Genomic DNA, 72089 nt, shown 5'->3' with positions numbered 1-72089 from the left:
AATTAATGCCCCCTTATAAGGTGGGCTGTTTGAAAAAAAATGTTTTATTTTTTGAATATTCCTCATATCACGACCACCTTGTAATTATATTAAAATATTATTTGATAGTTGATACAGTTTGTGATCATTTTCAATGTACCCCTACATCAAACTGTAAATTATTAATGCTAATAATATTGATGATAATATGGTTAGTTAGTTCTACTTTGATTTAATACCATAAGAATTTTGTTTTGATGATAATATGCACTGAATGTCTTTTATCCGATTTTTGTATTACTTTTTGTAATTGCTGAGATGGACAATGTTCGTTTATTGTGATGATTTACTTGCTAATTATTGAATGTTTTTGAAACGAACCAAACTCGAAGGAATTTTTTTTTATATTACATATATGCATCTATACTTAAAATATATTTTCATAAAATTTAATGCATAATAAAAATCGATTGCATCTTAAAAGTTTAAAAACTCGAACAGGTTAAAATCCATGTAAACGGCTATAATCTCAAAAGTATGCAAACTAATGAGAAATAGTAAACATGTGCGAAAAATAGCTCAATACATAAAATATCACATCATAAACTAAATCAACTGAAACATGAGCTAGCGAAGGTCACGGGTGTGCTAGCTCGCCACGGATGCACAGAGGTCTTCACCACCAGTCGGGACCACAACCTCCTGAATAACATAAAACTCACCTGCACACCATTTAGACCCAGCATGCTCTACTTTTAATATCGAGTACTACTAAATAAAATCACATGCAAGCACATAACGTATATAAAAATAACCTGAGAATTCTAATGCATGCATGATCGTAAAATCGTATGCATAAACTGCGTCGTAATCTAAATCATAACATAATATGTAACATAATACATAACATAAACATTGGCATGTCATAAACATAAAAATCATTCCTTCTGGGTCATATCGGTGAAGTGTGACCATAAACATAAGCGATTGATCAATCTATAACCAACGTACGCGGCAGCGAGGTTCACCCAACCTTAACACGGGGATTCCCTACGCCTCTTATGCCACTTCACCCAACCTTAACACGGGGATCCGTAGGCTCCTGAACATAATTGCCACAATTCACATCAACTTCCCAAAAATATTTCCTTTACATGCCCTTAAGATTAACATAAAATACATGCATGAATCATGAACTTAAAAAAAATATCATCTTCCTTAAAATTATGTCCGTAAATATATATTTAATTCATTTTCCATAAAAATCATACTTATATCAAAATATACATATACATCTATTAAATATATATTTACGGACTATTTTGTTTGTCACTGGCTAGTTCGAGTTGTTGCCCCTTAACTAAAGCCCTTAAACTCATATTCGTCTGATAACACTTAGATTGACTCATTAACACTTAAACTGGCCCAATAATACTTAGACTAGCCCAATCACACTTAAATTGATCCAATTAGACTAAGATTGGCCCAATACTTAGTCCAGTTTAGAACTTAGCTCAACCAAATAAATTGTTTAACTTAGGCCCATTAACAAATTTAGCTCAATTATTAAATTAAGCCTCCAATAACTATCTTAAGCCTCATAAGTTTGGCTCAATAAATAAATCAATTCATTCAAGCCCAAATTACACTTTATCCCAAATAAACAACTCAAACCCAATAAATAAGTTAAACCCAATAAATATTTTAGGTCCAATAACTAAATTAATCCCAATGAATAGACTAAACACTTGGACTCTTAAATAAATTACCCAGCTCAAAAATAAAATAATCCAGACCCAAACCATAACATATGACCATAATACACTTGACCCGATCCGGACAACCCACTTGCCCGAGCTCTGCCTAAGCTTCCTGCTAGATAGACCTCCCTTACAACCATCCAACTGTTCATCTAGCCGACACTAGTTCAAGACATCTTAAACCAAGACCCAAAGGGACCTAACCCTGCCATCAACCTGTGAACAACAACTAAGAATTAGCCATGACAGAAAAATCATTCACATTACATAAAAACACGAATGATGCATGAGTTAAAATTTGAGCTACCATATCCACATACAAATTCAACAACACAATTTAATCATCAAAACAGTAAATATACTGATCTAAATGGTGTGATAAAGGAAGGGTATAACATGCATTTGCGTTTAAAACGCACGAAAAACCTATACAGTTGCGGTTGCGCATATCGGGACTCGAAAATCTCATAATTATCCAATTATGGAAGATCAAATCCCTAATATGTTAATTTTTGCCTCTAATTATCCTCAACGGGCTTCCGATCTGCGAAAAATCATATGATGGTCAAAAGTCAACCCTGGTCAACTCTGGTCAAACTTTGACAAAAAATTATCAAACTTTATTGCGCTCTCACCGCTTAACGATTTTGAATCATGACTCGAAACTTGGATATTCGGATCTATCACGTCGAGACGATCAAAAATGGTTAACTCGTCGGAGGTCGCCGGCAAATCGAAGAAGGCGGCGGCGACGCGGCGGTCCGACGGCGGCGATTCAAACGTGCTCCAAAAATTATGAAATTTGGCAGGCTTTTATCTCTCGACGAGACAATTCCAACCATATAAGCCACGACCGGAATGGTGGTCCGACGCGCCGTAGATCGATGATTTACAGTCCAATTCCGGCGACTTGGTTTTTGCTCCGATCTGCACAATTTCTGGACCAAAATGCTACCATGAGCTAGGTAAATGCTCTCCACAACTCAAAGAATCGATTACTAGCTTTAAAATCAACAAAAACGAGCTCAAAACATCGAAATCTCACCGAAGAAGACGATGAATAGTGCCGACAAAAATCTGTGCAGAAACCGTTTGTTCTAACTCAATTTCCTGACAATCCAACCTTCTGATCGTCAATTGCTTTACACCAATAGCTTCGTCTTGATGTTGGCTACAAAGTGACCGATCGGATCTTCGATCGGAGCACCGGTGAACGGTCGGCGATGGAAAACGTGGGACTGCTACATTGAATCCGAAAATTGGGGGAAAAATTGGGAAAAATCTATAATCTGTGTTTTCTTGAGTGTGTTTTGGTGTGTGTTTTGCGATCTATAGAAAATCAAAAATTTTCTGATCATGACTAATTTATCGGGTATCCAACTGGCAAAATTAGTCTCCATTTAATATTTTTCCGGTACACACACCCAACCTCTATAAACACCATTTTTTGAAATTATTGACTTTGACCAGTCAACTAGGTCAAGTATTCTTCTAAATTAAATTATTGGCATAAATAATTATTTTTATTTCCATTATCTCAATAATTATATCAAAATGTCAATATTATCAGATATTCAGGAACAGTCAAACTCATTGACTAATTGTCACGTGTATTTTGTAAATACACTCTATAACTCATTTGGCAGTAATAATTATTTTTTTTTCCAACTCAATAATTATTTTAATTGTCAATTAATTTGGAAATAAATTTTGGGACGTTACAACTCTCCCTTTCTTAAATGGAATTTCGTCCTCGAAATTGAAGTACGTACCGATAAGATCTGGAAAACACGTCTGCATATCGGCCTTAGCCTCCCAGGTTGCCTCCTCCTACCCAAACACATCATGCCCTTCATGGGCGCAATCCTCACAAACACATGGTCTCCAACAGCAAACTCGAGGTCTCATAGTCGTCGGTCAGCATAACTCTTCTGACGACTCTGTATGGCCCTCATCTTGTCCCAAATTCGAACCACGATATCTGTGGTATGCTGAACTAACTCGAAACCTAAGAGAATCCTCTCACCAACAACGTTCCAATGCACGGGAAATCTACACCTTGTTTCGAAAAAAGTCTCGTATGGAGCCATACCTATGGATGCCTGTCAACTGATGCTATAGGTGAACTCCACTAACGGTAGTCTCGACTCCTAAGAGTCCTGAAATTAATCAAACAGACTCTCAACAAATCCTCGATAATCTGAATAACCCGCTCTACTGTCCATTTGTCTGGAGATGAAAATCAGTACTGATCAATAACTTTCCCCAAAGCTGCATATAAACTCTTCTGATTTTCAAATTAGATCAAGACATATATATTCGAATCGACTACGAATCTGCTTAAAAATTCTAACTCAAAATACTACAATCCTTCATATCAATAGTCTCATGATTCTAACTGGTATCCGCCAAACACTAAATTCTAATTGTGCTATCAATCACTATCAGTTACGAGTCAAAACAATGTCAAGACGACGTTCAACATAACTCATCTCAATTAAATCGAAGGGACATGATTCAGAACAATATCAAAATACAATAATCTAAAAGACAAATCTGCAAAAAAAAAAAAAAAAAAAAAAAAAAAAAAAGGAAACAGCTCGTTTGCAGTCTAATACAAGGGGTGAGCGAATCAATTCAAGGCTCCATGATCAATGGATACGATCCAATCAATAAATATCAAATCAGATGATCAACTGCCAACAGGTATGACATCATGCCCACCATCAATACAAATCAAAATCAAGGTTGTCAGCGTGGCTTACACACGAGGAAATCCGCACGCACTTAGCGAAAAAAAAATAAAATTCCAAGGTGTAATCCGATGTCAACAAAATAAAATCGAGATCTCAATGGAATAGAATAACATTACTCACCCAAATCAATATCCATGTCTAAACTTAGAATTGAAGTTCTCAAGAAATATGAATTTTCGAAATTCATAATCGAAATATCAATCGATGCCAAATTGACTTAATATTCAATGACCAATGTCATGCGAATCAAGGAATGCATGAACTACAAAAATAATTCCAATATTTTCGGAAAGAATCGATAAAATAACTCACGTAACTGATTTTCCTCTATCCCAAAAGCACCTTCCCAATCCCTCACAAAATCAACTAAATGTCAATCAATACTTAATTACTCAATTAGGACTATCACCAAATTCCCAAATTTCATATCTGCAACAAACTAATTCATCTCTCAATAGTACCTTTTACCCGAATCATTTGGCTCAACGATTCCTAAGAAAAATGAAATTTGAATTCCTCAATAGCAATCAATCAAATCTCTAAGATAATTCTCAAAATATTCTCTCCGACCCAACATTCGCATCTAACCAATAGCAAACAATTACTAAAAATCCTCAAAACTAATGAGAGATAAAAGAATGCGTAGCTCCAGAATCTAGCAACACAAACGTAACAATACCTCTAATGCTAATCTTTCCTGTACGCAAAAGATTTTCCAAAATATATAGATCATTCTTCTAGAGCAACCAATTAACATCTAAAGTTCAATCCTAAACATGCTAATTTCACTAATTCCCAATTCTCATCCTACACATCCATTTCTAAAACACAAGTACAATAGTTAAGCAATTTCCAATGCAAATCTTAACTAAGCATCCCATTAACTTAAATTAAGAACACAAATTAAAATTATCCGAGAAAAGAGAAGTATCCTGATCTGCATCCTCAGCCTACACCACAAACAAGCGCCCTATGGTCTGCTTCGCCCTGTGACAGTTCCTCAAAATCGTTCCTGATCCTCGCAATGGTAGCACCTGCCTGAACCAACCAAACAATTACCAGCATGAGGCCTTTGACACTGTCTGCAGAAAGGTACACCTCCAGTGCTAGGGGAAACTATCCCTATCTTTGTTGTCCCCACTGGCCTTGCGGCCTCTACTGCTGCTAACGCGGTCTAGGAGAATCTGATCCCTTAGACGACCCAAAATAAGACTTCTTTGCTGGTTGCTGCCAAGAATGTCCTCTAGATGACTGCTAGAACTGCCTCTACTTCTGAAAATCAGCCTGCATCTGCTTCCTCCCCTTCTCGGATTGGTACGCTCGAATAACCGCTACCTAGTGCTTTGTCACGTCTACCATGGAAACATAAGCTCGATTTCGGACCTCAAGTCATCAGTGAAATGTCGCAGCCTCTCGCTCTCCACTGTAGCAATCGTGGGCACGAAGTGACAACCCCGCTCGAACTTCCTCAAATACTCGGCCACAGTCCTGTCTCCCTGTCGGAGGCTCATGAAGTCACAAATCAGCCGGCCTCACACATCCTTTGTGAAGTACTTCTCAACAAAATCCGTCTTGAAATCCCTTCAAATCATTCTAGCCAGATCAAGACCAGTCACTGCACCTTCCCACCAGATAGCTGCATCATCCTTCATCATGAAGATTGCGCATCTGACCCAATCAGCATCCTGGGTCCCCATGTAGGCAAAGATCGTCTCCAACGCTAGAATCCACTCCTCAGCCACAAGTGGATCATGGGTCCGCGCAAACTCCTTCGATCCCTGCTTGCAGAACCTCTCAGTGATGTCCTCGTCGTGCGCCCTCCTAAACTGTCCCGCCTGATGCTCAAGTAAACTCGTGATACCAGCTAGCATGCCCATGCTGGCTCTCTCAAAATCTGCGAGTGGTAAAGCTGCAGGACAAGGTAGAGGCGAAAGTGGATCCTGATTACCCACATCGCGAACTACGCGACTCGAAGACATACAGGAATTTTCATCAATTCCCCCACGCAACCGTATTGTATAACTAGGTATTTTAGTTTAAAACATTTATAACAAATATTTAGTGAAAATCTAACTCATGGGTCCCATTCTTAGAACATAATTAAAAGCATTTAAAACTCACAGACTGGCAGTGCGACTTCTGAGTTCCGCGTAGTAGGCTAGCCAACCCTCCAAGGACCTTGCTCTGATACCAAATGAAACGAACCAAACTCGAAGGAATTTTTTTTATATTAAATATATGCCCATACATATATGCATCTATACTTAAAATATATTTTCATAAAATTTAATGCATAATAAAAATCGATTGCATCTTAAAAGTTTAAAAACTCGAACAGGTTAAAATCTATGCAAATGGCTATAATCTCAAAAGTATGCAAACTAATGAGAAATAGTAAACATGTGCGGAAAATAGCTCAATACATAAAATATCACATCATAAACTAAATCAACTGAAACATGAGCTAGCGAAGGTCACGGGTGTGCTAGCTCACCACGGATGCACGGAGGTCTTCACCACCAGTCGGGACCACAACCTCCTGAATAACATAAAACTCACCTACACACCATTTAGATCTAGTGAGCCTAAAGGCCCAGCATGCTCTACCTTTAATATCGAGTACTATTAAATAAAACCACATGCAAGCACATAACGTATATAAAAATAACCTGAGAATTCTAATGCATGCATGATCGTAAAATCGTATGCATAAACTGCGTCGTAATCTAAATCATAACATAATATGTAACATAATATATAACATAAACATTGGCATGTCATAAACATAAAAATCATTTCCTGTGGGTCATATCAGTGAATTGTGACCATAAACATAAGCGATTGATCAATCTATAAACCAACGTATGCGGTGGCGAGGTTCACCCAACCTTAACACGGGGATTCCCACGCCTCTTATGCCACTTCACCCAACCTTAACACGGGGATCCGTAGGCTCCTGAACATAATTGTCACAATTCACATCAACTTCCCAAAAATATTTCCTTTACATACCCTTAAAATTAACATAAAATACATGCATGAATCATGAACTTAAAAAAATATCATCTTCCTTAAAATTATGCCCGTAAATATATATTTAATTCATTTTTCATAAAAAATCATACTTATATCAAAATATACATATACATCTATTAAATATATATTTACGGACTATTTTGTTTGTCACTGGCTAGTTCGAGTTGTTGTCCCTTAACTAAAGCCCTTAAAGTCATATTCGTCTGATAACATTTATATTGACTCATTAACATTTAAACTGGCCCAATAATACTTAGACTAGCTCAATCACACTTAAATTGATCCAATTAGACTAAGATTGGCCCAATACTTAGTCCAATTTAGAACTTAGCCCAACCAAATAAATTAAACAACTTAGGCCCATTAACAAATTTAGCTCAATTATTAAATTAAGCCTCCAATAACTATCTTAAGCCTCATAAGCTTGGCTCATTAAATAAATCAATTCATTCAAGCTCAAATTACACTTTATCCCAAATAAATAACTCAAGCCCAATAAATAAGTTAAACCCAATAAACATTTTAGGCCCAATAACTAAATTAATCTCAATGAATAGACTAAACACTTGGACTCTTAAATAAATTACCACAGCCCAAAAATAAAATAATCCAGACCCAAACCATAACATATGACCATAATACACTTGACCCGACCCGAACAACCTACTTGCCCGAGCTCTGCCTAAGCTTCCTGCTAGATAGACCTCTCTTACAACCATCCAACTGTTCATCTAGGCGACACTAGTTCAAGACATCTTAAACCAAGACCCAAAGGGACCTAACCCTGCCATCAACCAGTGAACAACAACTAAGAATTAGGCATGACAGAAAAATCATTCACATTACATAAATACACGAATGATGCATGAGTTAAAATTTGAGCTATCATATCCACATACAAATGCAACAACACAATTTAATCATCAAAAAAGTAAATATACTGATCTAAATGGTGTGAGAAAGGAAGGGTATAACATTTCTTTGCGTTTAAAACGCACGAAAAATCTATACAGTTGCAGTTGTGCATATCGGGACTCGAAAATCTCATAATTATCCAATTATGGAAGATCAAATCCCTAATCTGTTGATTTCTGCATCTAATTATCCTCAACGGGCTTCCGATCTGCGAAAAATCATATGATGGTCAAAAGTCAACCCTGGTCAACTCTGGTCAAACTTTGACAAAAAATTATCGAACTTTATTGCGCTCTTACCGCTTAACGATTTTGAATCATGACTCGAAACTTGAATATTCGGATCTATCACGTCGATACAATCAAAAATTGTTATCTTGCCGGAGGTCGCCGGCAAATCGAAGAAGGCGGCGGCGACGCGGCGGTCCGACGGCGGCGATTCAAACGTGCTCCAAAAATTATGAAATTTGGCAGGCTTTTATCTCTCGACGAGACAATTCCAACCATATAAGCCACGACCGGAATGGTGGTCCGACGCGCCGTAGATCGATGATTTACAGTCCAATTCCGGCGACTTGGTTTTTGCTCCGATCTGCACAATTTCTGGACCAAAATGCTACCATGAGCTAGGTAAATGCTCTCCACAACTCAAAGAATCGATTACTAGCTTTAAAATCAACAAAAACGAGCTCAAAACATCGAAATCTCACCGAAGAAGACGATGAATAGTGCCGACAAAAATCTGTGCAGAAACCGTTTGTTCTAACTCAATTTCCTGACAATCCAACCTTCTGATCGTCAATTGCTTTACACCAATAGCTTCGTCTTGATGTTGGCTACAAAGTGACCGATCGGATCTTCGATCGGAGCACCGGTGAACGGTCGGCGATGGAAAACGTGGGACTGCTACATTGAATCCGAAAATTGGGGGAAAAATTGGGAAAAATCTATAATCTGTGTTTTCTTGAGTGTGTTTTGGTGTGTGTTTTGCGATCTATAGAAAATCAAAAATTTTCTGATCATGACTAATTTATCTGGTATCCAACTGGCAAAATTAGTCTCCATTTAATATTTTTCCGGTACACACACCCAACCTCTATAAACACCATTTTCTGAAATTATTGACTTTGACCAGTCAACTCGGTCAAGTATTCTTCTAAATTAAATTGTTGGCATAAATAATTTTTTTTATTTCTATTATCTCAATAATTATATCAAAATGCCAATATTATCAGATATTCAGGAATAGTCAAACTCATTGACTAATTGTCACGTGTATTTTGTAAATACACTCTATAACTCATTTGGCAGTAATAATTTTTTTTTTTCAACTCAATAATTATTTTAATTGTCAATTAATTCGAAAATAAATTTTGGGACGTTACAGTTTCTGAGAAAAGAAGCAGAGAAACATTTATCCAGAAAATTGAGAAGGATCACAAAATAATGAGTAGGATTCAGTTGCTGCAACAAACTGGTAAGAATTTCATTATGGTTTTCAGAGCTTGATTATGGAAAAATACCTTTCTAGTGAATATCTAAATTAACTAGTGTCTATCCTTGAGATGTGTGACATGCCAACTTTGTTTAGGTTGGATATCCATGGATAATGAGTAGTTCCAGTTTCTTGCTAAGATCATGAAGCATCCTCTGGAAACCGATATCAAATGGAAAAGCTCTACTCCTGCTCTAGCGACCAGTAAAGCAAATCGGACAGATGAAAATGAAGCAATCATCATTCATGTTATGAATTGCATGCAGGTTGTGTCACTGTATATTGTTGAATAGTACAGAGGTAATGATTTTTCTTTTCAGTTTACATTAAGCTATCAAGGTTTCTAGTTAATAAATGTCAAGTTGGTATCTTAGTAGCTTTATTTTGTAATCTCACTTTGAAATTCAATTTGCATATACATATGTGGGTCTCGAATGAGTAGTTTTGTTTTTAGTTTTTTTCAAACTTTATTTTATATTCAATCATTTTGATTATAAATATTAATAGCACGATGCATGGAGTTAGTTAGTGTTTTTCTTTCCCATGTAAGTCAGAAATTATTATAATGACATTAAGTTGTCAATATATTCTTAATTTTTTACAAAATAATAATACTTTGATATAAAGAGACACATAAAAAAAACTAATATTTTTATAATAAAAACTAATACTTTTCATATAAATAATATTTTTTATGTCAAATAATCATAATCTAAAAGTAATACTTTTATTATAAAGATTAATATTTTTACTAAAAAAAGTAATAATTTTTATGTCAAATAGCATACAATAGAAGTAATACTTTTAACCAAAACACTAGTACTTTTTACGAAATAAGTAATACTTTTAACATAAAATATACTATTTTTTATGTCAAATAAACATATATTAATGTTGGCATAACATGTTAACGAATACGTTGAAAATAATACTTTTAACAAAAACACTGAACTTGACAAAAAGGGTAATATTTTTGGATGCAAAAGTAATACTTTTATGTCAAATTAGCATACATTAGAGATAATACTTTTATGATAAAAATTAATACCTTTCAAAAGCAAAAATAATACTTTTGACTAAAAAGAAATATTTTTTTTTCAAATTAAAAAACGATAGAATTGTGTATTTGTATTTCTTATAATCTAAAGAACGATTATCCGATGTTTTTTATTTTTAGCTTCACAAGATTTGCTTTAGGTAAATTGCACAATCGTTATTTGAATTTTCTATTTGGATAATCTATTTCAAATTTGGATGGATTAAACTCAAATCAAATTTTGTAATCCGTATATAATTTACTTTGAAAAATAAAAAGTATTACTTGATTTTTATATTAAATATGCATGCGTTAGTTAGAAGTTATATTTTTCACATATAACTAATATTTTTCACAGCAAGAAAAATTGAAAAAATTTTATGTCTAATTAGCATATGTTAAAGGTGATATCTTTAATAAAAAAAAACTAATATTTTTGACAAAACATATAATATTTTTTATGTCAAATTAACATACTCTAAAAATAAAAACTTATCATAAAAAGTAAAATTTTTAATTAAAAATATAATACTTTTTATTAAAATATTAATACTCTTTACAAAAAATTAATATCTTTTATGTCAAATTAACATACTTTAGAATTAATAATTTAACAGAAACACTAATACGTTTGATCTAAAAAGTAATACTTTTGCAATGAAAACTATTAGTTTTTATATTTACAAAATTATATTCTCGATTGTATGAAGTTAATGTTTCTATAATATCTTTTCTTACTTTTATTAAAAATAATAACAACAAGAATATAACAAAATTAAAAAATATGACAGAAATTTTATATTTATAAAATTATATTTGTTCAATGTGCTTAAATTACATCAACTAATATATTTCTTAAGTATTACAAGCGTACATCGTGTGCAATTCATCTCTATAATCACTAATGTTTTTCAAAATCATATATTACAAAGTAATGTTTTTCATGTCAAATAACCATCTGTTTCCAACTAATTTTCATGAAAATTAGGAATCACAATGCTCTGAAAACCTAAATCTTTAAATATGGGAAGTGTGAAACATCTGTAAAAATCATAACTTCAAGGACAGAGTCACCCCATGAGATCTTCTAGCTACACCGTCTGCAACACGGTCATCAGAAAAAGCGAAAAAACCAAATCTTCGATGACCACTCCTCTTGGGGTCCTATGCAGAGTAGAACGACAACTTGGTTCTTGGACTAGGCCAGTTTGCTCCTTCAGGGACCTTAATGAATTTATAGCCTTGGCTCGTATACAACGTGGTTGCTCCGCGGTTGTTAAAATCGCAGTGTAAAGCTATGGAACGACATCCCCAACTTTTAGCTTTTGTCTCTGCTTTAGAGATTAGCCTCTTTGCTATTCCCTTTTTGTGGTACTCATCTCGAACGGAAACATTTGATATGTATGCAATTCATTTCCTGTCCACACAACCACAATGTACTTCATGAACAAAGAATTTACTTGTCCACCTTGAAATTCCAATTTAATTACAAGATTAGGATTATTTGATATCTTGATGTTCTTACAGAATATCACATAAAAGAAATACCACCTTTCAATCTGCAGCAAGTTACTCCTTTAAATCTTAGCTGCCAGATCAGGCATTTATTCGCACATACCTATCACGATGAAAACAGAGAATGAATAAATTTGATACTAATAACAACACATAATCTCAATTTCACAAAAATGCAAAATGGGATTCTATAATATGATTTCGCCTCCTACCTTGCAAATTCGAGTTTCTAAACAATTTTACCAAATCACCGGTTAAAAAATATATTGAGGTGTGCCAATGTCATCTCCTCATCGTAATTTATTTTTACGACAAAGTGCATAACAATGGATTTGGCGGATTCTGACTAGAATGCAAGCATTTCCAAACTCCAGGATTGGTGTTTAAGATCCTCAGCAGCGAGATTTTTCAAGGATTCCTTTTTTTATGGGTGGGAGTAGATGTAATTTGTCCGAATAACTACTGATAACCAAATGGTTTATGATTAGGGGAAGAAAATGACCACCACATGGTCAGATGCTAAGCTCGAGCTCCTTTGTATTAAATCTGAATGAAGTTTTATGACATCTCCAAGAGCAGATAAATATTTATTTATTTGTTGAGCTTCTTTTAATTAGCTTTATTTGTTGAGCTTCTTTTAATGCTAACTACATTACAAGCTCCAAATTCCAATCCATAACCTCCATCACACAGGAAAAAAAAAAACAGCGATGGCAGCCTACACTACCGCTCACAAAGGCTGGGATCAAGCTCGTAATATCCAAGACTCGAAGCAAAATTTCAGCAAAGAAAGATTCTAGCAAGAATGAGCTATCCAACACTTTAAATTACGTTTGAAGTGAAAAATAAGGATTTCCATCAAAATAGGCACTATCCAATATATGACATCGTGTGTTTTTAAAAGCCATTTCAAAAAAGAAATTAGCAAAGAAAAGTTTTAAAACTGGCTCAGATTTCCCACATACGGGAATTCACCACTCCCATTGCTTGAATTGAATTTGATATTTGGCCCATATTTCCCACATACAAGAATTCACCGCTCCTGCCAACATGGTAGCAATTGTCCAATGAAGGATATAATTGTTCTAGAAATAGACACACACCCTGGTTCGAAAGAGCAATTGACAAGTAGCTAGAACAAGAACCAATGTAATCAATCACGATATCCTACATGCCAAACCAGATATGAGTACATCAGTTCCCAAAATTTTCGTTCAATGCCGTGAGGCGATTTTGAGCATAAAAAAATAGTGTCACTTCTACTACCTGTTGTTGAAAATTATCCTTATCATGTACTAACATTAAAAACATCGTTACAATGGAAATCGAAAGCGATACAATGAAAACTTTACAAATTTCGATAAATAATTACAAATTACCAGAGTTGTAGCTTCTTCAGTTCGATATGGGCTTGGAATTTCTTTGTTGAAATCAAAGGCGATGGAGTTTCACCCTTCAATTTTGTTTGGAGAACGCAAGGCTGGAGTTTGGATGTTCAATTTTGAGAGAGATTTTGTAAGAAAAGCGATAGAATTTGGGCCAGATTATTTTGAGAGAATTCGGAGCAAAATTTGATGGGTCGGGTAATGTTTGCCTTATTTGTTCCAACCCAAATTAGGATCCGTTGCACGAAATATGAGCGTGCAACAATCTCATACAAGTGTTTACCATAAAATAAAATTATTTAAATTTCATTTAAAATCTCATTATTACTCATGACTGGATATATGGATTTTTCGGACATTACATATATCTTACTTATAAACGAGAGTTTTAATTTATCATTGATATATATTACACAAAACTATTGCTACCATTTACATGTATTATTACCAGGATTAAATCATTTGCTATAAACTATATATGTCCATCTTGGGTTGTAGCCCTGCCCGTTGTTTTCTTCTTGCTCAAGGAAATGGTATATTTAAAACCGGCCCAATTGTTTTTTTAGTAAGTATATAATAAGATTTAAGGGAAAATATATACGACTCATTTATAATTATAACTAAGTACACCGAGCACATATATTGCATATGTACTAAATACATTTTTATAAATTCAAATTTACATATAATTTTTTTCTTCCATTATGGTAATGAGATAATGATAATTAAATTTGGTTGAAGAAAAGATGGAAGAGGTTGGTGGGAAAAAATCGTTGAAAAAAAGGTGAACATGTACGGATGAAAAAGCCTACATAACCAAAACAATAAAGTGAGTTGGTAACAAAAAAAGGTAGAATCGGAAGATGATTTTTGGTGTGTCATGACACACTAAAAAAAAAGTTATCGTAAGTCATCCAACTTTTATAAAATAAAATAGATAGAGTAGATAAATCCATTAATTTTTCCTTTTTGTCATGGTTATATTTCCCAGAGCCTTCGTGTCCCTTTCCCTTACGTCTGTTTTTTACTATTCTTTATTGATTTTTATTTACTGATTTTTATTTATAATACCGAGTGTTCATCAATATAAATTATTAACTTTTTTTTATTAATGAGTAAATTGTCTTGGGAATATATTAATTTGTATGACTTCCACAAATATAGCATGAACTTGTAGCAAATTAATAGAAGAACGATTAAATTATCAACCTATTTATCAAATATTTTATTTAATAAAGTTTAATTTTGAAAGTGCATTTAAAATATACGAAAAAAATGTTAAAAAATTTGGAAATTTTGCATCTAAGTGAAATTTGTTGGTAGATTGTTAGGGTTACATTAATTTAACTACTAATAGGAAAATTTTGGAAAATGAACTTGGTTAAACTTTTTTTTAAAGGAACGCAACCTGTAACTACTATCGTGATTTGATTTCCTTAATTTAATCATATACCCAAACAAACAAGCTTGGCGCATTTTTACAAATCCACCAGATTGATCAGAATTCAGAGTCGTTCTTGCTGAGAGACATAGAAGTCATCTTACTCAGACTCATTTTTTTGGAGGGTTCATAGTTTTGGTAAAATATTACAAAATTTGTGTAAATATAAATTTCTTATTCTCGACATTTTTTTCCTTATTTGTCTTTAAAATTTATTTTTCTGAACCCAAAATAAACCTTTTCTTTTTATTCATAGGCCTCTTGATATATCTACCCATGGGGTACTACCTCCTAGGTAGCATGGAAGGTTGTGATTACTCCAAATTAATTGGTTCCACGTGGGGCCCACTGATTTTGACCAATTATGGGGAGACACGTTACCCATAGGATAGTACCTCATGGACAGCATGAACAAAACCATATATATATATATATATATAAATATATATATATATAGCCACCAGTGGATTTTAGTAATTTGTAAAAAAAAATGAAGCACTAAAACCCTCCATTGGTCGCTCATGAAAATCTTGCACATTAGGGTGCGTGATATCAAAAGTATATATATATATATATATATATATATATATATATATATATATATATATATATATATGAATATGTTCTTCGACTTCTTTCTTAATTTATTTCCTAATAAATTTATTTTTCCAGGGCTCAACATAAATTAAAAAAAATCGTTTAAATTTATTATATAGTACTGTAAACTGATCTAATATAAAAGCTTATGTTCTTACTCATAAAAGTTGTTATGTATTAATATAGATGAATTATTTTGAAATGACATTCTTGAAGTGCTCGTTACCAAGAGAATTAAAATCAATTAATGTGGTGAAACATAAAAATCTTGTTGACTATCTCATTTATAATTTTATAGTAGCAAATGCGGAACGAAGTTTCTCAAAGTTAAAGATGATCAAAAGTTTTTTCCGATCAATCATGTCACCAAAAAAATTAAATTGATTGACTATATTATCGATCGAGAAAGAAATTAGAAAAAAACTTGATTATACATATTAGATTAGAAACTGGTGATACCACGGGAGCGGTAGGGTATCAGGGCTAGTACTCGGAACAGCAAGCAGAGCTCTATCCCGACTATTTTAAGGAGGAGTGGTGATACCCCGGGAGCTATAGGGTATCAGGGTTGCTGCTCGGAGGGAAATAGTAAGGGTTGAAAGAACCGAGCCAATAGCCCGGGGCTGAACAAGTAACTCATTTCGGCTGGATGTGTGAGGAAGAAGAGGCGGGAAAGACCAAGTCATGGTGATCTAGTCAACACCTATTTTTCAAGAGCATGTTCTCCACGTTGTCGTGACCCCGGACATCCCGGCCTGGTCATCCACGAAGCAAGAACATGGTTAGTTTAATCATTCACGATCCGTATCGTGGCCACTACCCGAAAAATATGGAACATTTATCTCACTCTAAAGCCTATAAATACCTTCAGACAGGTATTAGCCAGGACGCTCATCAAAATCCCAAAAGCACTATATTTACCAGTTTCTTTAAAGCCCACTCTATTTCTGAGTCTGACTTAAGTATCGGAGTGGCCCCGCCAGAAAATCTTCTGGCGCCCCACTAACGTGCTTTTGCTGCATTTCCCTTGTGTGCATATCATCTTTACCCAGGAGAAAAATATCAAGCTCAGTTTATTATCATCCTCATCAGCCTTCAGGCCCACCTTGCTACCTTGACAGCTCGTGTAACGACCCACGTCCTTCCATCGCATCCCTCCCAGCCCGTAGCATGGGCTCAGACCGCATGGTTCGACGGGCATCACACTCATGACCTCCCCACTCCTGGCAGTTCAATTGGTACCAGGGATGATAAGAACTTGTACTTAAGCCTGAAGGTGCAATGTTCTATCTGGGGAGGGCATGAAACTCCCTTTCCATGGGGAGAATACCATGAGTGTGGCTGGGCCGCTCGAGACAGGGTGAGGACCCAGTCCATTACATAAAAGAGCGTCCTTTTTTATAACGACCTACGTCCTTCCATCGCATCTCTCCCCAGTCCGTAGCATGACTTTCCCTATCGTGAGCATCTATTGTGTATCGTTGGATTTTTTTTTAATGTTGATTTTTTAATGTATTAATTTAATTCAAAAAAGTTGTTATTGAACTAAGATAATATGAACCACATTATAATTTAAAGGCAATTTTTCAAAATTGGACTCGAGCCTAAAAATACATCTTCCAAAAATGGATCGTATGCCTCCTTTCATTGATACTAGGGATGTAAATGAGCCAAATTGTTCGCGAGCTATTCGAAGCTCGACTCGTGAAAAAGCTCGTTTGGGGTCGTTCGTTAAGCTTATCGAGCCGAGCCCGAGCTTAATTTTGAGCTCGGCAATATTCACGAGCCGAGCTTGAGCTTAAGGATGTTCGGCTCGTTAACTCGCGAACATGTTCATTAATAAGCTAAAAAGCTCGAGCTCGACTCGTTTAGGTGGCTCATTTAGTGTGTTAGCTTCGGATTTATGCTTTAATAGTAGGTTCAGTCTACATGTAGTTTATTAATCGAGTTGAATGAGTTTGATTCATGCAAAATTTTAGTGTGCACTACAAACAAACTTGTTGTGCTTTGTCTTGTATTCCATTTGGCATCGGAATAACTTAATTTGATGAACATATAGATTATATATGATTTTTCTGCTGAAACATGTCAAAACTATATCATTTATTTAAGTTTGCGAAGATGCTTATTGTTTTTCGAAATTCTGGGCGAGTTAAGCTAGGAACTTGAAAATGTGATTAACATTAATGACAATGTGTTTATTTGAATTTTGGGATAAATCGGTTTGGAATCTCGGTTTGGTGTTCAAATGAAAGTTATAGAACTTTTTTCTTTAACACCAAAAAGTCACTTTTTGGAGACGGTTTTTTTTTTTTTAAAATTATGTTTTTCATTTTTATTTTATTTAAGAAAAATTAAATTTTAGTTTATAATTAATTTATAGAGATATATTGTATTGTATTTAGGCTAGCTTCACAAGTTCGAAAATGAGCTCGAGCTCACTTAACGAGTCAGAATACGAACCTGCTAAACGAGCTAACGAGCCTGAAAACCAGCTCGTTTAACGAGCCAAACTCGAGCCAGACTCGTTTAATACGATAAATGAGCCGAGCCCGAGCCGACATATGTAGTAAACGAGCCGAGCCCGAGCTTTATGATAAAAGCTCGGTTCGGGCTCGGGTACCAAACGAGCCGAGCCCGAGCTTAATACTGTTCGGCTCGGCTCGGCTCGTTTACATCCCTACCCGAGCCGAGCCCGAGCCTGAGCCATGACATATACTTAACGAGCCGAGCCCGAGCCTAGTACTGTTCGGCTCGGCTCAGCTCGTTTACATCCCTAATTGATACGAACTGTATTCCGCCGATTGCCCACCAATCTTTTATCTAAAAAATATTCATCCTCCCAATCCACAAAGCCCGAACTTTACCATTGCTCATTACATAAGCCCAGCAGAGAAAAAAGTCTTCAAGGCCCATATCGCTAAGGCCCAAATCCCCCAAGGCCCACATTGTAGAGAGAGCACTGCGTCTGCAACCAAGGTACAGATGCCAAGCCGAAAAACGAAGGAGAAGATGTGGGAAAAAGATGACGGCGAGGCTAGGGTTGAAATACCAGCGATCGATTAGGAGAGAGAAAGTCTCCGGCGAGCTCCGGTGGTCGGAGCCGGCCGGAGAAGGAGGGGGAAGGAGCGACGGTGGGCACCAAGGAGCGGGTTAGTAATTTTAAAAATTATCTCTCTCCGGGTCGCTAGGATTTTATTTGTTACTTGCTATTTCCAAACGTTACACCTTCGCAGCCACGGCAGATGAATGATTGAATTTTATGGGTTTCTTATATTGAGATATTGGCCTGACTGATGTTTGAGTTTGTCAGGTCATGTGTATAAAGCTGCTCAATTTCTGCTTTGGAAGCTTTTTAATTAGCCTATTCATAATAATCACTTACTTGTCGTCTTGTTCACACAAACTTTGAGCAAATATGTTTTTAAACTTGCTTTCAAAGTACTCTTATAAAAATCCACCTGGAAACCGATATATGCATTGGATTAATCTTTGCATTTCTATAATAGATTGGCGTCATTTAGATCTTAGATTGATGGGCGTCATTTAGATTTCTATACTTTTGGGTTCCAAAAGCTTACCTGGAATTTGATTTGATAACTCTATCAATTCATAAAATTTGTTGCAAGAACATACAGCCATCACCAGAAAATATAATTTCAAAATCATAAGAAATTTGGGCCAGCAACTTCTGCGATATTGCTACGTACCGAGGACATTTTTTGAAAGAATATGGACTCAAATATGTGTCAGTTATCTATTTCTGAACATTGCCAAACATCTTCTGCAATATTGCTACTCACTGATATCGCTTCAATTAGTTCATCCTTTTCAAGACCAAAATGATGCCGTGTTAACTATCAAATGGTTGATCGTGTATTCAGGTTCAGTACCAGTTCCGAACCAAGTTATGGTTGCCACAAGGAGTGCAGCATATGCTTTTCCTGGCGCGCAAAGACATTTTAGTACTTTTGTATGTCTCTCTTGATATCTTTCGTTTTGATTTTTGTTGCTTTTTGTGAAAGCTCCAACTCTCGATAGTCGATTTTATTATTTTTTTTGTATTTAATCGAGGAAAGTGGGTACAAAGAACATTGAGGTAGGAATAGGTTGTGGCCATGGCTTTGGAGTGGGTAGATACACGTCTTTGATATGCTTTCCCTTTTTGCAAGTGAATCCATATCACTTGATATATTGAAATTTAAATGTGTCTTGGTCTATACCAAGATTCTCTTTGCCGTAGTGCTTTTGTCGCCTACAATGTCTGATAAAATTTTGAAGGGTTACGTAAAGTTGACGACTTAGGTTTTAAGGTGAGTCAAAGTGGAACATTATTCTGTAGTTATCTGGCTACATATAAGCTGTGTTGTACTGAATAATTTTATTTGAGAAATAAATTTGAAGTTATGGATTTCAAATCTATCCAAAAATCAGAAATTTAAAAAAATCACGATTTGTGAAAATTGACTTAATTGTTTGCTAAAAAGATTTGGAATCAAACTTTTCCTTGTTAGCCAAACAGATTGAGTGGGTTTACGGTGCCAGTCTGAAATTATTTCTTTTCCAGCCTTCTTATCGATCAAGTTTCTAGATGATTCATCCTAGTACGTGGCTTATAGTTATAGCTGATTAGTTATAAAATAAAAACCTTTCGTGAAATGCAGGCCTTGCTATGAACCCTCATGTGGTACATCAGATACATTCACATCTTTCTGTACGTATTTATATTGTTTGTTTTTTGTTCAATCCTTGTCCATTTTGTACTTTGTATCATAATTTATCTGCAAGCATTGACACATGTAATGGAAAAACTTGGAATAGGTTCCACCTTATTTAGTAATCACCCCATATAGATAGAAACATTCAAATTTTATGCATCACCGACTGCATCTCAGCCCATTCTGAGAATAACTAATCAAGATACAACTATCGTACCAATCAATTATAATTATTCATTTGTGGAAGTTATCATGATTTCTCTGGACACAAATCTATGCATAGTGGTCCTTGTAGTTTAGGAATACAGAGGTGCAATGTGCTTGTAGAGCTCTCAGATGAGTCAACCCATAGGCAGGCGGGATGACCCACCATCCCGACGGGCCGGAAATCCCCAACCCTCAAGTCGGAAATCTCCAACCCAACCCGAGGTGGGTTGCGGGTTAGGCGGGCCGGCTCACAAAAAAAAAAACTTTATAATTAATTAAAAATTTATTTCATAAATAAATATTTATAAAATAAAATTTCTAGTTATTGATTTCACACATGTACATTTTATACAAAATGATAAATACAAAAAAATTCACAACTTTCAATTAAAAAAAAAACATATATCACCATAAATCCATAAAGTAATTTTTTTTAGTTTTCTTCCAAGCCCGCAGGCCAACCCAAGCCCGCCTTTAAATGGTTTGAAAAAATTTCATCCCAATCCTCTTAAATTATGCGGCAGAGCAGGCCGACCCGACGAGTCTAACCCAAATTGACGGTTCTATGTGCTTGTAGTACACATACTTGTGTCAATTTTTTATAACTTCGAAATTAAATAATTATAGAACGCTAAAGGGACCAATAGCTTTTTTTAGACATCTGCATATTATTAAATATTTTTGTTAAATCAACAACGAAAGGCCCTAAGTTTGTCATTTATGTGTCACTAGAGCGACATTTCAATTGACGGCTATGACCGGTGCATCAGTAATGTTTGTTCTTCCACACATTCTCCTGCTCAATACAAATATATTTTATTTTTACTTGAATATTATGTTTGATCTTTGTTTTCTTTATCATGTCTCGTAATATATATAAAAGCTAGGGCCATTATTTGCAATGCAGGTTGAAGATGAAAAGGGAAAAAGTGTTTATGAGAATGCCGATGATGTTCGGGCTTCTGAATCATTTTGCAGGAGAGAGAGAAATGATGTTGTTAGGAAAATTGAGGTGGACGTTGATGAATCAAGACACCCTTTAGTGAGAGAGGTGTCCAGGTTAATTGATCTTCGGATAGCTTGGACCCCCAAACTTGAAGCGGAGTTGAAGCACTTCCTTAGAAGTTTGAAGCCCAGTCAAGTTTGCGCTGTACTTAGGGCTCAATCTGATGAAAGAGTTGCTTTAAATTTCTTTTATTGGGCCGACAGGCAGTGGCGATACAGGCACGATCCCATGGTTTATCATGTGTTACTTCAGGTTCTCAGCAAGACTAAGTTGTGTCAGGGGGCTAAGCGAGTCCTTCGGTTAATGGTTCGGAGGAAGATTGAGCTTTGGCCTGAAGATTTTGGTTGTGTCATGGTGTCTTTCAGTAGAGCTGGACACTTGAGGAAAGCAATGCAAGTCTTGACTATTATGCAGAGAGCAGGGGTGGAACTGGATATTTCAATGTGTAATATTGCAGTTAATGTACTGGTGGAATGGAAAATGTTGGAGAAGGCATTTAGGTTTCTGGAGAGAATGCAAGTGGTTGGAATTACACCTAATGTCGTCACCTATAATTGTTTGATAAAGGGTTATTGTGAGGTGGGGCGGCTTGAAGATGCACAGAAGCTGATTTCAGAGATGCCCTTCAGAGGTTGTTCTCCTGATAGAGTTAGCTACTGTACTACCATGGGATATTTGTGCAAAGAGAAAAGGATAGATGAAATGAGAAGCCAACTAGATAAGATGTCCAAAGATAGTAAGTTGCTACCTGATCAAGTTACTTACAACACCCTAATACACATGCTTTGCAACCATGGCCATGCAGATGAGGCACTGAGATTTCTACATGAAGCCGAAGAAATAGGTTTCTGTATTGACAAAGTTGGGCACACTGCTGTAATAAATTGCTTGTGTCGACAAGGAAGGATGGATAGGGCTCAAGATATAGTTGAAGAAATGTTCTCAAAGGGGTACAGTCCTGATGTTGTAACATATACTGCTGTTTTGAATGGATTCTGCTGCCTAGGAGAGGTTGATAAAGCGAAAAAGTTACTGAAGGAGATGTACAAGCACGGTTGTCAGCCGAATTGTGTCTCATTTACAGCCTTGTTGAATGGGCTTTGTAAGACTGGGAATTCTTCAGAGGCAAGAGAGATGATGAGCATGAGTGAAGGATGGTGGACTCCAAATTTTGTGACTTACAGCGTTGTCATGCATGGATTTCGTCGGGAAGGAAAGCTGTCTGAGGCCTGTAATTTGGTCAGTGAAATGATCAGAAAAGGCCTTTTACCTTCCCCAGTTGAAATTAACCTCTTGATTCATTCTCTTTGTCATGGGGGCTTTCCGGATCGGGCGAAAAAGTTCATGGAGGAGTGCCTGAATAAAGGTTGTGCAGTCAACGTTGTAAATTATACTACTGTTATTCATGGCTTCTGTCAGAAGGATGACCTGGACACTGCTCTATCTGTCCTTGATGACATGTATTTGAATAACAAACACCCTGACGAAGTGACTTATACGACGGTCATTGATGCATTAGGCAGGAACGGTAGAATAGAGGAGGCAATAGAAATGAGCAAGAAAATGCTGCACAAAGGTTTACTTCCAACTCCTGTGACATATCGATTACTCATCCACCATTTCTGTCGGCATGGTAGGGTGGATGATTTGTTGATGTTACTAGAAAAGATGCTTCCAAGACAAAATTGTAGAACAACATATAACCAAGTTGTTGAAAAGCTTTGCCATTTTGGACACATTGATGAAGCTTATAAACTGTTGGGAAATATTCTGAGAACAGCTTCTAGAATTGATGCAAACTCTTGCCACGTTCTCATGAAAAGCTTTTTGAAGAACGGGAATCCTGTTGGGTCATATAGAGTGGCATGTAGAATGTTTAACCGGAATCTGATTCCTGATTTGAAGCTGTGTGAAAAAGTGGGTAAGAGACTAATTTTAGAGGAGAAATCAGAAGAGGCTGATAAGCTTATGCTGCGGTTTGTGGAACGTGGTCATCTCGCACCGCAGGTTAAACCCCACGTACTTGTTTAGGGTTCTACGTGGTCGAAATGTGGGGAGTGCTGCCTTGTTTATTCATGCTCCTCTTCTGGTAAAACCAACCTCAATCAGAGTAAACAAAAACAGATGTTGGGGAAACCAAAGACTAATTTCTTCTGTGGATTTGAAGGAAATAATTTCCTTGTCCACCGGTAAAGCCAAAAGATTGTGCCCCATATGCTGTGATGTGGCTGTTGGTATAATTACTGGCTGAACTGCTTCGCGTGAAGATATTCAGTTTATGCTCCTGCACAGAACTAGTCTCAAGGACTTTGGTTGTGGTAACTTTTTTCTCCTCAATCCAAATGTCCTTTAGCAAACTTCAGAGTTTTAATTGATGATCAATGGAGAAGAATAACAGTACAACACACACCTATTGCCGGCTACGGTGTAAATTATAATCCAGTTATGTGTTGTAGTTAATAGTTGCTACGGATTATTTTTAAACAGGATACCGATTTTGAACGGTAGTTGGTTCAAAATGATTAAAAGTTTATTTGAAGTTTGCTGGTGCATGAAGAAAATTTTGTAAATTAGCACGTGTGGAGATTTGTTATCAATCAACATGCACTGCTTTGTTTGTTGCTATTTTATTTTGTGTTTTGTGTACTTTGATTTTATTTCCATATCATTAAAGTCTTCTGTTTTGAATAGGGGTGCTAAATATTGATTTGACCTACTTAACTTCTGATGGCGGACCTTCTAATGCCCAGCATTTTGAAGCTCATAACCATTATATTAAGAATGAAATCCAATCATAATCCATTAGTTGTTAGTGGAGGTTCAAATATAGGAGTCAAGTCCACTATATTTTAAAAAGATCTTAATGAGCTAATTCCACAGTTGCTTGGAACATATTAATGAGCAGAGTTGAAGTGGATCAACTTGATGAGGACAAATATTAGAGAACTCATCTATGTGCCTGATTCACATGTAAGACGGTGAATCTTGTCTCTTCTGCCCGAAATGCTAAAAAATTGATGCAAATATAATTCGACTTAATATTAATCTCCGAAAAGGTAATTTTTTGAAAAACAGAAACATTTACAAGAAAATAGAACCGCGTTGGTAGAGTAAGGGAAGCATCCAAACGATCAACTTTCAGGCATTGGTAATATATTCAGTGCCAAAACAGAACATAACAAGAATTAGCTTATCAAACCAAAGTTCTAACATGTACTATTTGCACGTGAGATAATTACTAAAAAACACATTGATTTACGATAAGTATTCTCCTTGACGTGTTTCCCAGCATGTGTTTTGATCGGTTTTACTTTGCTTTCAAAATAACAATTCTTTTGCAGCAATTTCTCAACAACGGAAGGTATCTTGGGAGACGATGCCGCCAAAACATCCCACAAACATGAAAGACAGGTTTAGTAATTTGAACATTTATCTTTGAAATTAACAAAAAATTATCGTTATAGAACACTTGATGACTGAACTAATGGCTATCCCAAAGAACTGTAAAGGCCTTCTTCGATGCTGTATTGTTGTGGATGCTTAGCACCTTTGTTGCAGCTCGTTGGGGGGTAGGCACACCCTGCTTTTTGATATACTTTCTCCACTTTCAAAGTTTCGAGCCTTCAATTATATTTGTCAGAGGTATCCAAAACCAGCTACTGTTAAGCCATAAAATCTGAGCATGGAAACAGTGGTAGAAATTATTATGGTTTGCACAGGTTCAAAGCCAGTTCTGATCCAAGTTATGGTTGCCACAAGGGGTGCAACAGATGCTTTTTCTAATGTGCAAAGACATGCCAATAGTTCTGTTAGTCTCTCTTATATATCATGTTTGGATTGTTTGTTGCTTTGTCCGAAAGATCTAACTGTCCAATGTTCCTTTTGCTCATCTTTCCTATGTTCTGTTGAGAAAAGTGGGTGCAAAGAACATTGAAGTGGGAGTCAGTTGTGGAATAGGTTTTGGTCGTGGCTTTTGTGTTGGTGGATACACTTCTACGGTATACTTCCCTTTTTGCAAGTTAATTATCACTTGATATTTACTATTTGAACTTGTTGGGTCTATACTATACCGAGATTGTCTTTTTCGTATCACTTTTACCACCTACATGGCTAATACGACCTTGGAGAATAATTGAAAGTTGACTTGGTTTTAAAAATGAGTGAAAGTGGAACATAATTCTATAGTCATATAGCTTCTTTTAGGTTGTGTTGGATTGAATAATTTAATTTGAGAAATGAATTTGAAGGTATGGATATCAAGTCCCACCAGAATCAGGTAATTTGAAATAAACTAATGTCATAACAAAAATTAGCAAAATTGTTAGTTTAAAGATTTGGAATCAAGTGATTCAGTGTGAGTGTCAAAATGGATTAGACCCGTCGGGTTGGCCCGCCCCGCCATACAAAATAGGTGGGTTGGGTTGGGTTGGCATTTTTCCAACCCGCCTAAAAGGTGGGCTGACCCGCCCTGCCTAATGATGGGTTGCGGATGGGTTGCGGGTTGGCCTGCCAAAACCCGCCAAATTACATGTAGGCCCGCTGGGTTGGCCCACCCCACCACCTAAAATAGGTGAGCTGGGTTGTTTTCCCAGCCCGCCCCGCCTACTTGGTTGTGACGGGTTGTGGGTCGGCCCGTCCTGCTAAGCCGTTTTGACACCTCTAACTGTGAGCCAAAAATGGAATAGGTATATGATGTTAAAAATAGATAATTTGAAAACAAATATATTCCTCAACAACTGGAGTATCACTTCATTAACAGCCACAAGTTTTCATCCATTAGCAAGCTGATCCATCATCATCATCATCATCGTGACCATTTAATTTATAATCGAATCCAAGACCACTTCTTCATCCTTAAACATTGCAGTCGGCTGAACCACTCTGTATTTTGATCTATTTTAGCCCTCCATTTTCTCGATCTTTTTATGATTATATATCACTAGTCACTACACCCAATGTACAGCGGTGGTTTGAGATTCTTTCTTTTCCAATCCTCTAATCCAGCAGACTGCTAGATAATTGACCATAGCAAGACTTATAGCTGATTTGTTCTATAACAAAAACCTTTCATGCCATTCAGGTCTTGCTGTGAAGCCTCGTGTGGTACATCGGGTACAACCCCATTTTTCTGTACGTGTCATGTTGTTTGCTGTTTGTTCGTTGTTGTTCCAAATCTTACTTTACACCCTAATTTCTCAGCAGGCGGTAACACCATATGCAGTGGAAAAACTTGGAATAGCTTCTACTTTACTGATTAGTCAGGGCGTTTTCCCACCATCTGTTCAAACCGGCACAAGAATGATCAAGAAGATTCAGTATCAAGCAGTTCATTTCAAGACAATGTCTAGGATGGAAAAACAAGCATTCTTTTTTTCGGAAGGAACTTTAGTGCCAAAAAGTGAGGTGAATACATAATATGGAAGTTGAACAGAAGTTGCCATAAATGACTTTTTGAACAATCTCCTTCTGAAGTATTGGGAACTACATGAACAATATGTTTAATGAAGCTTACTTTTGTTTTTATATTCGCTTTGTATCGTACTTAGACTTGCATAAGAGGGAACATGGGCAATTTTTCATTCCTTTGAAGTCATATTTATATAGGTGAGTGGGCGTGTCGTGCATTTGATTAACCGAATCTTATTTATTTTAAGATTAATAACTGAAGAATTAGAGTTTACATCTAATTTTTATTGCATCGTTGTTCATATCCTCTTATCTGTATATAGCATAATTTGGAGCACCATCGTAGTTTAGGGTTGAAAAAGTATGGATCTTTCCTAAATCCTAGAGAAAGACATGATTACTCGAATAAATGAGATGAACAATGGACAGTGATTTAGATTGTACGATCGAAACTCAGTTGCTTACATACGCATAGAAACTCTAAGAGAGTCGTGAACAAAAAGCTTCAGTTTGGGCAAAAACTTGAAACAAAATATTCAGCGAAAATATTAAATATTTGATATATAAAGTTTTCTTCCTAAAGACACCAAAATATTATTTAGCTAGTTGGTCTTGATAGAAAAATAAATAAATGCATTAAAAAAAAAGATAGAAATTCTAAAAATACATTTTTTGTATTTTATGTGTTCGTTAATCTATTGATTGATTTGATAAAGTTAAAATTATACTAAAAATAAAAATGTATGTTCATGATTAATCTCATACTAACCTGTTTAAATTATAAAAATTGATATCAAGGTTTCGACGCGCTTCATATTTTTAAAACCTTGTTTACAACACGACTTTAGAAAATAGATGTAAAAACATGGACAAGCCTCACTGACAAGAGCCTGTGTAACTGCATTCCCTCTATCATAACCAGGCCCCGTGCTTGGTTGGCTTAGATCTGTCAAGTGTTTTAACATCCCTACCAAGAGTAGGATCAGAATTAGCATTATTTTTAGGGAGACATAATATATGAGAATATTAATATAATTTTAATATGGTGGAATATCGAAAAAAAAAAAAGATAAGGTAGTTATTATAAAACTTAAAAATACCAAAATATTTCCTTAGTATAAAAAACTATAGCTTTATGAGACAATGTGTTTGATCGTCTCACATAAGTTTTGTGTGTCTTTATATATACTTCAAATCGATACAAACAAGATATGATACAGAGCTCCGGTGCAGCTTGGTAACTATACTCGTGAGTGAAAAAAAGCAAATCTTGTACAAAACAGACGGCAAATAATTCCTGGATAACTCAAACTAAAGTTGCTAGCAGGTGAAAAAAAAAATAATTCCTTGGAAGAGCGTGAAATACAAGCCTCTCTCTCATTTGAAAGTCGAAAGCCTAGGAAGTTTGTCACGAAGATAGTACAGCGGGCTCGTCTGACTTTCCGGTGCTGCAATACTTTGATCTCTTTGATATTTGGTGAGTATCTATCAATAAGAGAGGCAAGAGTCGCAATCAGAAGAAACCATCTTTACGAAAAAAGAAAATAATTATATAAATGGCGAATACCGAACAAAACACATTCACAAACTAAATTATCAACAAATTCATATGACGGAGATGATCATAGAGGTACATAGACGATAAAAGAGCTTATGCTGAAAACGTACAATCTCCGTAGTCCATGCAAATTTAGTGCAATGCAGGACTAGATGGACCTTTTCATATGCATAAAGGTGGATGCAAGAAAATTTGCAGATCCAAAGTGTGTAAAATTAACTATTCTTATATGCTAAACACTTTTAAATTCCAGATCCAAACTCTTCTTGTAGTTCAAATTTCCAGATCCGAAGTCTCCTTTTTCAATCAGAACATTTTTAATGCTGCCATTTCTAATCGGATTTTCACTTGCATTAGTATTTTCAGAGGATATCCACTAACCATTTTTCAGAGGATATCCACCAACATTTTTCAGAGGATATAAAAGGAAACAACAGTAAAGTACCATAAAATTGCTCAATGACAACGGAAAGAAATAAATAAAAAAAGAAAAAAAGAAAAAAAAGAAAAGGAGGGTTCTGATTAAGCCACCTCAGAAGCAAACAGTGAAGAATACTTACACAGGGAACACAATTTCAACTCCAACACCAGCAATTATTCGTCTAATCCGAATTGTCGTGTGGATGCCAGCATTTTGCTTCGACATAACTATCCCCTTATACACTGATAAACGCCGTTTATTCTCAGACTTCCTGTAAGCCAATTACATCCATTCAAATTTCTCAAGATACTAAGTGGGCAGGTACAAAAAGATTGACCAATCTAAAATTCTTAATAATTATAAGAGTTTGATGATCGGGCAACCAATTTGATCTCCACAACATCCCCAGTTCGAAGATCAGGAGTTGGCCTTTCTGTGTCTGCTGCTTCGATTGCTTTCTTGTTCAAAATCTGTATGAAAAAAAGCAATCTTCAACTGCTTGCACAGCAATTAACATATTTATTCTAAAAACCCAAAAAATGAAAAGAGAGATTTCACTGGTAAAATGTGAGATTCACCCTCATACTATGTGTGACATATTAACTAAAGAACAAGTATCTGGGGCAGAATCTATTAGCTGCTTGTTTTGATGGTTAGTTCACCTCATTGCTCTCTCTCACCGAAGAACAACACATAGACAACGGCATATGTCACATCCTCATACTATGTGTGACATATTAACTAAAGAACAAGTATCTCAAATTTCCATTCCTTCAGTTATCTTGGCGTCACATTGACAGATTCGAATACAATTTAATTTGCAGGTAATAAACATCCATTGTACCTAAAGCAATTTAAACAAAATTAGAACCCAAAGCATTACCCCCATAATGTCACCAAGCTTGATTCTGGGTTTTCTTGGGGATTTCTCCTCAGAAGCAACAACAATCTGGGTAACTTCGGCCTCCGCACTATCTTCCACTTCAACTTCAGCATTTGCCTCCGCTCTCACAACAAAGGAGCGACTTTTACTCAACTTCGGAAGACTCAACTTGCGAGAACAACTTGTAGAAATCAATGCCGCGGCGGAGGGATGCCGCGAAACTGCCGCGGAGAAGGCCAAAGTCTTGGGAGCTCTCGGGACCATGAACGGAGCCTAGGAAAATAATCAAACAACAGAAATTACACAAGAATTGAGGCCGATTGCATCACGGGAGAAGAAGTAGAGAGCGTAAATTAGGGTTACCTGTAAAAGTACGTTGGAAGCCATGATTGAAGCCTGGAATGGCTTATCCTCTTCTGTATGTATGGTTCTGTAAATTGGATTTTTCTTCTGATTTGAATCAAACGGTTTCGGGTGCAATTGGACCGAACCAAATCGGGTGTTATCAACTAAACGGTTTGACACATAAGGGTCCGGGACTCCGTTCATAGAACCAAACCGTAATTCCAAACCGAAATAGATAAAATAAATAATTAGAAAAAAAATTTCGGTTTAGTCTCGAATGTTTTGGGTTATATCCGGTTCAGTCCAAATGAATTTAATAGGCCGGTTTAGTCCCAAGCGTTTTAGTTTTTTTTTTTTTTTTTTCCAATTCGTTTTTTCGTCAATTAAAACGTTAATTAAGACGCAAAAAGTCCAAAGTTTATCTCCTACAATTCCCAAATCCGTCCGCCCTTATTATTCTCCCCAAACCGTCTTCTTCCTTCTTGTCAAAATTCCTCATCGGTTACTGCCGCCGACGTCCGCTGCAGTACCATCGCTTTTCGGACGATCCTCATTTAAGGTTTCTTCTTTCTTTTTTTTTTTTTCCAAACTCTTCTCTCCTTGCATTATCTTTCCAAATATTTGTTTTTTTAAAAAAAAAAAAAAATCTCTTTCACTCATATATATAGACACAAGAATTATAGTATACTAGTAATTCACGCACGCAAAAATTCACGTGTATAAAAAGTTTATGTTACATCTAAAAATAATAAACATTTTTTATATTTTTAAATTGAAATAAATAAAGTTGAAATATGATAGTTATAAATATTAAGAGCGTTTTTGTTCATCCATTAATTTGACCAATGTAGTTATTCTAAGGAGTTCATATTTTATTATATTATATAGACTTGTTCCCCTCGCCCTGAGCTGTTTGGCCCACCCATGCTGTAATAGTTGGGCCATACCTGCCAAAACCCGTTCCCCCATGTTTTGTTATTCTCATTGGTTAAAGTTGTATCACCTCGATCGATCTCTTCCTGCCTTCTATCTACAAATATTTCAACAGTCCACCGTGACCGAAACACATGATACATCAAAAGGAAAGCAAATATTTTCCAACTTGCATAACATGTTCTTCAATTTCCCCTTAAATTATTTTTAAAAAATAACCTTGGAAACCATAACACAAACTCCAGAACATCAAAATAAACTTGACCTAAAGCTTACAAACTTTGCGGTGAGTTTGAATGAGATCTTTATGGTGAGAGTGACGCTTATCCCCGATACCATGCTCTGGTACCAAGTTGTAACGTACTCATTTTTAAAGGAATACATAAAATAAAATGATGAATATTTTTTTTTTAAAAAAAAAGTGGGGAAGGGAGAAGCCTAAATAAAATATCAAATCCTTAAAAGAAATTGTTTACAGCAGTAAATTCAGCGATCAAACAAGCAATGAAAAGTTTAGCAAAAATCAAAGGATTTCTTTCTATACCCCATAACTTAAAAATTTCAAACTTCAAAATAACAAGCTAGTAAGAAAAATAAAAATGGATTTCTTGTGCAGAACTAGATGGTCATGGATAAGCGCTTGTTCAAGATCGCTACTTTCGCCAGGCTGCACCGTATCAATCATCCTCACCTGCATTAAAGAAGTTAGTAAATCTAAAGGTCCGACAAATAATATCGCAAGTAGCAAGGTACTTAAATAATAACTCAAAATCTTTCGAAACTGAACACATTTAAAATTCTCAACTTCATGTCATGCAAGAAAATATCATACACATGCACACAAAAGTTATTTTTTTTTCCTCTTTGACATTACCCCATCACAATACCTCAAAATTTTTCACAGTCATCTCAAATAAAAATATACTCACACCTCAAAACTTTTTCTCTATTTTAACATGTGGTTCGAAAACTTCTACCTCAATTTTTTTAAGGATGCTTGATCAAGTTAATACAAGAAAATCCAGAAAAACACACACATAGAAATCTGCACGCACACATAAAAAATATCTGCACGCACATACGCAAAAATCTGCACACATAAAAAAAAAAAGCTGCACATGCATAAAAACACACACTACACACATAAAAAACATACACACATTGCACACACAAAAACACACTGTTCATGCGCGCGCACACACCAAACACAAACTGCTCATGCACACACACACACACACACACACACCAAACACACATTGCACACACCAAACACACATACACACACACATATAGTACACGCACACACACAGTACACACATCGAATTTTCATAATCATGTACATAATTCATCAAATAGTGTATAGATCATTAAAAACTTGTAAAAATCCTTTAAAAACTACTATGATTTCAACGATATATCAAAGAAACGGATTTTAATTGCCTTAAATCAGAGTGGAGATGATTTGGAGATGATATGCGATCGGAGCATAGCCGAAACACGTTCGAAGTCTCTCAAGAAGGCGAGTGGATCAAAATCTCTACCTTAGCCGCCCTTCTCCTCTCACGTTTTCTAAACCTTCTTTTTTTTTCTTTTGACTTATGCAACCCAGTCCAATAGTATTTTTAAACACTCTAAAACTTACTAACCAAAGAAGCCCAGTTCACTCTCTAAACTACACATTTATTTTTGAAATAAAATAAGTAACTAAATAATTAAAATAAATTTTTTTAAACTTCTAACCGTACTCGGGTATCTCTTCTCCAGAATGCATCTTGGAAATCATCACCTAAAACTCAAGCCTCAGAAATAAATATTAAATGTTAGAAAAATAAAAATAAATAAAGTCTAGCACACAAAAAAAAAAAAAAATCTAAACCCTTAAACTTTAAAAATCAATTGAATGTAATTCATGCGGTTTGGTCGGTCACTTAAATTCCTTGGTGTTACAGGTCCAATTGGTATTCTCTCATGTAGAAGAAAACCAGTTGGCTTCTGAACCAACTATTCTTTACTCTCATCCTAACTTCCCAAATGAAAACTTCATCTCCAATGAGAGCATATATTCCCATCTGGATGACATCCGACAGTTGATCCAAAGCACAGACAACCAGACTATTGCAACTTCAGTTGCACCGACAAACTTCAGGAACATGGTTATGAGAGACTTGATACACCTTTGTGAAAACATGAAAACGTGTGTAAAGAAACTCTTTGATGCCAAGTTGAATACATCTGAAACTGTGACTGAGCTTTCAATCAATTTACAATAACTAAGAAATGGTTGGAAGTAGGGGTGTCAAAACTTAAATCAACCCAGCAACCCGACACGAGTCAAACCAAAAAATATCGGGTTAGAGTTGGGGGTTTTTGGGTTCGGGTCGAATCAGGTTGACCCGAAAGCTAACCCAAAAAAATTAATTGGGTTCGGGTTAACCCGAGTTGACCCGAGATGACCAAAATTTTTTTATTAGAATTATTTTTATGTAAATTAAGAAAGATTTGCTACATTTTTATACATGATATGTTTGAAAAAAATTATTGTATATTGATATAATAGATTTTCGTCATTTAATATATTTTTTTGTATAATTTCTATTATTTAAAATATGTTTTTATTTTTTGTAGTAAGTATACTTTAACTTTTTTACAACTAGACTTTCAAATTTAAATTATACATAAGCTTAGATTTTGTTATCATGTAATTAAATTAAATATTTTTATTATTATTGTGTTTTTGAATTTTTATTTAATATTTTGTTAAAAAAATAAAAAAATAAAATCGGGATGGTTCGGGTAAATCGGTTTAGTCGGGTTAGCCGGATGTGGGTTCAAGTTGGCCATTTTTGGGTCGGGTTCGGGTTGAGAAATTTTTAGAAAATATTTTCATGAACCCGAGAACCCACCCGAATTGACACCCCTAGTTGGAAGCGCTTGAATTAGCAGTTTGGAAACCAATCTGGAGACCCAAATTCATGAGATTATTTAACATTTGCAAAATGGTGATGTCAAAAATGGGGAAGATGAGCTAAGAATAAGATATGAAGAAGAAAAAAGGAGAAAGAAGAAGCTATAAGAAAAGATTTATATAAGAGAATAGGAAAGATTTAAATAGGGTAGCAGTTTTGGAAGAGGAGCTTCATGGTTTAGAAGATATGATTTTCCTCTTATTATTCCAATATGTGTAATGGATTTTATTGTTCTATTCTTATCATTTTAAATTTGAAATTCATTCTCTCAATGAAATTAAAATTCCTTTATATCTTTAATTTTGATATTTTTATGTCCAAAGGGTTTTTATGTTTTATTATCATCAAAAAGGAGGAAATTTTTAGATCTTTTAGTTTTGGTGATAAAAAAATATATCATTGTTATAGGTCAAACTGTCATTATTTGTACCACAAGTAACCAGTTCGAGACTGACAACTGCTCAACGGTTCAAAAGATTGGAACACTTCTACTAGTTCAGAACCATTAAAGTTAGATCAAGTCAGCTCAACTAGTTCAGACAGTCCAAGATCAGTTTCAGATGTATTCAAGAATGTTTGAACTACCTAAGAAGTTTAAACTGCTAATATAAGTTCAAACTGCTCGAAAGCTTAAAACGCTAACACAATTTTTTTTACTAACTCTAACATTTCAAACTGCTAATTGTTGAAGATATTTCCGTTGAACCAATACATCAAATTTAAAATTTGTGCAAGAAAAGTCACCCTTCACATATGTTAAGTGCATAAAAAATTGATGGTAATAAATGAACAAGATTTAGACATTCAAAAATCAAATATTTGTCAAAAGTAGCACATGCGAGAAGTTCACTTTAACGGTTGCAATAACCGCTCTCCTAAATTTTAGGAAAGAGTCTCGTCTCACATTTATTAAAGAGGTACAAGAGTTAACATGAAATGAGACATCTTTGCTCCTCGCATTTAATGAATAGTGCAGTCAAACGTTGAAATTCCTGTCTATAATAGAGAATGCAAAGTGATTTAGAAGATACAAGAAACAAAAGCTATCGACGCTAAAAAATCACAAGCTTGCATTTTCTCTGAGCACTCTAAAGTTTATCATCCACTTTGATCAAATTGCTGATACACAACTGCCTATCAGATCATCAAGGATCATCAAGGGCCTTGAGTCAGCCATTCAACCGTTTATCTTAAACCATTGAAGGAGTTTCTCACTTTTTTAAATCTATGAATTCATTCATTATCAAATATATGTATTTGTATTGGTGTTAAGGCATATTGTTTTGAACTTGTTGTTGACTAGGAGTTCCTGTAGTGACCTATCTCGGAATCACCTACTAATCATACTTAGTCATGCAATAAAAATTAAAATGTAATAATCATAAACTATGGAAATAAAATGGTACAACCAAAAAATCGGCGAAATACAACCAGCCCTAAAAAAAGCAACAGTGAAATATTGTTTATACAACTCCATCGAAAAAAGTACGGAAACTAGAGTCCCCAATTCTCAACCTGAAACGAAAACAACGTCAACACCCGTGACATCTAAAACTCAATGACTGCTACCAACTGGTCCATCCAACTTAAACCCTGCTCCGTGGAATGGGGTGTCTGTAGTAGTCAGACTCCTAATTAAGTTAATCTACTGCCTAAACATGGTTAAGGGTTTCTCAATTGGATTTAAGGAGTTAGAAATCAAATTCAGGACGACCAAAAGTGGTTCTGAGAGTTTAAATTATTGGGACAGCTCGGAAACACCAAACTAATTCAGAAGCCAGTATAGTTAATCGGAAGTACCAAGTAGTTCAGTTTTACCAAACTGCAGATCAGAAGCTCCGATCTTATGTCAATCAGACATGGTAGATTGAGAGAGTTTAGTAGATCCGAACTATGTAGACAGGAGTGTGTTGTCCAATCAGAGACATGCATTTAAAAGAGGGAGTTCGGAAGGACGATCGAAAGTTCCGAAGTGCGTTTGGAAGCTCCGAATGAGGGATCGTACATTCCAATTGAGGTCTATATATAAAGGCTGAGAGCCTCACTTTCTTCACATTTCTCAAGCTTTTCTCTTGTTCCCAACTAGTCTTAAGGGTTTTTGGGTGTCGTATTCGAGGGCTAGACGGTGACAAAGAGCTACCGGATCATAGCGGTGTTTTGCCTTGAGTTTAGGGCAATCGTCATCAAAGGGCTGACTACGGACGCATGTATATCGCTAGAATCTGATTAGCTTCAGTGAGTAGCTATTATTCTAGTTAAGGCTTTTAGTAGACGTTTAATGATACTGTGATTGTCTGCTTATAGGCTTGAACTAGAGAGCCAGTATCGCTAGGCTACTTATTTTGAGGTGCGGACGTACTATCCAAGATACCCTGATTGAGTATGCATGTTCTATGTTTGCATGGTTTATATGACATAATTTATGTGCATTTATTATGTCACGATTATTATGCTGCATGCATTATCACGTTGAGCCTATACCTTGATATTATGAGTAGAGAGGTTGCTCAGTCCCGAGGTTTTGTGGATGAATTCCATGGATTTGGGTCTGGATATTCTACTTATTTTTATGGTATGGGAGTATCTCCTGATACGATGGTCCAGTGTGCTACATACCATGTCGCCATTTTTTGAGCAAGATTTTTTACCGAGATAGGTTTTTGGTACGCATGTGTTTTTTTGGATGAGATTCCAGGGTTTCCTCCAGTTCGAGAAGTCAAGTTCGGGATCAATCTTGAGCCCTGGATGACACCGATATCTCGTGCACCTTATCGTCTAGCACCAGCAGAGATGAGGGAGTTTCAGCCACAATTGCAGGATTTGTTGGATAAGAGATATATCTGACCGAGCGTTTTACCTTGGGAAGCGTTAGTGCTTTTCGTCAAGAAGAAGGATGGTTCCATGCGTCTCTGTATTGACTACAGACAGTTGAACCAAGCGATAGTTAAGAATATGTATCCTTTGTCGTGAATTGATTTGTTCGACAAAATTCAGGGTACCTGATTTTCTGAGGTCAGAGTATCATCAATTGCGTGTTCAAGATGTAGATGTTTTTACGTCAGAGTTTTGTACCAGGTATGGTCACTACGAGTTTTAGTGATGTCTTTTGGACTAACGAACACAACTGCAGTGTTCATGAATTTGATGAACAAAGTTTTATGCAATTATCTGGACAAGTTTGATGTGGTTTTTATTGACGATATATTGGTCTACTCACGTATATTGACGAGCCTGCGCAACACTTGAGGCTCATACTGTTGATTCTTCGTGAGAAGCAGTTATACGCCAAGTTTAGTAAGTTCGAGTTTTGGATTTACCAAGTGGTATTGCTTGGACATGTCATTTATTGGGAGGGCGTAACAGTGGACCCGAGTAAGACTGAAACTATATTGAATTCGTCACGTTTTATGACAACATCAGAGATTCGTAGATTTTTTGGTTTAGCAGGTTATTACCGACGATTTTTCGATAATTTCTCATAAATTTCTAGACCTCTGATGCAGTTGACGAGGAAAGATGTTCTTTTTTTCTGGTCAAGATATTGTGAGCAGAGATTCGATGAGTTGAGGAGTCAAACAACTATCATGTCTGTTATTGTCTTACCATCTAGACCCGGAAGATATGTGGTTTATACCGATGCATCTCTTCAAGGATTGGGCTGTGTGCTGACATAGAGTGGGCATATGATTACCTATGATTCCAGACAGTTAAAAACTCACGAAGAAAACTACTCAGTGCACGATCTAGAGCTTGCAGCGATCGTGCTTGTACTAAAAATTTGGCGCCATTATCTATATGGCGAGCGGTTCGAGATCTTTTCGAACCACAAGAGTTTGAAGTATTTGTTTACTCGGGCAGAGTTGAACATAAGGAACCATTGTTGAATGGACCTTCTTAAATACAATGATTGTGAGATTAAGTACCATCGAGGTTCTGCAAATCCGTGCCTGTTCTTGTTTTACCATTTAGACCCGAAGGATATGTGGTTTACACCGATGCATATCTCCGAGGATTGGGCTGTGTGTTGACACAGAGTGGGCATATTATTGCATCTCTCTGAGTGTTTTTAGTGCTAGCTGAGCCACCACTGTTTGCCCGCATCCGAAAAGTGCAATTTTCTGATCCGAATACGCAAAAGTTAGAGAGACTTTCTTAGGGAGACAACGCATCCAATTTTCATTTTCAGATAGATGGATTAATTTTTTGTGTTTTTCTGGTAGAGTGGTGGTACCTAGTGATTCGACCTTGCGATATGATATTTTGTCTCAGGCTCATTACAGTAGATTTACTGTGCACCCAGGCAGTGCCAAGTTGTATAATGATCTACATACAATATTCTGGTGAAAAGGTATGAAGCGTAGCGTTTACCAGTTTGTCTCTTGATTTCTTTTTTGTTAGTAGATCAAGGCTGAGCATCGTTGACCGGTGGTCTGATGCAGATCTTGGGGATTCCAGAATGGAAGTGGGAACATGTGACGATGAATTTTGTCACCCACTTGTCAATGTCCTCAAGAAAGTGTGATGCTATTTGGGTTGTGGTGGACAAGCTATCCAAATCTGCTCATTTTCTTCTGTATAACCGCGAGTTCACTTTTGATTTCATGCAATGTTATACACCCAGGATATTGTGCGATTGCATGAAGTTACTTTGAGCATAGTCAACAATAGAGATCCGAGGTTCACTTTACGGTTTTGGGGTAGCTTTCAGCAAGCTTTGGGTACTACTTTGAGTTTGAGTACTGCATATCACCCAGAGACTGATGGTCAATCCAAGAGGACTATTTAGAAATTAGAAGATATGCTGAGGTTTTAAGTGATGGATTTTGGGTTATCCTAGCAGGAACACTTGCCGATGATAGAGTTTTAATTCCTACAACAATAGCTATCTTTGTAGTATTGACATGACACCATTCGAGGCTCTTTATAGTCGCCGTTGTCGGGCACCCTTATCTTGGGACGAGATAGGGAAATGACAGGTTGAAGGACCGAAATTGATCCAACAGATCGTGTACAAAGTTGAGTTGATCGAGAAAAAAATCAAGATCGCACAAGACAGATAGACCAGTTATGCCAACACTAAGCGCAGACCATTGCATTTCGAGGTGGGAGAACATGTTTTCCTGCAAGTATCACCTTTTCGGAAGGTGATGATATTCGGTCTAAATGGCAGGTTAGCTCCTAGATTCATTGGTCTGTTCGAGATACCAGAGAAGGTCGGAGATGTAGCATACCATTTGACGTTACTACCGTATCTCTCTATCATTCACAATGTGTTCCACGTATTGTTACTGCGTCAGTATATTGCATATGAGTCGCACATTCTGCATCCGACAGAGGTTCAGCTAGAGCATGATTTTTCATACGTGGAGAGACCGCTTAGGATTCTCGACAAGAATGACAAGGTACTTCGGAATAAACGCATTCCTGTAGTTATGGTTCAATGGTAGCGCCGAGGCATCGAGGAAGCGACTTGAGAGTTAGAGAGTCGTATGCGTTCTGAGTATCCGGAGTTGTTTTGATTATATTTTGTTTTCTTGAGCAGTAACTGTATTTGAAACTACAATATTTTAATAAGGTTGTTCCAGTGATGTTTGATTCTGATTATCCTAGTTTGGATTTCGAGGATGAAATCTCTTAAGCTGGGGAGAATATAGTAGTCCAAATCCTAATTAAGTTAATCTACTGTCTAAACATGTTTAAGGGGTTCTCTATTGGGTTTAAGGAGTTGAAAATTAGATTCAGGATGACCAAAAGTGGTTTCGAGGTTTTCAAGTGTTGGAACAATTCGGAAGCTCCGAAGAGTAGATCGGAAGCCAATGTAGTTAATCGGAAGTACTGAGCAGTTCGGAAGCACCAAACTACAGATCGGAAGCTCCGATCTAGTTTCAATCAGACAGGCTGACAGGGTATGAGTTTTGATTTTGTGATTGGACTTGAGAGAGTTTGAAAGCTCCGAACTAGAGTTCGATAGATCCAAACTGTGTCGACAGTAGTGTTTTTTGTCCAATCAGAAATACGCTTTAAGTAGAGGGAGTTTGAAAGGACGATTGGAAGTTCCGAAGTGCTTTCGGAAGCTCTGAACGAGGGAATTAGACGTTCGGAACAAGGTCTATATATAGGGGCCGAGAGCCTCAATTTCTTCACACATTTCTCGAGCTTATCTCTCGTTCTCAGCTAGTCTTAAGGGTTTTCGGGTATCGTATTCGAGGACTAGGTGGTGAAAAAGTGCTACCGAGATCGTAGAGTTGTTGTTCCTTGAGTTTAGAGCAATCGTCATCAAAGGGCTGCCTACGGACGCATGTATATCGCTAGAATCTGATTAGCTTCAGTGAGTAGCTATTATTCTTGTTAAGGCTTCTAGTACACGTTTAGTGATACAGTGATTGTCTACTTATAGGCTTGGACTAGAGAGAGTATCATCAGGTTGCTTATTTTGAGGTACGGACGTACTATCCGAGATATCCTGTTTGAGTATGCATGTTCTATGTTTGCATGGTTTATATGACATGATTTATGTGAATTTATTATGTCACGATTATTTTGCTACATGCATTATTACGTTGAGCCTATACCTTGATATTATCAGTATAGGTGTTGCTCATCCCCAATGTTTTGTGGATGGATTCCATTTATTTGAGTCCGAATATTTCACTTATTTCTTATGGTATGGGAGTACCTCCTGATGCGATGGCCCAGTGTGCTACATAATATGGCGCCATTTGTTGATCAAGAGTTTCAACCATGATAGGTTTCCGGTACACGTTTATTTTCATTTAGCATTCATAAAATATGTATACTCATACTTTCATACAGAGAATTGTTAGCTCATGTCCTTGGTTTTGGTTATGGACACCCCATTCTACATGGCATGACTTAGGTTGGACGGACCCAGAGGTAGCGTTCGTTGAGCTACAACATGATGGATTGTACTGTTCCAGGTTTTCATTTGTGGAATTTAGTATTACTTTTGATTGGTTTTATAACATTTTTCAATATTATCTTTGGGTCCGGTTGTATTTTTGCCTGTAGTTTTAGTTGAATTATTTACGTTTTCGTGAGTATATACATGATATGAATGCTAATGCACATGAATGGGTACTGGAAACCTATCACGGTAAAACACCTGCACAATCAAGGGCGCCCTAGTATGTAGCACATTGGACCATTGCACCAGGAGGTGGCTCACACACCAGAAAGAAACTGTGGATATCGATGCCCTGATCCCGTATTCCCAGGGGTCCAACCATCCACTCAAGAACTCGAGGCTGAGTGACCTCACTACGGGTTATATCGAGGTACATGCTCAACATAATAATGCATACATCATAATAATCTTGACATAATATATGCACATAAACCATGCTATATAAACATGCAAACATAGAACATGCATATTCAATCAAGATATCTCAGATAGTATGTACGTACCTCTACTTAAGCAACTCAAGCAACCTAGCAACTCGGGTACTCATGTCCAAGCCTACAAGCAATTAATCACCATATCAGTCTCTGCATACTAAAAGCTTGAATTAGACTAATAGCTACTCACTAAAGCTAATTTGAGTCTAGCATTATACCTGTATCCGTAGTCAACCCTTTGATGACGATGACTTCAAACTCTAGGAACAACTCCGCTACGATCCCGACAACACCTCGCTATTGAATGACCTCCGAAACGACGCTTAGAAACCCTCAAGGACACACAAGGAAAGAGATAAAAAAAAGATAAATGAGCAAAAAAAAAGTGAAAGCCTCAGCCCCTATAGATAGGCAACGATCGAAACTTCCGATCCCTGGTTCGAAGCTTACGAATGCACTTCGAAACTTTTGATCTCCCCAATCGGAGCTTTCGATTTTTAGCCACCGAACACGTGTCCTGTGATTGGAAAATTTCAGCTGCCGACAGAGTTCAGACATTCCGAACTGAGGGTTCGGAGCTTTCAAACTCACCCCTATCAAATCACCAATCAGAAGTCCATACTTGGCTGTCAGTGTAGGGTTCGGATCCACTAATATGCAGTTTGGAACTTTCGAACTGCTCGGTGCCTCCGATCTTGTATATTGTCATCCGATCATGTTCGGAGCTTCCGAACTGCTCTTCAGAGCTTCCGAACTTTCCCAACACTTGGGTCCCTCTGGACCATTCTGATCGTCCTGAATCCGTTTTTTTAAAACTCTAATTACCCAAACAAGAATCTCATAACCATGTTTTGACCAATTAAACATGATTAGGTAGTTGATTAGTTTAATTAGGAAATTGGGCTACGACAGTTCCAGTCTAGACAAGGGATAAGTCATACAATTGGATTGGGTTGTATTGCCAAAGTTTTCTAGTGAATTTTTTTCTAAGTAGAAGAAGGGGAGACAAGACGTAGAAGAATTTTACCTTCTAACTTTCATATATCTTATGACATTTACTTCCCTGCTTATATTATCTTGTTAAATGTGCTTACTTAAGTACAAAAGAGTCATAAAACTCTTGGACCGTTTATTCGCACTACCTTGTGGTCCAAACCGTTTTTAAGGTTGAGACAACTAGTCTTGGTTAGCTAACTTGACGGAGTGGGAAAACTCTTCAAAAACCTGTCATACGACAGGGCGGGTTGGACCGCCATCCCGACGGGGTAGAAATCCTCGACCCAACTCAAGGTCGGTTGCGGGTTAGGCATACCACAAAAAAATAAAAATAAATATAAAACATCATTATAATTACTTAAAATCTTCATTTCATTAAAAATATCAATAAAACTTCTAATTTTTTATTTCACATTTTTGTACATTTTATACAAAACAATATTTTTATAATCGAACCATCAAACCATTAAAAAACAGTTCAATCGGTTGGATCGATTCAACCGGACAGTCGGACTGAAATATTGTTATATTGTATAAAATAATAATATAATATAATAATTGATATATTTTAATTTTAAAAACCTTAAAATATTTCTATATATAATAATATATATACTTGACAAAGGTAAAGTTTAAAATAAAAAAAAACAACATATATTTGATCAATATATATATGAATATGATTATTATATATTTTATAAACACAAAATAAATCAAAATAAGTTCAAATATTACTAAAATACTATTTTTAAAAACTTAAAACCAAATAATAATGTATATGTAACCAAAATAAAATTTTTAAATATGAGAAATATGTTGTTTCATGGAAAATAAGAAATAATTACATTTTTTTTTAAAAAAAATTAGGTGAACCGGTTAAGGTCAGTCCAACCAATTTTTGATCGGGTTTGACTGGTTCTAAGCGATTTAACCAGAAAAATGATTTTTGATCTTATTTCGGACCGGATCCATAATCGGTTCGTGGTCGAACTAGTTGAACCGACCGATCCGGTCTGGTTTGAAAAACATTGATACAGAACCGTTAATACAAAAAAAATTCACAAATTGCAATATATATATATATATATATATATATATATATATATACCACAATAAATCCATATAGTGTATAAATTTTTTTCTTTTAAAAATAAGGTTTCCTTCCAAACCTGCGAAACCAACCTAGGCCTGTTTGGGCTCACGACCAGTGCGGGTTGGTGCATTTAGGCTCGTCTTTGAATGAGTTGACAAAATTTTATTCAACACACTTAAATTACGTGTCTAGCTAAATTAATCCGACGTGCTCAATCCAAATTAGTAGCTCTAAATTGCATTATTATTATTTTTTTTTCACAAATGCATGCATCCATTTTACTTGTAAGAGTCTCATTGGCGCTAAAAATATGTTTTAAAATATAGTATCTATGGTAAAAATATGATACAATACTAGTCACGAGACACATGCATTACATGTATAATGTAATATTTAAATATAATCATATGCTATTTTATATTAATAAATTAGTAAGATATAAGATTTACTATCATAAATTTACGTAAATTATAAGCTGAAAAAAGAAAATTAAAAACGTAGAGAAGGAAGGAGGATGAGGGATAAATAAACTTGGGGAGAAAATGCGCAACAGAGGAGGTTGGGTTTGGTCGAATCATTTTTTGCCTTTCGGATTTTTTATTTTTTTTGAAGGAGTCCTTCTGATCTTGGATCAAAGAAAAAAATATGACAATTTTGTCCGTTCATATTTTTGACTAAATTTAGTTTCTCTAATAACTTTGTGAATTTATAATATACTAGTATTCCGCTGCACGCGTTGCGTGCTCGTACATTTCGTTTTTTAACGAAGACATTAAATAATAAATTTTAAAATTAAAAAATAATAAAAATTTAACGTTTTCCTAAACAAATATTCACAAAAAATATATATCAAAGTAAGTGTCATTTTTGTAAATAAAAAAATATCAAAGAGCACAAAGTGAGCATCTAATGGCTAGAAAAGAGAAAATCGTATAAAATGACTATTTTGCCCAATAATTTTGGTTTTATTGAAAATTAAGTTAGTAGATAATGGTAATTTCAAATCAAGATTCTACAATTAATTGAAAGTTTGTTAATTATAGGGTATGTACTTTAATAATATAGTAAGATATAAGTAAAGATACGTGGGTTTTTTTTTTTTTAAAAACTGCAATTAAACATATTTATTCTATCAATTAACAGGTATGAAAAATAAAAAAAAAATCAACTTGTAATTTATAATTAGCATTTTTTATATGGTGGCGGCGTTCAACAATCAGCATCAACTAAATGTAAAACACAGCACCCCTCTATTGTTTGCTCCGAAGCTAAAACTTGCAAAAACCCTTTTCTTGGATCACCAATTGCTGCTGATTCAATTCATTACTATGGTAGTATTGGTTTGATTCGTTGAAGAAGATTGAACGAAATGGATAAGCTCTTGGAATTTGGGAGAAAAGCGATGTTCTATGTTAGGGTTCTTTCGGGCTACGAAGAACGAAGGATCCGATCTTATAGATTGCAGCTGCAGCAACGCCTTCAGAAGGTTTCTTTTTATTTTTCCCTTTTTGGTTTCTGTTCCGTGCATCTGCGATATTTTGCTTTTAATTTAAAATTTAGATTGGACATGCTGGGAAATTGCTGAAATTTTGTTTTCCTGTTTTCGATGAAATGGGATTTTTGTTCTTTAGAGATAAAAATAAATTATGTTGAAATGTGATGAATTAATATAGTAGGTGAATATTTCTTGACAGCGGAAATGAAGGGATGTGATTTTTCATATGAGTATTTCATTTAGTTTACCTCATGGTTTATGAGCATTTCAGTAATCAAGATATTTGATTGATCTTCACTAGAGTTCAATCGGACAAAATCATAGCGCGTATAGTCCTACCTACCTCTGGCAGTCCGGCTGTTTTGTTCCTAAAGTGAATCTAAACATGAGAGTTCTTCAAAACTGTAGCCGTAATCCTCAATGCCTCACTACATGGTATTACATTACTACATTAGTCCTTTAATTAGTTTTTTTTTAAATAATTGGTTAAATTTGGGAGTTGCATAATGTGCAAATTGTCATATTGATATAGCACTTTCTATTACTCTGTAGTGTTACACTGTCTCAAGTATTGCGGCCAGTATCTTGTTGTCTATGACTCCATATGAGGAGTCGTGTCGCCGTTACTTTCAAACTAACTGCTTACAGTTAGTTCCCAAAGTTAAAATGTACACGTGAGAGAACTACTTCAACCATGTTGACAATACGACATCGTAGCAGCTAGTTGGCAATACTTGATGAAAATCTGAATTTTATATTTCCAGATTAATGTTATGATAATGTACACTCCTAAACTTCTTGTCATTTTCTGTTCTTACTTCAACTTTCTTCTTCCTAAAAAGGCGGAAGAAAAGAAAGCCGCTATCCAAAAGGTACCTGAACAAATTATTTTATCAGAGGTGCGGCAGATGGTACGAGATATGCAATCAATGAATAAGAAGTTAGAGGAAACAGTAAGTTTGTCATTTATACTTCTTCTATTGCATGTTATGTAATAGTTGGCAATGTTCCGTCATCTATCTCTGTGTGCTTATTGGACTGAACACACCCACTTGACAAACTGGTGTTCAGTTCGTTTATATATATTTTAAGAAAGAGTCTACCTAATGCACGCATAGTGTACTGTTGCCGGTTGGTGGTACCCTTGTATCTGTTTATTGGAATCTAAAGGAACATACTTTATTGGAATTTGTTTCCAAAAGCACCGACTGATGTTAATAAAATATGGATTTCCTTATTTTACTGTATGCAATTAATGCGACTAAATAGATTTGAACCATGGTGATAGTTATTAGCGCTCGTTTGAGGTGGAGCAGGCCTTCTGTGTAGTCTGTTCGCATTTTACTGTATGCAATTATTTTATTTTATAAATATTTATTTATGAAATAAATTTTTAATTAATTATAAAGTTTTTTTTTTTGTGAGCCGGCCCGCCTAACCCGCAACCCACCTCGGGTTGGGTTGGAGATTTCCGACTTGAGGGTTGGGGATTTCCGGCCCGTCGGGATGGTGGGTCATCCCGCCTGCCTATGGGTTGACTCATCTGAGAGCTCTACAAGCACATTGCACCTCTGTATTCCTAAACTACAAGGACCACTATGCATAGATTTGTGTCCAGAGAAATCATGATAACTTCCACAAATGAATAATTATAATTGATTGGTACGATAGTTGTATCTTGATTAGTTATTCTCAGAATGGGCTGAGATGCAGTCGGTGATGCATAAAATTTGAATGTTTCTATCTATATGGGGTGATTACTAAATAAGGTGGAACCTATTCCAAGTTTTTCCATTACATGTGTCAATGCTTGCAGATAAATTATGATACAAAGTACAAAATGGACAAGGATTGAACAAAAAACAAACAATATAAATACGTACAGAAAGATGTGAATGTATCTGATGCACCACATGAGGGTTCATAGCAAGGCCTGCATTTCACGAAAGGTTTTTATTTTATAACTAATCAGCTATAACTATAAGCCACGTACTAGGCTGAATCATCTAGAAACTTGATCGATAAGAGGGCTGGAAAAGAAATAATTTCAGACTGGCACCGTAAACCCACTCAATCTGTTTGGCTAACAAGGAAAAGTTTGATTCCAAATCTTTTTAGCAAACAATTAAGTCAATTTTCACAAATCGTGATTTTTTTAAATTTCTGATTTTTGGACAGATTTGAAATCCACAACTTCAAATTTATTTCTCAAATAAAATTATTCAGTACAACACAGCTTATATGTAGCCAGATAACTACAGAATAATGTTCCACTTTGACTCACCTTAAAACCTAAGTCGTCAACTTTACGTAACCCTTCAAAATTTTATCAGACATTGTAGGCGACAAAAGCACTACGGCAAAGAGAATCTTGGTATAGACCAAGATACATTTAAATTTCAATATATCAAGTGATATGGATTCACTTGCAAAAAGGGAAAGCATATCAAAGACGTGTATCTACCCACTCCAAAGCCATGGCCACAACCTATTCCTACCTCAATGTTCTTTGTACCCACTTTCCTCGACTAAATACAAAAAAAATAATAAAATCGACTATCGAGAGTTGGAGCTTTCACAAAAAGCAACAAAAATCAAAACGAAAGATATCAAGAGAGACATACAAAAGTACTGAAATGTCTTTGCGCGCCAGGAAAAGCATATGCTGCACTCCTTGTGGCAACCATAACTTGGTTCGGAACTGGTACTGAACCTGAATACACGATCAACCATTTGATAGTTAACACGGCATCATTTTGGTCTTGAAAAGGATGAACTAATTGAAGCGATATCAGTGAGTAGCAATATTGCAGAAGATGTTTGGCAATGTTCAGAAATAGATAACTGACACATATTTGAGTCCATATTCTTTCAAAAAATGTCCTCGGTACGTAGCAATATCGCAGAAGTTGCTGGCCCAAATTTCTTATGATTTTGAAATTATATTTTCTGGTGATGGCTGTATGTTCTTGCAACAAATTTTATGAATTGATAGAGTTATCAAATCAAATTCCAGGTAAGCTTTTGGAACCCAAAAGTATAGAAATCTAAATGACGCCCATCAATCTAAGATTCTAAATGACGCCAATCTATTATAGAAATGCAAAGATTAATCCAATGCATATATCGGTTTCTAGGTGGATTTTTATAAGAGTACTTTGAAAGCAAGTTTAAAAACATATTTGCTCAAAGTTTGTGTGAACAAGACGACAAGTAAGTGATTATTATGAATAGGCTAATTAAAAAGCTTCCAAAGCAGAAATTGAGCAGCTTTATACACATGACCTGATAAACTCAAACATCAGTCAGGCCAATATCTCAATATAAGAAACCCATAAAATTCAATCATTCATCTGCCGTGGCTGCGAAGGTGTAACGTTTGGAAATAGCAAGTAACAAATAAAATCCTAGCGACCCGGAGAGAGATAATTTTTAAAATTACTAACCCGCTCCTTGGTGCTTACCGTCGCTCCTTCCCCCTCCTTCCCCGGCCGGCTCCGACCACCGGAGCTCGCCGGAGACTTTCTCTCTCCTAATCGATCGCTGGTATTTCAACCCTAGCCTCGCCGTCATCTTTTTCCCACACCTTCTCCTTCGTTTTTCGGCTTGGCATCTGTACCTTGGTTGCAGACGCAGTGCTCTCTCTACAATGTGGGCCTTGGGGGATTTGGGCCTTAGCGATATGGGCCTTGAAGACTTTTTTCTCTGCTGGGCTTATGTAATGAGCAATGGTGAAGTTCGGGCTTTGTGGATTGGGAGGATGAATATTTTTTAGATAAAAGATTGGTGGGCAATCGGCGGAATACAGTTCGTATCAATTAGGGATGTAAACGAGCTGAGCCGAGCCGAACAGTACTAGGCTCGGGCTCGGCTCGTTAAGTATATGTCATGGCTCAGGCTCGGGCTCGGCTCGGGTAGGGATGTAAACGAGCCGAGCCGAGCCGAACAGTATTAAGCTCGAGCTCACTTAACGAGTCAGAATACGAACCTGCTAAACGAGTTCGAAAACGAGCTCGAGCTCACTTAACGAGTCAGAATACGAACCTGCTAAACGAGCTAACGAGCCTGAAAACCAGCTCGTTTAACGAGCCAAACTCGAGCCAGACTCGTTTAATACGATAAATGAGCCGAGCCCGAGCCGACATATGTAGTAAACGAGCCGAGCCCGAGCCCGAACTTCACCATTGCTCATTACATAAGCCCAGCAGAGAAAAAAGTCTTCAAGGCCCATATCGCTAAGGCCCAAATCCCCCAAGGCCCACATTGTAGAGAGAGCACTGCGTCTGCAACCAAGGTACAGATGCCAAGCCGAAAAACGAAGGAGAAGGTGTGGGAAAAAGATGACGGCGAGGCTAGGGTTGAAATACCAGCGATCGATTAGGAGAGAGAAAGTCTCCGGCGAGCTCCGGTGGTCGGAGCCGGCCGGAGAAGGAGGGGGAAGGAGCGACGGTAAGCACCAAGGAGCGGGTTTAGTAATTTTAAAAATTATCTCTCTCCGGGTCGCTAGGATTTTATTTGTTACTTGCTATTTCCAAACGTTACACCTTCGCAGCCACGGCAGATGAATGATTGAATTTTATGGGTTTCTTATATTGAGATATTGGCCTGACTGATGTTTGAGTTTATCAGGTCATGTGTATAAAGCTGCTCAATTTCTGCTTTGGAAGCTTTTTAATTAGCCTATTCATAATAATCACTTACTTGTCGTCTTGTTCACACAAACTTTGAGCAAATATGTTTTTAAACTTTCTTTCAAAGTACTCTTATAAAAATCCACCTAGAAACCGATATATGCATTGGATTAATCTTTGCATTTCTATAATAGATTGGCGTCATTTAGAATCTTAGATTGATGGGCGTCATTTAGATTTCTATACTTTTGGGTTCCAAAAGCTTACCTGAAATTTGATTTGATAACTCTATCATTCATAAAATTTGTTGCAAAACATACAGCCATCACCAGAAAATATAATTTCAAAATCATAAGAAATTTGGGCCAGCAACTTCTGCGATATTGCTACGTACCGAGGACATTTTTTGAAAGAATATGGACTCAAATATGTGTCAGTTATCTATTTCTGAACATTGCCAAACATCTTCTGCAATATTGCTACTCACTGATATCGCTTCAATTAGTTCATCCTTTTCAAGACCAAAATGATGCCGTGTTAACTATCAAATGGTTGATCGTGTATTCAGGTTCAGTACCAGTTCCGAACCAAGTTATGGTTGCCACAAGGAGTGCAGCATATGCTTTTCCTGGCGCGCAAAGACATTTCAGTACTTTTGTATGTCTCTCTTGATATCTTTCGTTTTGATTTTTGTTGCTTTTTGTGAAAGCTCCAACTCTCGATAGTCGATTTATATTTTTTTTTGTATTTAGTCGAGGAAAGTGGGTACAAAGAACATTGAGGTAGGAATAGGTTGTGGCCATGGCTTTGGAGTGGGTAGATACACGTCTTTGATATGCTTTCCCTTTTTGCAAGTGAATCCATATCAATTGATATATTGAAATTTAAATGTGTCTTGGTCTATACCAAGATTCTCTTTGCCGTAGTGCTTTTGTCGCCTACAATGTCTGATAAAATTTTGAAGGGTTACGTAAAGTTGACGACTTAGGTTTTAAGGTGAGTCAAAGTGAAACATTATTCTGTAGTTATCTGGCTACATATAAGCTGTGTTGTACTGAATAATTTTATTTGAGAAATAAATTTGAAGTTGTGGATTTCAAATCTGTCCAAAAATCAGAAATTTAAAAAAATCACGATTTGTGAAAATTGACTTAATTGTTTGCTAAAAAGATTTGGAATCAAACTTTTCCTTGTTAGCCAAACAGATTGAGTGGGTTTACGGTGCCAGTCTGAAATTATTTCTTTTCCAGCCCTCTTATCGATCAAGTTTCTAGATGATTCAGCCTAGTACGTGGCTTATAGTTATAGCTGATTAGTTATAAAATAAAAACCTTTCGTGAAATGCAGGCCTTGCTATGAACCCTCATGTGGTACATCAGATACATTCACATCTTTCTGTACGTATTTATATTGTTTGTTTTTTGTTCAATCCTTGTCCATTTTGTACTTTGTATCATAATTTATCTGCAAGCATTGACACATGTAATGGAAAAACTTGGAATAGGTTCCACCTTATTTAGTAATCACCCCATATAGATAGAAACATTCAAATTTTATGCATCACCGACTGCATCTCAGCCCATTCTGAGAATAACTAATCAAGATACAACTATCGTACCAATCAATTATAATTATTCATTTGTGGAAGTTATCATGATTTCTCTGGACACAAATCTATGCATAGTGGTCCTTGTAGTTTAGGAATACAGAGGTGCAATGTGCTTGTAGAGCTCTCAGATGAGTCAACCCATAGGCAGGCGGGATGACCCACCATCCCGACGGGCCGGAAATCCCCAACCCTCAAGTCGGAAATCTCCAACCCAACCCGAGGTGGGTTGCGGGTTAGGCGGGCCGGCTCACAAAAAAAAAAACTTTATAATTAATTAAAAATTTATTTCATAAATAAATATTTATAAAATAAAATTTCTAGTTATTGATTTCACACATGTACATTTTATACAAAATGATAAATACAAAAAAATTCACAACTTTCAATTAAAAAAAAAACATATATCACCATAAATCCATAAAGTAATTTTTTTTAGTTTTCTTCCAAGCCCGCAGGCCAACCCAAGCCCGCCTTTAAATGGTTTGAAAAAATTTCATCCCAATCCTCTTAAATTATGCGGCAGAGCAGGCCGACCCGACGAGTCTAACCCAAATTGACGGTTCTATGTGCTTGTAGTACACATACTTGTGTCAATTTTTTATAACTTCGAAATTAAATAATTATAGAACGCTAAAGGGACCAATAGCTTTTTTTAGACATCTGCATATTATTAAATATTTTTGTTAAATCAACAACGAAAGGCCCTAAGTTTGTCATTTATGTGTCACTAGAGCGACATTTCAATTGACGGCTATGACCGGTGCATCAGTAATGTTTGTTCTTCCACACATTCTCCTGCTCAATACAAATATATTTTATTTTTACTTGAATATTATGTTTGATCTTTGTTTTCTTTATCATGTCTCGTAATATATATAAAAGCTAGGGCCATTATTTGCAATGCAGGTTGAAGATGAAAAGGGAAAAAGTGTTTATGAGAATGCCGATGATGTTCGGGCTTCTGAATCATTTTGCAGGAGAGAGAGAAATGATGTTGTTAGGAAAATTGAGGTGGACGTTGATGAATCAAGACACCCTTTAGTGAGAGAGGTGTCCAGGTTAATTGATCTTCGGATAGCTTGGACCCCCAAACTTGAAGCGGAGTTGAAGCACTTCCTTAGAAGTTTGAAGCCCAGTCAAGTTTGCGCTGTACTTAGGGCTCAATCTGATGAAAGAGTTGCTTTAAATTTCTTTTATTGGGCCGACAGGCAGTGGCGATACAGGCACGATCCCATGGTTTATCATGTGTTACTTCAGGTTCTCAGCAAGACTAAGTTGTGTCAGGGGGCTAAGCGAGTCCTTCGGTTAATGGTTCGGAGGAAGATTGAGCTTTGGCCTGAAGATTTTGGTTGTGTCATGGTGTCTTTCAGTAGAGCTGGACACTTGAGGAAAGCAATGCAAGTCTTGACTATTATGCAGAGAGCAGGGGTGGAACTGGATATTTCAATGTGTAATATTGCAGTTAATGTACTGGTGGAATGGAAAATGTTGGAGAAGGCATTTAGGTTTCTGGAGAGAATGCAAGTGGTTGGAATTACACCTAATGTCGTCACCTATAATTGTTTGATAAAGGGTTATTGTGAGGTGGGGCGGCTTGAAGATGCACAGAAGCTGATTTCAGAGATGCCCTTCAGAGGTTGTTCTCCTGATAGAGTTAGCTACTGTACTACCATGGGATATTTGTGCAAAGAGAAAAGGATAGATGAAATGAGAAGCCAACTAGATAAGATGTCCAAAGATAGTAAGTTGCTACCTGATCAAGTTACTTACAACACCCTAATACACATGCTTTGCAACCATGGCCATGCAGATGAGGCACTGAGATTTCTACATGAAGCCGAAGAAATAGGTTTCTGTATTGACAAAGTTGGGCACACTGCTGTAATAAATTGCTTGTGTCGACAAGGAAGGATGGATAGGGCTCAAGATATAGTTGAAGAAATGTTCTCAAAGGGGTACAGTCCTGATGTTGTAACATATACTGCTGTTTTGAATGGATTCTGCTGCCTAGGAGAGGTTGATAAAGCGAAAAAGTTACTGAAGGAGATGTACAAGCACGGTTGTCAGCCGAATTGTGTCTCATTTACAGCCTTGTTGAATGGGCTTTGTAAGACTGGGAATTCTTCAGAGGCAAGAGAGATGATGAGCATGAGTGAAGGATGGTGGACTCCAAATTTTGTGACTTACAGCGTTGTCATGCATGGATTTCGTCGGGAAGGAAAGCTGTCTGAGGCCTGTAATTTGGTCAGTGAAATGATCAGAAAAGGCCTTTTACCTTCCCCAGTTGAAATTAACCTCTTGATTCATTCTCTTTGTCATGGGGGCTTTCCGGATCGGGCGAAAAAGTTCATGGAGGAGTGCCTGAATAAAGGTTGTGCAGTCAACGTTGTAAATTATACTACTGTTATTCATGGCTTCTGTCAGAAGGATGACCTGGACACTGCTCTATCTGTCCTTGATGACATGTATTTGAATAACAAACACCCTGACGAAGTGACTTATACGACGGTCATTGATGCATTAGGCAGGAACGGTAGAATAGAGGAGGCAATAGAAATGAGCAAGAAAATGCTGCACAAAGGTTTACTTCCAACTCCTGTGACATATCGATTACTCATCCACCATTTCTGTCGGCATGGTAGGGTGGATGATTTGTTGATGTTACTAGAAAAGATGCTTCCAAGACAAAATTGTAGAACAACATATAACCAAGTTGTTGAAAAGCTTTGCCATTTTGGACACATTGATGAAGCTTATAAACTGTTGGGAAATATTCTGAGAACAGCTTCTAGAATTGATGCAAACTCTTGCCACGTTCTCATGAAAAGCTTTTTGAAGAACGGGAATCCTGTTGGGTCATATAGAGTGGCATGTAGAATGTTTAACCGGAATCTGATTCCTGATTTGAAGCTGTGTGAAAAAGTGGGTAAGAGACTAATTTTAGAGGAGAAATCAGAAGAGGCTGATAAGCTTATGCTGCGGTTTGTGGAACGTGGTCATCTCGCACCGCAGGTTAAACCCCACGTACTTGTTTAGGGTTCTACGTGGTCGAAATGTGGGGAGTGCTGCCTTGTTTATTCATGCTCCTCTTCTGGTAAAACCAACCTCAATCAGAGTAAACAAAAACAGATGTTGGGGAAACCAAAGACTAATTTCTTCTGTGGATTTGAAGGAAATAATTTCCTTGTCCACCGGTAAAGCCAAAAGATTGTGCCCCATATGCTGTGATGTGGCTGTTGGTATAATTACTGGCTGAACTGCTTCGCGTGAAGATATTCAGTTTATGCTCCTGCACAGAACTAGTCTCAAGGACTTTGGTTGTGGTAACTTTTTTCTCCTCAATCCAAATGTCCTTTAGCAAACTTCAGAGTTTTAATTGATGATCAATGGAGAAGAATAACAGTACAACACACACCTATTGCCGGCTACGGTGTAAATTATAATCCAGTTATGTGTTGTAGTTAATAGTTGCTACGGATTATTTTTAAACAGGATACCGATTTTGAACGGTAGTTGGTTCAAAATGATTAAAAGTTTATTTGAAGTTTGCTGGTGCATGAAGAAAATTTTGTAAATTAGCACGTGTGGAGATTTGTTATCAATCAACATGCACTGCTTTGTTTGTTGCTATTTTATTTTGTGTTTTGTGTACTTTGATTTTATTTCCATATCATTAAAGTCTTCTGTTTTGAATAGGGGTGCTAAATATTGATTTGACCTACTTAACTTCTGATGGCGGACCTTCTAATGCCCAGCATTTTGAAGCTCATAACCATTATATTAAGAATGAAATCCAATCATAATCCATTAGTTGTTAGTGGAGGTTCAAATATAGGAGTCAAGTCCACTATATTTTAAAAAGATCTTAATGAGCTAATTCCACAGTTGCTTGGAACATATTAATGAGCAGAGTTGAAGTGGATCAACTTGATGAGGACAAATATTAGAGAACTCATCTATGTGCCTGATTCACATGTAAGACGGTGAATCTTGTCTCTTCTGCCCGAAATGCTAAAAAATTGATGCAAATATAATTCGACTTAATATTAATCTCCGAAAAGGTAATTTTTTGAAAAACAGAAACATTTACAAGAAAATAGAACCGCGTTGGTAGAGTAAGGGAAGCATCCAAACGATCAACTTTCAGGCATTGGTAATATATTCAGTGCCAAAACAGAACATAACAAGAATTAGCTTATCAAACCAAAGTTCTAACATGTACTATTTGCACGTGAGATAATTACTAAAAAACACATTGATTTACGATAAGTATTCTCCTTGACGTGTTTCCCAGCATGTGTTTTGATCGGTTTTACTTTGCTTTCAAAATAACAATTCTTTTGCAGCAATTTCTCAACAACGGAAGGTATCTTGGGAGACGATGCCGCCAAAACATCCCACAAACATGAAAGACAGGTTTAGTAATTTGAACATTTATCTTTGAAATTAACAAAAAATTATCGTTATAGAACACTTGATGACTGAACTAATGGCTATCCCAAAGAACTGTAAAGGCCTTCTTCGATGCTGTATTGTTGTGGATGCTTAGCACCTTTGTTGCAGCTCGTTGGGGGGTAGGCACACCCTGCTTTTTGATATACTTTCTCCACTTTCAAAGTTTCGAGCCTTCAATTATATTTGTCAGAGGTATCCAAAACCAGCTACTGTTAAGCCATAAAATCTGAGCATGGAAACAGTGGTAGAAATTATTATGGTTTGCACAGGTTCAAAGCCAGTTCTGATCCAAGTTATGGTTGCCACAAGGGGTGCAACAGATGCTTTTTCTAATGTGCAAAGACATGCCAATAGTTCTGTTAGTCTCTCTTATATATCATGTTTGGATTGTTTGTTGCTTTGTCCGAAAGATCTAACTGTCCAATGTTCCTTTTGCTCATCTTTCCTATGTTCTATTGAGAAAAGTGGGTGCAAAGAACATTGAAGTGGGAGTCAGTTGTGGAATAGGTTTTGGTCGTGGCTTTTGTGTTGGTGGATACACTTCTACGGTATACTTCCCTTTTTGCAAGTTAATTATCACTTGATATTTACTATTTGAACTTGTTGGGTCTATACTATACCGAGATTGTCTTTTTCGTATCACTTTTACCACCTACATGGCTAATACGACCTTGGAGAATAATTGAAAGTTGACTTGGTTTTAAAAATGAGTGAAAGTGGAACATAATTCTATAGTCATATAGCTTCTTTTAGGTTGTGTTGGATTGAATAATTTAATTTGAGAAATGAATTTGAAGGTATGGATATCAAGTCCCACCAGAATCAGGTAATTTGAAATAAACTAATGTCATAACAAAAATTAGCAAAATTGTTAGTTTAAAGATTTGGAATCAAGTGATTCAGTGTGAGTGTCAAAATGGATTAGACCCGTCGGGTTGGCCCGCCCCGCCATACAAAATAGGTGGGTTGGGTTGGGTTGGCATTTTTCCAACCCGCCTAAAAGGTGGGCTGACCCGCCCTGCCTAATGATGGGTTGCGGATGGGTTGCGGGTTGGCCTGCCAAAACCCGCCAAATTACATGTAGGCCCGCTGGGTTGGCCCACCCCACCACCTAAAATAGGTGAGCTGGGTTGTTTTCCCAGCCCGCCCCGCCTACTTGGTTGTGACGGGTTGTGGGTCGGCCCGTCCTGCTAAGCCGTTTTGACACCTCTAACTGTGAGCCAAAAATGGAATAGGTATATGATGTTAAAAATAGATAATTTGAAAACAAATATATTCCTCAACAACTGGAGTATCACTTCATTAACAGCCACAAGTTTTCATCCATTAGCAAGCTGATCCATCATCATCATCATCATCGTGACCATTTAATTTATAATCGAATCCAAGACCACTTCTTCATCCTTAAACATTGCAGTCGGCTGAACCACTCTGTATTTTGATCTATTTTAGCCCTCCATTTTCTCGATCTTTTTATGATTATATATCACTAGTCACTACACCCAATGTACAGCGGTGGTTTGAGATTCTTTCTTTTCCAATCCTCTAATCCAGCAGACTGCTAGATAATTGACCATAGCAAGACTTATAGCTGATTTGTTCTATAACAAAAACCTTTCATGCCATTCAGGTCTTGCTGTGAAGCCTCGTGTGGTACATCGGGTACAACCCCATTTTTCTGTACGTGTCATGTTGTTTGCTGTTTGTTCGTTGTTGTTCCAAATCTTACTTTACACCCTAATTTCTCAGCAGGCGGTAACACCATATGCAGTGGAAAAACTTGGAATAGCTTCTACTTTACTGATTAGTCAGGGCGTTTTCCCACCATCTGTTCAAACCGGCACAAGAATGATCAAGAAGATTCAGTATCAAGCAGTTCATTTCAAGACAATGTCTAGGATGGAAAAACAAGCATTCTTTTTTTCGGAAGGAACTTTAGTGCCAAAAAGTGAGGTGAATACATAATATGGAAGTTGAACAGAAGTTGCCATAAATGACTTTTTGAACAATCTCCTTCTGAAGTATTGGGAACTACATGAACAATATGTTTAATGAAGCTTACTTTTGTTTTTATATTCGCTTTGTATCGTACTTAGACTTGCATAAGAGGGAACATGGGCAATTTTTCATTCCTTTGAAGTCATATTTATATAGGTGAGTGGGCGTGTCGTGCATTTGATTAACCGAATCTTATTTATTTTAAGATTAATAACTGAAGAATTAGAGTTTACATCTAATTTTTATTGCATCGTTGTTCATATCCTCTTATCTGTATATAGCATAATTTGGAGCACCATCGTAGTTTAGGGTTGAAAAAGTATGGATCTTTCCTAAATCCTAGAGAAAGACATGATTACTCGAATAAATGAGATGAACAATGGACAGTGATTTAGATTGTACGATCGAAACTCAGTTGCTTACATACGCATAGAAACTCTAAGAGAGTCGTGAACAAAAAGCTTCAGTTTGGGCAAAAACTTGAAACAAAATATTCAGCGAAAATATTAAATATTTGATATATAAAGTTTTCTTCCTAAAGACACCAAAATATTATTTAGCTAGTTGGTCTTGATAGAAAAATAAATAAATGCATTAAAAAAAAAGATAGAAATTCTAAAAATACATTTTTTGTATTTTATGTGTTCGTTAATCTATTGATTGATTTGATAAAGTTAAAATTATACTAAAAATAAAAATGTATGTTCATGATTAATCTCATACTAACCTGTTTAAATTATAAAAATTGATATCAAGGTTTCGACGCGCTTCATATTTTTAAAACCTTGTTTACAACACGACTTTAGAAAATAGATGTAAAAACATGGACAAGCCTCACTGACAAGAGCCTGTGTAACTGCATTCCCTCTATCATAACCAGGCCCCGTGCTTGGTTGGCTTAGATCTGTCAAGTGTTTTAACATCCCTACCAAGAGTAGGATCAGAATTAGCATTATTTTTAGGGAGACATAATATATGAGAATATTAATATAATTTTAATATGGTGGAATATCGAAAAAAAAAAAAGATAAGGTAGTTATTATAAAACTTAAAAATACCAAAATATTTCCTTAGTATAAAAAACTATAGCTTTATGAGACAATGTGTTTGATCGTCTCACATAAGTTTTGTGTGTCTTTATATATACTTCAAATCGATACAAACAAGATATGATACAGAGCTCCGGTGCAGCTTGGTAACTATACTCGTGAGTGAAAAAAAGCAAATCTTGTACAAAACAGACGGCAAATAATTCCTGGATAACTCAAACTAAAGTTGCTAGCAGGTGAAAAAAAAAATAATTCCTTGGAAGAGCGTGAAATACAAGCCTCTCTCTCATTTGAAAGTCGAAAGCCTAGGAAGTTTGTCACGAAGATAGTACAGCCGGGCTCGTCTGACTTTCCGGTGCTGCAATACTTTGATCTCTTTGATATTTGGTGAGTATCTATCAATAAGAGAGGCAAGAGTCGCAATCAGAAGAAACCATCTTTACGAAAAAAGAAAATAATTATATAAATGGCGAATACCGAACAAAACACATTCACAAACTAAATTATCAACAAATTCATATGACGGAGATGATCATAGAGGTACATAGACGATAAAAGAGCTTATGCTGAAAACGTACAATCTCCGTAGTCCATGCAAATTTAGTGCAATGCAGGACTAGATGGACCTTTTCATATGCATAAAGGTGGATGCAAGAAAATTTGCAGATCCAAAGTGTGTAAAATTAACTATTCTTATATGCTAAACACTTTTAAATTCCAGATCCAAACTCTTCTTGTAGTTCAAATTTCCAGATCCGAAGTCTCCTTTTTCAATCAGAACATTTTTAATGCTGCCATTTCTAATCGGATTTTCACTTGCATTAGTATTTTCAGAGGATATCCACTAACCATTTTTCAGAGGATATCCACCAACATTTTTCAGAGGATATAAAAGGAAACAACAGTAAAGTACCATAAAATTGCTCAATGACAACGGAAAGAAATAAATAAAAAAAGAAAAAAAAGAAAAAAAAGAAAAGGAGGGTTCTGATTAAGCCACCTCAGAAGCAAACAGTGAAGAATACTTACACAGGGAACACAATTTCAACTCCAACACCAGCAATTATTCGTCTAATCCGAATTGTCGTGTGGATGCCAGCATTTTGCTTCGACATAACTATCCCCTTATACACTGATAAACGCCGTTTATTCTCAGACTTCCTGTAAGCCAATTACATCCATTCAAATTTCTCAAGATACTAAGTGGGCAGGTACAAAAAGATTGACCAATCTAAAATTCTTAATAATTATAAGAGTTTGATGATCGGGCAACCAATTTGATCTCCACAACATCCCCAGTTCGAAGATCAGGAGTTGGCCTTTCTGTGTCTGCTGCTTCGATTGCTTTCTTGTTCAAAATCTGTATGAAAAAAAGCAATCTTCAACTGCTTGCACAGCAATTAACATATTTATTCTAAAAACCCAAAAAATGAAAAGAGAGATTTCACTGGTAAAATGTGAGATTCACCCTCATACTATGTGTGACATATTAACTAAAGAACAAGTATCTGGGGCAGAATCTATTAGCTGCTTGTTTTGATGGTTAGTTCACCTCATTGCTCTCTCTCACCGAAGAACAACACATAGACAACGGCATATGTCACATCCTCATACTATGTGTGACATATTAACTAAAGAACAAGTATCTCAAATTTCCATTCCTTCAGTTATCTTGGCGTCACATTGACAGATTCGAATACAATTTAATTTGCAGGTAATAAACATCCATTGTACCTAAAGCAATTTAAACAAAATTAGAACCCAAAGCATTACCCCCATAATGTCACCAAGCTTGATTCTGGGTTTTCTTGGGGATTTCTCCTCAGAAGCAACAACAATCTGGGTAACTTCGGCCTCCGCACTATCTTCCACTTCAACTTCAGCATTTGCCTCCGCTCTCACAACAAAGGAGCGACTTTTACTCAACTTCGGAAGACTCAACTTGCGAGAACAACTTGTAGAAATCAATGCCGCGGCGGAGGGATGCCGCGAAACTGCCGCGGAGAAGGCCAAAGTCTTGGGAGCTCTCGGGACCATGAACGGAGCCTAGGAAAATAATCAAACAACAGAAATTACACAAGAATTGAGGCCGATTGCATCACGGGAGAAGAAGTAGAGAGCGTAAATTAGGGTTACCTGTAAAAGTACGTTGGAAGCCATGATTGAAGCCTGGAATGGCTTATCCTCTTCTGTATGTATGGTTCTGTAAATTGGATTTTTCTTCTGATTTGAATCAAACGGTTTCGGGTGCAATTGGACCGAACCAAATCGGGTGTTATCAACTAAACGGTTTGACACATAAGGGTCCGGGACTCCGTTCATAGAACCAAACCGTAATTCCAAACCGAAATAGATAAAATAAATAATTAGAAAAAAAATTTCGGTTTAGTCTCGAATGTTTTGGGTTATATCCGGTTCAGTCCAAATGAATTTAATAGGCCGGTTTAGTCCCAAGCGTTTTAGTTTTTTTTTTTTTTTTTTCCAATTCGTTTTTTCGTCAATTAAAACGTTAATTAAGACGCAAAAAGTCCAAAGTTTATCTCCTACAATTCCCAAATCCGTCCGCCCTTATTATTCTCCCCAAACCGTCTTCTTCCTTCTTGTCAAAATTCCTCATCGGTTACTGCCGCCGACGTCCGCTGCAGTACCATCGCTTTTCGGACGATCCTCATTTAAGGTTTCTTCTTTCTTTTTTTTTTTTTCCAAACTCTTCTCTCCTTGCATTATCTTTCCAAATATTTGTTTTTTTAAAAAAAAAAAAAAATCTCTTTCACTCATATATATAGACACAAGAATTATAGTATACTAGTAATTCACGCACGCAAAAATTCACGTGTATAAAAAGTTTATGTTACATCTAAAAATAATAAACATTTTTTATATTTTTAAATTGAAATAAATAAAGTTGAAATATGATAGTTATAAATATTAAGAGCGTTTTTGTTCATCCATTAATTTGACCAATGTAGTTATTCTAAGGAGTTCATATTTTATTATATTATATAGACTTGTTCCCCTCGCCCTGAGCTGTTTGGCCCACCCATGCTGTAATAGTTGGGCCATACCTGCCAAAACCCGTTCCCCCATGTTTTGTTATTCTCATTGGTTAAAGTTGTATCACCTCGATCGATCTCTTCCTGCCTTCTATCTACAAATATTTCAACAGTCCACCGTGACCGAAACACATGATACATCAAAAGGAAAGCAAATATTTTCCAACTTGCATAACATGTTCTTCAATTTCCCCTTAAATTATTTTTAAAAAATAACCTTGGAAACCATAACACAAACACCAGAACATCAAAATAAACTTGACCTAAAGCTTACAAACTTTGCGGTGAGTTTGAATGAGATCTTTATGGTGAGAGTGACGCTTATCCCCGATACCATGCTCTGGTACCAAGTTGTAACGTACTCATTTTTAAAGGAATACATAAAATAAAATGATGAATATTTTTTTTTTAAAAAAAAAGTGGGGAAGGGAGAAGCCTAAATAAAATATCAAATCCTTAAAAGAAATTGTTTACAGCAGTAAATTCAGCGATCAAACAAGCAATGAAAAGTTTAGCAAAAATCAAAGGATTTCTTTCTATACCCCATAACTTAAAAATTTCAAACTTCAAAATAACAAGCTAGTAAGAAAAATAAAAATGGATTTCTTGTGCAGAACTAGATGGTCATGGATAAGCGCTTGTTCAAGATCGCTACTTTCGCCAGGCTGCACCGTATCAATCATCCTCACCTGCATTAAAGAAGTTAGTAAATCTAAAGGTCCGACAAATAATATCGCAAGTAGCAAGGTACTTAAATAATAACTCAAAATCTTTCGAAACTGAACACATTTAAAATTCTCAACTTCATGTCATGCAAGAAAATATCATACACATGCACACAAAAGTTATTTTTTTTTCCTCTTTGACATTACCCCATCACAATACCTCAAAATTTTTCACAGTCATCTCAAATAAAAATATACTCACACCTCAAAACTTTTTCTCTATTTTAACATGTGGTTCGAAAACTTCTACCTCAATTTTTTTAAGGATGCTTGATCAAGTTAATACAAGAAAATCCAGAAAAACACACACATAGAAATCTGCACGCACACATAAAAAATATCTGCACGCACATACGCAAAAATCTGCACACATAAAAAAAAAAAGCTGCACATGCATAAAAACACACACTACACACATAAAAAACATACACACATTGCACACACAAAAACACACTGTTCATGCGCGCGCACACACCAAACACAAACTGCTCATGCACACACACACACACACACACACACCAAACACACATTGCACACACCAAACACACATACACACACACATATAGTACACGCACACACACAGTACACACATCGAATTTTCATAATCATGTACATAATTCATCAAATAGTGTATAGATCATTAAAAACTTGTAAAAATCCTTTAAAAACTACTATGATTTCAACGATATATCAAAGAAACGGATTTTAATTGCCTTAAATCAGAGTGGAGATGATTTGGAGATGATATGCGATCGGAGCATAGCCGAAACACGTTCGAAGTCTCTCAAGAAGGCGAGTGGATCAAAATCTCTACCTTAGCCGCCCTTCTCCTCTCACGTTTTCTAAACCTTCTTTTTTTTTCTTTTGACTTATGCAACCCAGTCCAATAGTATTTTTAAACACTCTAAAACTTACTAACCAAAGAAGCCCAGTTCACTCTCTAAACTACACATTTATTTTTGAAATAAAATAAGTAACTAAATAATTAAAATAAATTTTTTTAAACTTCTAACCGTACTCGGGTATCTCTTCTCCAGAATGCATCTTGGAAATCATCACCTAAAACTCAAGCCTCAGAAATAAATATTAAATGTTAGAAAAATAAAAATAAATAAAGTCTAGCACACAAAAAAAAAAAAAAATCTAAACCCTTAAACTTTAAAAATCAATTGAATGTAATTCATGCGGTTTGGTCGGTCACTTAAATTCCTTGGTGTTACAGGTCCAATTGGTATTCTCTCATGTAGAAGAAAACCAGTTGGCTTCTGAACCAACTATTCTTTACTCTCATCCTAACTTCCCAAATGAAAACTTCATCTCCAATGAGAGCATATATTCCCATCTGGATGACATCCGACAGTTGATCCAAAGCACAGACAACCAGACTATTGCAACTTCAGTTGCACCGACAAACTTCAGGAACATGGTTATGAGAGACTTGATACACCTTTGTGAAAACATGAAAACGTGTGTAAAGAAACTCTTTGATGCCAAGTTGAATACATCTGAAACTGTGACTGAGCTTTCAATCAATTTACAATAACTAAGAAATGGTTGGAAGTAGGGGTGTCAAAACTTAAATCAACCCAGCAACCCGACACGAGTCAAACCAAAAAATATCGGGTTAGAGTTGGGGGTTTTTGGGTTCGGGTCGAATCAGGTTGACCCGAAAGCTAACCCAAAAAAATTAATTGGGTTCGGGTTAACCCGAGTTGACCCGAGATGACCAAAATTTTTTTATTAGAATTATTTTTATGTAAATTAAGAAAGATTTGCTACATTTTTATACATGATATGTTTGAAAAAAATTATTGTATATTGATATAATAGATTTTCGTCATTTAATATATTTTTTTGTATAATTTCTATTATTTAAAATATGTTTTTATTTTTTGTAGTAAGTATACTTTAACTTTTTTACAACTAGACTTTCAAATTTAAATTATACATAAGCTTAGATTTTGTTATCATGTAATTAAATTAAATATTTTTATTATTATTGTGTTTTTGAATTTTTATTTAATATTTTGTTAAAAAAAAAAAAATAAAATCGGGATGGTTCGGGTAAATCGGTTTAGTCGGGTTAGCCGGATGTGGGTTCAAGTTGGCCATTTTTGGGTCGGGTTCGGGTTGAGAAATTTTTAGAAAATATTTTCATGAACCCGAGAACCCACCCGAATTGACACCCCTAGTTGGAAGCGCTTGAATTAGCAGTTTGGAAACCAATCTGGAGACCCAAATTCATGAGATTATTTAACATTTGCAAAATGGTGATGTCAAAAATGGGGAAGATGAGCTAAGAATAAGATATGAAGAAGAAAAAAGGAGAAAGAAGAAGCTATAAGAAAAGATTTATATAAGAGAATAGGAAAGATTTAAATAGGGTAGCAGTTTTGGAAGAGGAGCTTCATGGTTTAGAAGATATGATTTTCCTCTTATTATTCCAATATGTGTAATGGATTTTATTGTTCTATTCTTATCATTTTAAATTTGAAATTCATTCTCTCAATGAAATTAAAATTCCTTTATATCTTTAATTTTGATATTTTTATGTCCAAAGGGTTTTTATGTTTTATTATCATCAAAAAGGAGGAAATTTTTAGATCTTTTAGTTTTGGTGATAAAAAAATATATATCATTGTTATAGGTCAAACTGTCATTATTTGTACCACAAGTAACCAGTTCGAGACTGACAACTGCTCAACGGTTCAAAAGATTGGAACACTTCTACTAGTTCAGAACCATTAAAGTTAGATCAAGTCAGCTCAACTAGTTCAGACAGTCCAAGATCAGTTTCAGATGTATTCAAGAATGTTTGAACTACCTAAGAAGTTTAAACTGCTAATATAAGTTCAAACTGCTCGAAAGCTTAAAACGCTAACACAATTTTTTTTACTAACTCTAACATTTCAAACTGCTAATTGTTGAAGATATTTCCGTTGAACCAATACATCAAATTTAAAATTTGTGCAAGAAAAGTCACCCTTCACATATGTTAAGTGCATAAAAAATTGATGGTAATAAATGAACAAGATTTAGACATTCAAAAATCAAATATTTGTCAAAAGTAGCACATGCGAGAAGTTCACTTTAACGGTTGCAATAACCGCTCTCCTAAATTTTAGGAAAGAGTCTCGTCTCACATTTATTAAAGAGGTACAAGAGTTAACATGAAATGAGACATCTTTGCTCCTCGCATTTAATGAATAGTGCAGTCAAACGTTGAAATTCCTGTCTATAATAGAGAATGCAAAGTGATTTAGAAGATACAAGAAACAAAAGCTATCGACGCTAAAAAATCACAAGCTTGCATTTTCTCTGAGCACTCTAAAGTTTATCATCCACTTTGATCAAATTGCTGATACACAACTGCCTATCAGATCATCAAGGATCATCAAGGGCCTTGAGTCAGCCATTCAAACCGTTTATCTTAAACCATTGAAGGAGTTTCTCACTTTTTTAAATCTATGAATTCATTCATTATCAAATATATGTATTTGTATTGGTGTTAAGGCATATTGTTTTGAACTTGTTGTTGACTAGGAGTTCCTGTAGTGACCTATCTCGGAATCACCTACTAATCATACTTAGTCATGCAATAAAAATTAAAATGTAATAATCATAAACTATGGAAATAAAATGGTACAACCAAAAAATCGGCGAAATACAACCAGCCCTAAAAAAAGCAACAGTGAAATATTGTTTATACAACTCCATCGAAAAAAGTACGGAAACTAGAGTCCCCAATTCTCAACCTGAAACGAAAACAACGTCAACACCCGTGACATCTAAAACTCAATGACTGCTACCAACTGGTCCATCCAACTTAAACCCTGCTCCGTGGAATGGGGTGTCTGTAGTAGTCAGACTCCTAATTAAGTTAATCTACTGCCTAAACATGGTTAAGGGTTTCTCAATTGGATTTAAGGAGTTAGAAATCAAATTCAGGACGACCAAAAGTGGTTCTGAGAGTTTAAATTATTGGGACAGCTCGGAAACACCAAACTAATTCAGAAGCCAGTATAGTATAGTTAATCGGAAGTACCAAGTAGTTCAGTTTTACCAAACTGCAGATCAGAAGCTCCGATCTTATGTCAATCAGACATGGTAGATTGAGAGAGTTTAGTAGATCCGAACTATGTAGACAGGAGTGTGTTGTCCAATCAGAGACATGCATTTAAAAGAGGGAGTTCGGAAGGACGATCGAAAGTTCCGAAGTGCGTTTGGAAGCTCCGAATGAGGGATCGTACATTCCAATTGAGGTCTATATATAAAGGCTGAGAGCCTCACTTTCTTCACATTTCTCAAGCTTTTCTCTTGTTCCCAACTAGTCTTAAGGGTTTTTGGGTGTCGTATTCGAGGGCTAGACGGTGACAAAGAGCTACCGGATCATAGCGGTGTTTTGCCTTGAGTTTAGGGCAATCGTCATCAAAGGGCTGACTACGGACGCATGTATATCGCTAGAATCTGATTAGCTTCAGTGAGTAGCTATTATTCTAGTTAAGGCTTTTAGTAGACGTTTAATGATACTGTGATTGTCTGCTTATAGGCTTGAACTAGAGAGCCAGTATCGCTAGGCTACTTATTTTGAGGTGCGGACGTACTATCCAAGATACCCTGATTGAGTATGCATGTTCTATGTTTGCATGGTTTATATGACATAATTTATGTGCATTTATTATGTCACGATTATTATGCTGCATGCATTATCACGTTGAGCCTATACCTTGATATTATGAGTAGAGAGGTTGCTCAGTCCCGAGGTTTTGTGGATGAATTCCATGGATTTGGGTCTGGATATTCTACTTATTTTTATGGTATGGGAGTATCTCCTGATACGATGGTCCAGTGTGCTACATACCATGTCGCCATTTTTTGAGCAAGATTTTTTACCGAGATAGGTTTTTGGTACGCATGTGTTTTTTTGGATGAGATTCCAGGGTTTCCTCCAGTTCGAGAAGTCAAGTTCGGGATCAATCTTGAGCCCTGGATGACACCGATATCTCGTGCACCTTATCGTCTAGCACCAGCAGAGATGAGGGAGTTTCAGCCACAATTGCAGGATTTGTTGGATAAGAGATATATCTGACCGAGCGTTTTACCTTGGGAAGCGTTAGTGCTTTTCGTCAAGAAGAAGGATGGTTCCATGCGTCTCTGTATTGACTACAGACAGTTGAACCAAGCGATAGTTAAGAATATGTATCCTTTGTCGTGAATTGATTTGTTCGACAAAATTCAGGGTACCTGATTTTCTGAGGTCAGAGTATCATCAATTGCGTGTTCAAGATGTAGATGTTTTTACGTCAGAGTTTTGTACCAGGTATGGTCACTACGAGTTTTAGTGATGTCTTTTGGACTAACGAACACAACTGCAGTGTTCATGAATTTGATGAACAAAGTTTTATGCAATTATCTGGACAAGTTTGATGTGGTTTTTATTGACGATATATTGGTCTACTCACGTATATTGACGAGCCTGCGCAACACTTGAGGCTCATACTGTTGATTCTTCGTGAGAAGCAGTTATACGCCAAGTTTAGTAAGTTCGAGTTTTGGATTTACCAAGTGGTATTGCTTGGACATGTCATTTATTGGGAGGGCGTAACAGTGGACCCGAGTAAGACTGAAACTATATTGAATTCGTCACGTTTTATGACAACATCAGAGATTCGTAGATTTTTTGGTTTAGCAGGTTATTACCGACGATTTTTCGATAATTTCTCATAAATTTCTAGACCTCTGATGCAGTTGACGAGGAAAGATGTTCTTTTTTTCTGGTCAAGATATTGTGAGCAGAGATTCGATGAGTTGAGGAGTCAAACAACTATCATGTCTGTTATTGTCTTACCATCTAGACCCGGAAGATATGTGGTTTATACCGATGCATCTCTTCAAGGATTGGGCTGTGTGCTGACATAGAGTGGGCATATGATTACCTATGATTCCAGACAGTTAAAAAACTCACGAAGAAAACTACTCAGTGCACGATCTAGAGCTTGCAGCGATCGTGCTTGTACTAAAAATTTGGCGCCATTATCTATATGGCGAGCGGTTCGAGATCTTTTCGAACCACAAGAGTTTGAAGTATTTGTTTACTCGGGCAGAGTTGAACATAAGGAACCATTGTTGAATGGACCTTCTTAAATACAATGATTGTGAGATTAAGTACCATCGAGGTTCTGCAAATCCGTGCCTGTTCTTGTTTTACCATTTAGACCCGAAGGATATGTGGTTTACACCGATGCATATCTCCGAGGATTGGGCTGTGTGTTGACACAGAGTGGGCATATTATTGCATCTCTCTGAGTGTTTTTAGTGCTAGCTGAGCCACCACTGTTTGCCCGCATCCGAAAAGTGCAATTTTCTGATCCGAATACGCAAAAGTTAGAGAGACTTTCTTAGGGAGACAACGCATCCAATTTTCATTTTCAGATAGATGGATTAATTTTTTGTGTTTTTCTGGTAGAGTGGTGGTACCTAGTGATTCGACCTTGCGATATGATATTTTGTCTCAGGCTCATTACAGTAGATTTACTGTGCACCCAGGCAGTGCCAAGTTGTATAATGATCTACATACAATATTCTGGTGAAAAGGTATGAAGCGTAGCGTTTACCAGTTTGTCTCTTGATTTCTTTTTTGTTAGTAGATCAAGGCTGAGCATCGTTGACCGGTGGTCTGATGCAGATCTTGGGGATTCCAGAATGGAAGTGGGAACATGTGACGATGAATTTTGTCACCCACTTGTCAATGTCCTCAAGAAAGTGTGATGCTATTTGGGTTGTGGTGGACAAGCTATCCAAATCTGCTCATTTTCTTCTGTATAACCGCGAGTTCACTTTTGATTTCATGCAATGTTATACACCCAGGATATTGTGCGATTGCATGAAGTTACTTTGAGCATAGTCAACAATAGAGATCCGAGGTTCACTTTACGGTTTTGGGGTAGCTTTCAGCAAGCTTTGGGTACTACTTTGAGTTTGAGTACTGCATATCACCCAGAGACTGATGGTCAATCCAAGAGGACTATTTAGAAATTAGAAGATATGCTGAGGTTTTAAGTGATGGATTTTGGGTTATCCTAGCAGGAACACTTGCCGATGATAGAGTTTTAATTCCTACAACAATAGCTATCTTTGTAGTATTGACATGACACCATTCGAGGCTCTTTATAGTCGCCGTTGTCGGGCACCCTTATCTTGGGACGAGATAGGGAAATGACAGGTTGAAGGACCGAAATTGATCCAACAGATCGTGTACAAAGTTGAGTTGATCGAGAAAAAAATCAAGATCGCACAAGACAGATAGACCAGTTATGCCAACACTAAGCGCAGACCATTGCATTTCGAGGTGGGAGAACATGTTTTCCTGCAAGTATCACCTTTTCGGAAGGTGATGATATTCGGTCTAAATGGCAGGTTAGCTCCTAGATTCATTGGTCTGTTCGAGATACCAGAGAAGGTCGGAGATGTAGCATACCATTTGACGTTACTACCGTATCTCTCTATCATTCACAATGTGTTCCACGTATTGTTACTGCGTCAGTATATTGCATATGAGTCGCACATTCTGCATCCGACAGAGGTTCAGCTAGAGCATGATTTTTCATACGTGGAGAGACCGCTTAGGATTCTCGACAAGAATGACAAGGTACTTCGGAATAAACGCATTCCTGTAGTTATGGTTCAATGGTAGCGCCGAGGCATCGAGGAAGCGACTTGAGAGTTAGAGAGTCGTATGCGTTCTGAGTATCCGGAGTTGTTTTGATTATATTTTGTTTTCTTGAGCAGTAACTGTATTTGAAACTACAATATTTTAATAAGGTTGTTCCAGTGATGTTTGATTCTGATTATCCTAGTTTGGATTTCGAGGATGAAATCTCTTAAGCTGGGGAGAATATAGTAGTCCAAATCCTAATTAAGTTAATCTACTGTCTAAACATGTTTAAGGGGTTCTCTATTGGGTTTAAGGAGTTGAAAATTAGATTCAGGATGACCAAAAGTGGTTTCGAGGTTTTCAAGTGTTGGAACAATTCGGAAGCTCCGAAGAGTAGATCGGAAGCCAATGTAGTTAATCGGAAGTACTGAGCAGTTCGGAAGCACCAAACTACAGATCGGAAGCTCCGATCTAGTTTCAATCAGACAGGCTGACAGGGTATGAGTTTTGATTTTGTGATTGGACTTGAGAGAGTTTGAAAGCTCCGAACTAGAGTTCGATAGATCCAAACTGTGTCGACAGTAGTGTTTTTTGTCCAATCAGAAATACGCTTTAAGTAGAGGGAGTTTGAAAGGACGATTGGAAGTTCCGAAGTGCTTTCGGAAGCTCTGAACGAGGGAATTAGACGTTCGGAACAAGGTCTATATATAGGGGCCGAGAGCCTCAATTTCTTCACACATTTCTCGAGCTTATCTCTCGTTCTCAGCTAGTCTTAAGGGTTTTCGGGTATCGTATTCGAGGACTAGGTGGTGAAAAAGTGCTACCGAGATCGTAGAGTTGTTGTTCCTTGAGTTTAGAGCAATCGTCATCAAAGGGCTGCCTACGGACGCATGTATATCGCTAGAATCTGATTAGCTTCAGTGAGTAGCTATTATTCTTGTTAAGGCTTCTAGTACACGTTTAGTGATACAGTGATTGTCTACTTATAGGCTTGGACTAGAGAGAGAGTATCATCAGGTTGCTTATTTTGAGGTACGGACGTACTATCCGAGATATCCTGTTTGAGTATGCATGTTCTATGTTTGCATGGTTTATATGACATGATTTATGTGAATTTATTATGTCACGATTATTTTGCTACATGCATTATTACGTTGAGCCTATACCTTGATATTATCAGTATAGGTGTTGCTCATCCCCAATGTTTTGTGGATGGATTCCATTTATTTGAGTCCGAATATTTCACTTATTTCTTATGGTATGGGAGTACCTCCTGATGCGATGGCCCAGTGTGCTACATAATATGGCGCCATTTGTTGATCAAGAGTTTCAACCATGATAGGTTTCCGGTACACGTTTATTTTCATTTAGCATTCATAAAATATGTATACTCATACTTTCATACAGAGAATTGTTAGCTCATGTCCTTGGTTTTGGTTATGGACACCCCATTCTACATGGCATGACTTAGGTTGGACGGACCCAGAGGTAGCGTTCGTTGAGCTACAACATGATGGATTGTACTGTTCCAGGTTTTCATTTGTGGAATTTAGTATTACTTTTGATTGGTTTTATAACATTTTTCAATATTATCTTTGGGTCCGGTTGTATTTTT

The 72089-nt window shown here is 36.5% G+C and overlaps 4 protein-coding genes and 2 long non-coding RNA genes across 14 annotated transcripts in view; 3 read left to right on the top strand and 3 right to left on the bottom strand.

Annotated features, from left to right (window-relative positions):
- The window catches only part of LOC140867669 (uncharacterized), an 11119-nt gene extending 749 nt beyond the window's left edge, over positions 1 to 10370 (top strand). Inside the window, exons 3-4 of one of the 2 annotated variants that reach the window (XR_012145227.1) lie at positions 9833 to 9922; positions 10037 to 10370. This is a non-coding gene — a long non-coding RNA (uncharacterized lncRNA). Of the gene's footprint in view, positions 1 to 9832; positions 9923 to 10010 lie in introns of both variants that reach the window. The other variant, XR_012145228.1, reaches the window with a different exon arrangement.
- Positions 10371 to 11810: 1440 nt separating this feature from the next.
- Positions 11811 to 14024, bottom strand: LOC140867569 (uncharacterized). Its single transcript, XR_012145188.1, has 3 exons — positions 13871 to 14024; positions 12528 to 12594; positions 11811 to 12393 (listed from the first exon to the last, which is right to left on the bottom strand). It is a non-coding gene; the product is annotated as an uncharacterized lncRNA (long non-coding RNA).
- A 4920-nt stretch (positions 14025 to 18944) lies between these two features.
- On the top strand, positions 18945 to 25179 carry LOC140859788 (uncharacterized). The gene is made up of 3 exons (XM_073262349.1): positions 18945 to 19066; positions 19799 to 19887; positions 21747 to 25179. The coding sequence occupies exons 2-3, from the start codon at positions 19825 to 19827 to the stop codon at positions 23874 to 23876; spliced, it is 2193 nt and encodes a 730-aa protein (XP_073118450.1). The 5' UTR covers positions 18945 to 19066; positions 19799 to 19824; the 3' UTR covers positions 23877 to 25179.
- A 3168-nt stretch (positions 25180 to 28347) lies between these two features.
- LOC140861622 (large ribosomal subunit protein bL19cz-like) lies at positions 28348 to 30662 on the bottom strand. The gene is made up of 5 exons (XM_073264644.1): positions 30477 to 30662; positions 30114 to 30386; positions 29614 to 29700; positions 29370 to 29501; positions 28348 to 28736 (listed from the first exon to the last, which is right to left on the bottom strand). Exons 1-4 carry the CDS (start codon positions 30660 to 30662, stop codon positions 29493 to 29495), a joined length of 555 nt encoding a protein of 184 aa, XP_073120745.1. The 3' UTR covers positions 28348 to 28736; positions 29370 to 29492.
- A 14339-nt stretch (positions 30663 to 45001) lies between these two features.
- Positions 45002 to 58144, top strand: LOC140864510 (uncharacterized). Of its 7 annotated transcripts, XR_012144255.1 has the most exons (8): positions 45002 to 45291; positions 46143 to 46253; positions 52447 to 54863; positions 55887 to 56187; positions 56265 to 56353; positions 56461 to 56543; positions 57626 to 57675; positions 57745 to 58143. XR_012144255.1 is itself a non-coding variant. In XM_073268741.1 (3 exons), exons 1-3 carry the CDS (start codon positions 45175 to 45177, stop codon positions 54574 to 54576), a joined length of 2358 nt encoding a protein of 785 aa, XP_073124842.1. In that variant the 5' UTR covers positions 45002 to 45174; the 3' UTR covers positions 54577 to 55869. The 7 variants fall into 7 exon arrangements, 1 of the variants encoding a protein (XP_073124842.1); XR_012144254.1 differs by having other exon boundaries at positions 56265 to 56543; XR_012144253.1 differs by having other exon boundaries at positions 55887 to 56353.
- Positions 58145 to 59163: 1019 nt separating this feature from the next.
- Positions 59164 to 61312, bottom strand: LOC140865778 (large ribosomal subunit protein bL19cz-like). Of its 2 annotated transcripts, XM_073270547.1 has the most exons (5): positions 61179 to 61312; positions 60816 to 61088; positions 60316 to 60402; positions 60072 to 60203; positions 59164 to 59437 (listed from the first exon to the last, which is right to left on the bottom strand). In XM_073270547.1, the coding sequence occupies exons 1-4, from the start codon at positions 61200 to 61202 to the stop codon at positions 60195 to 60197; spliced, it is 393 nt and encodes a 130-aa protein (XP_073126648.1). In that variant the 5' UTR covers positions 61203 to 61312; the 3' UTR covers positions 59164 to 59437; positions 60072 to 60194. The 2 variants fall into 2 exon arrangements, with proteins under 2 accessions (XP_073126648.1, XP_073126647.1); XM_073270546.1 differs by having other exon boundaries at positions 60072 to 60402.
- Positions 61313 to 72089: the final 10777 nt, after the last annotated feature.

Source organism: Henckelia pumila, chromosome 4 (assembly GCF_033568475.1).
Source record: "Henckelia pumila isolate YLH828 chromosome 4, ASM3356847v2, whole genome shotgun sequence".
Taxonomy (NCBI): Eukaryota; Viridiplantae; Streptophyta; class Magnoliopsida; order Lamiales; family Gesneriaceae; genus Henckelia; species Henckelia pumila.
Note: the sequence above shows the minus strand (reverse complement) of the source record. Positions and strands in the feature narration are given on the sequence as shown.

What these genes read in the sequence shown, in the direction of transcription:
- LOC140859788 (XM_073262349.1), top strand. Translation starts at nt 19,825, where the DNA reads ATGGTTGCCACAAGGAGTGCAGCATATGCTTTTCCTGGCGCGCAAAGA. An exon ending in AAAGACATTTTAGTACTTTT is followed by an intron (nt 19,888 to 21,746) that starts GTATGTCTCTCT and finishes TTTGCAATGCAG; the next exon opens with GTTGAAGATGAAAAGGGAAA.
- LOC140861622 (XM_073264644.1), bottom strand. Translation starts at nt 30,662, where the DNA reads ATGAACGGAGTCCCGGACCCTTATGTGTCAAACCGTTTAGTTGATAAC. An exon ending in CTTCCAACGTACTTTTACAG is followed by an intron (nt 30,387 to 30,476) that starts GTAACCCTAATT and finishes TTATTTTCCTAG; the next exon opens with GCTCCGTTCATGGTCCCGAG. An exon ending in AGCTTGGTGACATTATGGGG is followed by an intron (nt 29,701 to 30,113) that starts GTAATGCTTTGG and finishes TTTTTCATACAG; the next exon opens with ATTTTGAACAAGAAAGCAAT.
- LOC140864510 (XM_073268741.1), top strand. Translation starts at nt 45,175, where the DNA reads ATGGATAAGCTCTTGGAATTTGGGAGAAAAGCGATGTTCTATGTTAGG. An exon ending in TGCAGCAACGCCTTCAGAAG is followed by an intron (nt 45,292 to 46,142) that starts GTTTCTTTTTAT and finishes CTTCCTAAAAAG; the next exon opens with GCGGAAGAAAAGAAAGCCGC. An exon ending in ATAAGAAGTTAGAGGAAACA is followed by an intron (nt 46,254 to 52,446) that starts GTAAGTTTGTCA and finishes TTTGCAATGCAG; the next exon opens with GTTGAAGATGAAAAGGGAAA.
- LOC140865778 (XM_073270546.1), bottom strand. Translation starts at nt 61,202, where the DNA reads ATGGCTTCCAACGTACTTTTACAG. An exon ending in CTTCCAACGTACTTTTACAG is followed by an intron (nt 61,089 to 61,178) that starts GTAACCCTAATT and finishes TTATTTTCCTAG; the next exon opens with GCTCCGTTCATGGTCCCGAG. An exon ending in AGCTTGGTGACATTATGGGG is followed by an intron (nt 60,403 to 60,815) that starts GTAATGCTTTGG and finishes TTTTTCATACAG; the next exon opens with ATTTTGAACAAGAAAGCAAT.